General features: G+C 45.3%; 4 protein-coding genes and 3 pseudogenes across 4 annotated transcripts; 4 read left to right on the top strand and 3 right to left on the bottom strand.

Annotated features, from left to right (window-relative positions):
• Nucleotides 1–3,389: 3,389 nt before the first annotated feature.
• Nucleotides 3,390–3,919, bottom strand: LOC141026713 (uncharacterized). Its single transcript, XM_073503556.1, has 2 exons — nucleotides 3,728–3,919; nucleotides 3,390–3,680 (listed from the first exon to the last, which is right to left on the bottom strand). The coding sequence occupies exons 1-2, from the start codon at nucleotides 3,917–3,919 to the stop codon at nucleotides 3,390–3,392; spliced, it is 483 nt and encodes a 160-aa protein (XP_073359657.1).
• Nucleotides 3,920–22,036: 18,117 nt separating this feature from the next.
• LOC109737276 (xyloglucan endotransglycosylase/hydrolase protein 8-like) lies at nucleotides 22,037–23,234 on the bottom strand. The gene is made up of 2 exons (XM_020296449.2): nucleotides 22,978–23,234; nucleotides 22,037–22,876 (listed from the first exon to the last, which is right to left on the bottom strand). The coding sequence occupies exons 1-2, from the start codon at nucleotides 23,116–23,118 to the stop codon at nucleotides 22,316–22,318; spliced, it is 702 nt and encodes a 233-aa protein (XP_020152038.1). The 5' UTR covers nucleotides 23,119–23,234; the 3' UTR covers nucleotides 22,037–22,315.
• Nucleotides 23,235–23,321: 87 nt separating this feature from the next.
• LOC109737275 (uncharacterized) lies at nucleotides 23,322–29,298 on the bottom strand. Its single transcript, XM_020296448.4, is given in 6 exon segments — nucleotides 23,322–23,842; nucleotides 24,273–24,416; nucleotides 24,418–24,605; nucleotides 27,720–28,149; nucleotides 28,725–28,816; nucleotides 28,894–29,298. Coding segments are annotated over 6 exon segments (1,557 nt in total). The 5' UTR covers nucleotides 29,158–29,298; the 3' UTR covers nucleotides 23,322–23,403.
• Nucleotides 29,299–35,021: 5,723 nt separating this feature from the next.
• On the top strand, nucleotides 35,022–39,360 carry LOC109737274 (xyloglucan endotransglycosylase/hydrolase protein 8-like; annotated as a pseudogene).
• Nucleotides 39,361–40,530: 1,170 nt separating this feature from the next.
• On the top strand, nucleotides 40,531–41,253 carry LOC109737266 (citrate-binding protein-like). The gene is made up of 2 exons (XM_020296440.1): nucleotides 40,531–40,761; nucleotides 40,861–41,253. The coding sequence occupies exons 1-2, from the start codon at nucleotides 40,531–40,533 to the stop codon at nucleotides 41,251–41,253; spliced, it is 624 nt and encodes a 207-aa protein (XP_020152029.1).
• Nucleotides 41,254–43,535: 2,282 nt separating this feature from the next.
• Nucleotides 43,536–44,251, top strand: LOC109737265 (citrate-binding protein-like; annotated as a pseudogene).
• A 22,087-nt stretch (nucleotides 44,252–66,338) lies between these two features.
• LOC109737264 (citrate-binding protein-like) overlaps nucleotides 66,339–72,089 on the top strand; it is a 7,336-nt pseudogene continuing 1,585 nt past the window's right edge.

Here is a 72,089-nt window from a genome sequence, read left to right as displayed (position 1 = left end):
TATGTTTCTTTAAACGATGAAAACATCGGATGCCAGGAATGGGGACTAAACCCGCTTCCCGCCGCACGCACGCCATACCACCACCAACCCGACCAACAGGTTGTTCCCCACAATCACTTTATATAGAGGATGTAAGCAAAGAAATGATATGATAGTGCACATTAGTCAAAATAGTTTGATATCTTTCCAGATAAATACAATTGAGTTATAAAACAAAAAAACAAAACTACTAATTATATTGATCTAATTTGCTACAAATTAGTTCAAAGCACAGTAAAGGCATTGGGCAACCATGCATGCCAAATAAGTATGTTCAGGCAACTCCTGTTATGTAAAGATAAGAAATTACCTGCCGTATAGGAGTATGCGAACGGATGGTAGGAATACTCCAAAAATCTTTGATTAAGATTCGTCCACTCCAATGACTCAAGTTGAAGCATGAAGGAGTAGGTGGTCGCACGCCCACCGAAGGACACTGTTAGAAGAAGCGCATCACCATCCTCGAAGTACCCTACTTTATTGAGCATAGCATACCAAAGCATACTATGCACGTGGTCGGTCTATCGTGGCACCCATATGGCAGTACCATGTCTATTGAGCATGCGTTCCCACATTTGTAGGCTCTGGTACGAAAATACAGCGAAGCCAACACGGCCATGATCATCCATGATGATCTGGATGCTGGAACTGAGAATGCCATTAAAAATAGGCCTCCTGACCACAGATAGCGTTTCGCTATCCAAATCAAACTTGAGTATGCCATCCAGGGGCATTTTTAGCCACCGGTAAATATCATTTCCAGTGAGGGTGGAGGGGAGCAACTTGCTGACAATACATGGTTTCGCCATTATGGGAAGATCTCCCCCTCACCAGTCTCTAAGGAGTAGACCCGGGCTAGCACTGGGTGTCTCCATCTGGTGGCCACCAGAACCACGTCGTTGAAGGGGCCCGAGTGGTAGTCTCCATGCAAGTGACCTTGCACGTCGGCAACAGCGCAGAGCACGGCCCCATTGTAGATGACGTACTCGTCATGGACGAATTCCGGAGGAATTACCACGCCGCGGAGGCCCCTCGTGACAGGGGCGAACAAAAGGAGAAGGTTCAGATCCCGGTTGATGATCAGGATGCGGCCATGGCAGCATCTTAGCAAGGTCCAGCGACCAAGCGCGTGCCAGAAGCATAGGGAGAAGCGCTCGCGAGGGATCTGATCGAGGCTTCGAGGATGCGGAAGAAGGCCTGGTCCGTGACAAGGCGCCCCGTTGCCCAGAGACGGCGGAGGCGCGGACAAGCAAGGAGGGCAGCGGGAGGAGGCAGACGAGGATCTCGCCGAGGTGGTCCTCGTCTTCCAGTGGCCCCGCCGTCTGCGGATGGCCGATGCGAGGGCCATCTCGCCGCCACCGCCGCTGCCCTCGTGACTCATGTGAAGAAAAACGGAAATGAGTAAAGCGGAGGCTGTGCCCTACGGGATGATACGTAAGAAGGAAGGAATACACGGGCTGGGCCTCTAGAGAAATGCTCACTCGCTAATTCTGCTGCTGTCGTAGAGGTACACGCGTATTCTACCATGTATGTCGTGTTTTGCTGCTGTGAACAAAGAGAGTTATGTGCTTATTGCTTTGTTTTGAACACCTTGCAAACTTTTGGAGACCTTCCCTTTAATGGAAGGTAATGAATCTTACCTTTTATATATACTAGTTGGCAACCTGTGTGCCTGCACGGGCTTTACAAATGAAGTATCCTTATGATTCAACATGGAGAGGGAATAGTATGTCATGCAAAAAATGTTTCACTCCATTAAAAAATGTTGCTGACATTTTTGAAAATTGTTCACGCATGTCGAAAATATGATCGTGACACTTTTATAATTGGTTGTACGACGTAATATAATTGTTTGTCAAGATGATAGAACATCAATTGACACCTCAATATATGGAAATATATGGGGTGACACCTCAACCATTGAACAATTTTCGCTAGCTAATGGACATATGAAGAATTTTCTCCTTTAGCAAGGGTCGGTTGTCATCGCCATATCAAACGCCGAGAATCCAGTCCAAAACAAAGTACGGAGGGGTGCATAAAACCAAGACAATAGTGTCACTAACTTAACAAATAACAATTGATTGTCAGCCTCACAAGTCTAAATTTCTATGCTTTTAGTGAACCACTCAGTCAACATGTTAAAATGGGGAAGAAGAGGATGTTCTATGCATGGATAATAGTAATAGCATTAACAACAACACAATCCTGAAACAAACTAAGGTCTATTTGGCATACCATATGAGTATTCTTACATGTCAGCAACTTGGTATGTATTGTCAATTACTCCTAATATAGCATCAATAGGCGGGCTCAAGAAACCTGCAACATGTACTGATATCTTTACGGTAATATTGTCTATAGAAAATCTTTTACTACATAAGAAACCTGCTACATGCAACGGAGTCCCTTCAGAGCCTTCTATGCTTAAATTTCAGGTGTAATATTTACTAGGAAGGTGTCTTTGACTACACGTTATATTGAGCAGATTGACTAATTTTCACAATCTGTTTTATGTTTCTTTAAACAATGAAAACATCGGATGCCAGGAATGAGGACTAAATTAACCCGCTTCCCGCCGCACGCACGCCATACCCCCACCAACCCGACAAACATGTTGTTCCCCACAATCACTTTATATAGACGATGTAAGCAAAGAAATGATATGATAGTGCACATTAGTCAAAATAGTTTGATATCGTTCTAGATAAATACAATTGAGTTATAAAACAAAAAAAACACAACTACTAATTATATTGATATAATTTGCTACCAATTAGTTCAAAGCACAGTAAAGGCTTTGGGCAACCATGCATGCAAAATAAGTATGTTCAGGCAACTCCTGTAATGTAAAGATAAGAAATTACCTGCCGTATAGAAGTATGCGAACGGATGGTAGGAATACTCCAAAAATCACCACTCCAATGACTCAAGTTGAAGCATGAAGGAGTAGGTGGCCGCACGCCCACTGAAGGACACTGTTAGAAGAAGCGCATCACCATCCTCGAAGTACCCTACTATATTGAGCATAGCATACCAAAGCATACTATGCATGTGGGCGGTCTATCGTGGCACCTATATGGCAGTACCATGTCTATTGAGCATGTGTTCCCACATTTGTAGGCTCTGGTACGAAAATACAGCGAAGCCAACACGGCCATGATCACCCATGATGATCTGGATGCTGGAACTGGGAATGCCATTAAAAATAGGCCTCCTGACAACAGATAGTGTTTCGCAATCCAAATCAAACTTGAGTATGCCATCCAGGGGCATTTTTAGCCACCGGTAAACATCATTTCCGGTAAGGGTGGAGGGGAGCAACTTGCTGACAATACATGGTTTCGCCATTATGGGAAGATCTCCCCCTCACCAGTCTCTAAGGAGTAGACCCGGGCTAGCACTGGGTGTCTCCATCTGGTGGCCACCAGAACCACGTTGAAGGGGCCCGAGTGGTAGTCTCCATGCAAGTGACCTTGCACGTCGGCAACAGCGCAGAGCACGGCCCCATTGTAGATGACGTACTCGCCATCGACGAAATCTAGAGGAATTACCACGCCGCGGAGGCCCCTCGTGACAGGGGCGAACAGAAGGAGAAGGGTCAGATCCCGGTTGATGACGAGGACGCGGCATGGCGGCATCTGAGCAAGGTCCAGCGCGTGCCAGAAGCATAGGGAGAAGCGCTCGCGAGAGATCTAATCGGGGCGTCGAGGATGCGGAAGAAGGCCTGGTCCGTGACGAGGCGCCCCCGTTGCCCAGAGAAGGCGGAGGCGCGGACAATCAAGGAGGGCAGCGGGAGGAGGCGGACGAGGATCTCGCCGAGGTGGTCCTCGTCTCCCAGTGGCCCCGCCGTCTGCGGATGGCCGGTGTGGAGGGCCATTTCGCCGCCACCGCCGCTGCCCTCGTGACTCATGTGAAGAAAAACGGAAATGAGTAAAGCGGAGGTTGTGCCCTACTGGACGATACGTAAGAAGGAAGGAATACACGGGCTGGGCCTCTAGAGAAATGCTCACTCGCTACTTCTGCTGCTGTCGTAGAGGTACACGCGTATTCTACCATGTATGTTGTGTTCTGCTGCTGTGAATAAAGAGAGTTATGTGCTTATTGCTTTGTTTTGAACACCTTGCAAACTATTGGAGACTTTCCCTTTAAAGGAAGGTAATGAATCTTACCTTTTATATATACTAGTCGGCAACCTGTGTGCCCGCACGGGCTTTACAAATTAAGTATCCTTATGATTCAACATGGAGAGGGAATAGTATGTCATGTAAAAAATGTTTCATTCCATTAAAAAAATGTTGCTGACATTTTTGAAAAATGTTCACGCATGTCGAAAGTATGATCGTGACACTTTTATAATTGTTTGTACGACATAATATAATTGTTTGTCAAGATGATAGAACAGTAATTGACACCTCAACTTAGGGAAATATAAAGGGTGACACATCAACCATTGAACAATTTTCGCTAGCTAATGGACACGTGAAGAATTTTCTCCTTTAGCAAGGGTCGGTGTTCATGGCCATATCAAACACTGAGGGGTGCATAAAACCAAGACAATAGTGTCACTAACTTAACAAATAACAATTGACTGTCAGCCTCACAAGTCTAAATTTCTATGCTTTCAGTGAACCACTCAGTCAACATGTTAAAATGGGGAAGAAGAGGATGTTCTATGCATGGATAATAGTAATAGCATTAACAACAACACAATCCTGAAACAAACTAAGGTCTATTTGGCATACCATATGAGTATTCTTACATGTCAACAACTTGGTATGTATTGTCAATTACTCCTAATATAGCATCACTAGGCGGGCTCAAGAAACCTGCTACATGTACTGATCTTTACGGTAATATTGTAGATAGAAAATCTTTTACTACATAAGAAACCTGTTACATGCAACGGAGTCCCCTTCAGAGCCTTGTATGCTTAAATTTCGGGTGTAAGATTTACTAGGAAGGTGTCTTTGACTACACGTTATATTGAGCAGATTGACTAATTTTCACAATCTGTTTTATGTTTCTTTAAACGATGAAAACATCGGATGCCAGGAATGGGGACTAAACCCGCTTCCCGTCGCACGCACGCCATACCCCCACCAACCCGACCAACAGGTTGTTCCCCACAATGACTTTATATAGAGGATGTAAGCAAAGAAATGATATGATAGTGCACATTAGTCAAAATAGTTTGATATCTTTCCAGATAAATACAATTGAGTTATAAAACACAAAAACCCAACTACTAATTATATTGATCTAATTTGCTACCAATTAGTTCAAAACACAGTAAACGCATTGGGCAACCATGCATGCAAAATAAGTATGTTCAAGCAACTCCTGTAATGTAAAATTAAGCAATTACCTGCCGTATAGAAGAATGCGAATGGATGATAGTAAGTTCTGGTTGTCTTATGGTTTCCTTAAGATAACGAATTGATAAACACTAGTCAAATCTGACCATTGTATAACAAGAAATGTTCATATCTTAATATGGGCATTATCGTAGCTAGATTTCCAATTGTAACTCACATTACATACACTAAAAGCAAGAATTTTATTTCAGCTGGTGGTAATTAATATACATAGGGCCTCTGGTCTAAATATGCATGCTACTCCATGATGCAGTAACAATACACATGTTGCTGATCTTCTCAGTGCTAAATGTAGAGTATGTCATTGGTCAACTACGATTCCATTCAGCTGGACTAGTCGTGGTGCTTCGTGTACTCCCGGAACTAGAAAGGGTAGGACCCGCTGGTGCTCAGACAGGTACTCAATTTGTGCTCGATGTCGTGTACACGGCTACCATGGACACTCAGAAGCCATGGACCACATATTGAGGCGGAACCACTGGTTGTAGATGCCAGGCTCAACGGTCGTCCCACTATTGATATGCCAAAGACCATCACATATGTGCAACCTCGTCATCAATGTGTATGGTGTCTGTCTCGGCAACTGTACTGTCAATCGGCCTCGGCTCTGATTTGAATTGCTTTGGAGTTCGCCGTAGATTTCTCTCCGTGTGTCCTGTTTTTAACCACCGGAACAACAGTGAATAAATGTTTTTAACCACCGGAACAACAGTAGATTTCCCTTCCTGGAAGTCACCGGTTAGCACTTAGCAGGAGGAGCTGATGAGTCTACTTCGGTTGCTGTCGTGTACGCTCCAGTCGGTGCTATTGCACCATGTTCGTTCATTTGGTTGGTGGTGCCAGATGGAGAATGTATCGTGTGCAACGCCCCAACTCATGCACCAGGTGCGCCAATGGCCAACGAGCCGTTGGATTAAAAATGAAGGGACAGAATCTATCTACGATGTGGGCTGCTGGAACATTTACATATTAGACCTTGCAGTGCTGCTGAATCATAGAAAACACAAGCATTTTTTTATGGGGGATACAAGCAGAAGATCTAATGTGCTCTCTAGTTTAACATCGTCACTTGTATCTCCAACTGTTTATCTGCACATACACTGCATTTTTTTAACAGAAGCATTCACAGATAGATTGATCACCATGCAACCTCCTGGTAAGTTGAAATAGATATCTTAAAATGCTAAAAAAGAGAAAAGGGATGCAAGTCGAACATTACCTTGAATAGCAAACAATTTTTTTTAAAGATGAGCTTGCAACTGAACATTTGTAGAGGACCTAAAAAACACAAACCCTTGTCATGTGAAGAACCATAAAATCAAGAAAATAGAGTGTTGGTCCTATGAAACTTCACATATACAACGAGTAATATCTTTTTTTTTAGAAAAGGAGGATGACCCCCGGCCTCTGCATCTGGGAGATGCATACGGCCACTTTATTAATTATTCTCGAGGACCTTACAAAGTATTACAGACAATATTCCTGAAACCACCATCTCGGCAACATATGCCGCTACTCTTATCCATATGATGATGGGATGCTAGTTGGGCCACTACCCAAACCACTCACCTAAACCTAACATCAAAAGCCGGAAGCCCCAGCCGAGCCACATACCGGGCCTGGGGCACAATCCGGTCAGACACACTCTTGTGTCGTCGCAGCCATCTTCCACAGGTCTGTCTTCAGAATATATTAAGTCTTCTACCTTGTGTAGGCCACTCCGCCATCGACGTCACCATGACGCCAGACAGCTACCTCCTCCTGCGCGAGTCCATCTCCGCGCATCGGGCGGCGAGCCTCCACAGCGCCATGCCGCCGATCTTCGCCGCCATCAATGAGTGAGATGAAGTACCGCTCCACCACGGCATGTACAAGGTGAGGAAGGGCGAGGTCCCCATCGGAGACACGGCCGGAAGAGAAGCACCGCAGCCACAAGAACTACCCGTAGCTGCGACGCGGTAGATCAGACGGGCCGCCACCAGGAACCAGACAAGCTCGCCATGCACACCCAGCATCCCCATGCCCAAGTCGGCGCCTTCAAGAAGGTGACGACGCTGTGGCGCCGCCGCCGCTTAGCCACCGGGGCTAGGGTTTTCACCCGGGCGCAGGGGAAGGGGGGAGGCAGGGGAGGTTTAGCCTCGGCGCCGCCACCAAGGAGGGAATGGCGTCCGGGACTCCATCAATGCCGTGACCGCCACCGGCGGCCAAGGGTTTCCCCGGCCAAGCACCCTGCCGCCACCTCCGAACCAGCCACAACATCAGCAGGCGCGTGCACGCCGGAGATCCAGGCCGGCCGGAGGTCATGCATCACGAGCAGACCAGATTGCCTCCGATCTGACGAGGGGAGCCCAGGGCCTCCCCGCGCCATGACCAGCGACCACCAGGACCTCGCTGCCCGCGCAGCCGAGGGGATCCGGCCTACCTCACCGACGAGCACTCCCCGCCGCCGGAGGAGCGGCGTCCGCACCAGCGAGGCCGCCGCCTCAGATCAGCCGGCGCGGATCTGACCAGCACAAGCTCCGCCGCGAAGAACGCCGCGCCGCCACCGGCCCGCGCGCTCCACCGTGACGTGCCGCCACCGGCCAGCAGGCCGCGCCGCCCCGCACCGACACCACCAGCGCGCGCCACCCGACGCGCCGGCCGCCGAGCTCCGCCGCCGTGCCCGAAGAAGCAGCCCCCCGCGGCCCCTGTTCCAGGCGAGGGCAAACGAGATCCCGCCGCCGCCGGCACCGCGCGGGCTTTGCCCGGCGGCGCCTGCCGGCGGCGGCGGGAGGAGAGGAAGGAGGTGGGGGCTGGGTTCGGCGGCGGCTAGGGTTGGGCGCCCGGGTCGCCCGCAGGGGGGGGGGGGGGGGGGGGACACGGGGCTGGGTTTCCGGTGCACGTTGAAAAGCCGCAGCAGTCTCCACGGGGCTGGGTTATCTATGGATTTAATATAGCTGCCAGGGACATATTTAAGCACTGTTGTTCAAACATCATGTCCTCATGATGAGTTTTCTTGAGCTGCAGGCAACAAAATGACTAAGCTAAGAACAAGCAGCACCCAACAAGGGTTTTAATTTAGAGGATGGCTAGAATGTACAACTAGTTTGGATTTCACAAAGTTCAGTTTGACACTTTCTATTTACATTTGTTTACAAATCAAGGATCGAAGAGCAGATCTCTTTGTTTATTTCTATTCGAACTGTTTTTATGGGGGATACAAGTTACATTCCACTTTGTGGTTGGGATGCAAGAGCTGCAAAAATATGTTACAATATCCAGACTACACATCGGTACAGAGAGCGCTGGACCATAAGCCTTAACTGTGCACATCGTTAAATTTGGAGGAGCATTGGTCATACTTATCTACCAGTAAAACAAAACGGAAAACAAATGATGACCAAAGTATGAAAGAAAATATGCCCATAACATTGATAAACGAAGAAGAGAACACGCCTCAATCTTAGAGCTCCTGCAGATGGACCGCACTGAAACACTCTCAATGAGCCGCCGCCGGCCGATCGCAAAAAGAACTCAAGTGTACATGGCCGATTCAGATGGTACGACAGCTGATCGAGCTTCAATAGGCAGAGATTATCAGTACAATCCAGAGAGAAAGAGAATACGGGTAGGAGGGCGAGAAGAAAACAAGACACTATCGCTCCAGTACTTGGAAGTCGGAACTATTTAGTGACACTACAAGGCACTTTCTGCAAATGTTCCAGCAGTCCATATAGTAGATGGTTCTTGTCCCTTCATTTTAATCCGACGGCTAATGGGCCATTGGCGCACCTGGTGCATGAGTTAAGGCATTGCACCAGATGATCTGCCGCCATAAAAATGGGCAAATTCATGTGAGTTTAAAGAGCGTACGTCCGCCCTTAAAATCGCTGAGACCACATGGTTGGTGGGACTATATGCACCACTGTATTAATGGGATCTAGTGAAAAAAAGATCTTAGGTTGTTAATTATCATGTTTATTTTTGGGTGAGGTTTTGTGGCTATCATTGCACTGGTGGGCTCTTGTGGCATGATGATTGCTGGATATGCTCCCATGGATGTCTAGGGTCCATCGGGAAGTAGAAATAGCATGCTTGTTGTCACCTTGATTACTATTACTATTGGTCAAAGATTGTACTATTTAGCATGCTAAATACGACTTCCTCCATCTCATAATATAAGACAATTTTTCAAGAACACGTTTTTACAGTTTCTGCAAAAACGTCTTATATCACGGGACGGCGGTAGTAGTGTGAGATGATATGGTTTTGGGATCCTTGTCTTTGATCCATCACACCGTTTGCATGCTTGTTGTCTCCGATCGATGAACATCACACATGTTGCCTCTGTACTCTGTTCTGCCATTTCTCGGCTCCCATGTAGTATATTTATTCTAGCACCTGCACATGGGGAAGGGGTGCAGTCCCTTTCTTTTTTTCCTGTCGATCGGCCATGATTTGAACTACTTTGTGGTTCTCTGTAGCAGGAAGCAGTAGATCGACGTGTTGTTCTTCAAGCTTTGCCACCGATAACGACAGCCACAGAAGCAGGAGCGTGTGGCAGGTGAGAATGGACTGAGCTTCCGGTTGCAGCCGTTCACGAAAAAGAGCGGAGCACAGGTGGTGCTACTGCTACCTACCCATGTTCCCTGGAGGTGCCTAGCACTACATACTTGTCAAGTTCGAGCGAGTTCCTCGCAAAAAATAAAAAGGTTCCAGCGAGTTAATTAGATTTGGTTGACTCGTACTAAAATTTAACTTCCACTAAAAAAGTAAAATTCAAGTGGCCCCGTTAAGCTTAAATTGTATAAATGGTTTATACTCAGCATATAATGATCTTGAGCTATTCTTTTTTTTAGCAAAATAAGACGAAGAAATTTCGACATCGAAGGTAAACCATAACCTTAGGATATCGAGATAGGACCATAATCTTTTATAGCTATTTGTTGCATTTCGCATTTATGACAATTATGGCTATCAAGTTGACATAGAGATATTTTAATCTAGGAGGTATGTGAACCGAAATTTGAAACCAACCCTCTTGTCGAGAAGTTAAATTTAGTTGAAAAAGAAAATGAGCATTTGAAAGAAAACATTAAAATAATTGAAGAAGAGAAGATGACATTGGATTTGTATGTTCCCGATGGATCACAAGATGAAGATGAATGTCATGTGCTTGAAGATGGATGCAATGCGCCTGAAGCTTAAGAAGATTAGAAAATATGTCATTGATAATGAGGCTATGTATCATTATGCCGTTGGATCAATTGTTACCCTAGTTGCGATCTTCATCGCATTTGTTGTGATGAGGGTAAGTTTTCTCTAGTGTTTTGCTTAACAAATGCATACTTAGCTTATTTTCCTCCTAAATGGCATAACTACCTAGGATAGCTCAATAATGACCTATACTTAGCTTGCCTAGTTCATTTATGACATAATTAGCTTACTTAGGTCAAAAATGGCATAACTACCTAGGTTAGCTCAAAAATGACCTATACTTAGCTTCTTCAGTTCATTCATGACATACTTAGCATACTTAGGTCAAAAATAGCATGATAATCTTTGTTACCTCCAAAATGACATAGATTTAGCTTATTTTCTATGAAAAAACATAATAACATTACTAAGCTTCAAAATGACCTATTTACCTAGCTTAGCTCTAAAATGACCTACACTTAGCATTTTTACGTAGCTTAGCTAAACAATGGAATTTTTACCTACCTTAGTTAGAAGAAGAAGAAGATAAATAAGAGGAGAGGAGAAAAAGAAAGAGAAGAAAAATTCTTCTTCTTCTTCTAGCTAGTCTTCTTCTTGTAGTCTTCTTCTTCTTCTAACTTTCTTCTTTCCCAATTTGCAGATTTGCTTTCGATGAGGAAGCTTGCGTTGATGGAGTCTACTCTTCTCCTTGTGCTTCCTTTTTATTTTGATTTTGTAGGATGAACAATGTGAAACTTACTACCTATATATGTATGTATGGATGAAACCATTGTATGCTTGTTGTTGGATATGTTGGCTAGCTATATATGTTGCATATGGACTTTTGATTTGGTATGTATATGTGTTGGATGATCATATCCATATGGCAGGGATATGATTTGGTATGTATATGCGATGTTATGCTTGTTGAAAGTATTTTCAAATGTGTTTGTATATATATATATACACACACACACACACATATATATCTATGAAATTTTGTGAAATTGCATGAATTTAAGAAAAAACAGAAAAAACAGGGGTTGTACAAGCTCTTTGCCATCAGCCAGCGAACGGCAAAGCTGCCACGTGGCAGCTATCTGTGCAACCTGGGGTGCACTAGGCTGGCCTATTCGGTAGCTTTGCAGTCTGCTGGCAGACGGCAAAGACCTTGGCATCTTTGCCGTCTGCCAGCAGATGGCATAGCTTGACACGTGGCAGCAACCTGGGGGGCATCTGGGCTGGAATATTTGGGTACTTTGCCGTCTACTGGCAGACAGCAAAGATTCCAAGGTATTTGCCGTCTGCCAGCAGACGACAAAGCACGCCGTTAACCCCTTAACGGCCCTAAGCTGCCACGTGTGCCGTCCAGGTCCTTTGCCGTCCGCCAGCACTTTCCCGTAGCTTATTCAGCCGGACCTGTTGCCGTCTGCTGGCTGACGACAAAGGCCTTTGCCGTCAGCCATGGCAGACGACAAAGTGCTTGATTGCTGTAGTGCATGCTACGTTTCCCAACAGTGGTATCCGAGCCAGGTCTATGCGTAGATGATATGCACGAGTAGAACACAAAGAGTTGTGGGCGGTGATAGTCATACTGCTTACCGTCAACGTCTTATTTTGATTCGGTGGTATTTTGGGATGAAGCGGTCCGGACCAACCTTACATGTCCACGCACATGAGACCGCTTCTACCGACAGACATGCAACTAGTTTTGCATAAAGGTGGCTGGCGGGTGTCTGTTTCTCCTTGCTACTTCTTGAGTTTGCGTTGGTTTTTTCCTTGAAGAGGAAAGGATGATGCAGCAAAGTAGAGATAATTATTTCCCTCAGTTTGAGAACCAAGGTATGAATCTAGTAGAAGACAACTCACAAATCACCAATACACAATCAAACAACTTGCACCCAACGCGATAAAGGGGTTGTCAATCTCTTCACGGTTATTTTAATGATACGGACTTACCAATGACATGCGACAAAAAAATGCGTGCCACTAGTAATCCAATTACTTGTAGCGACTAACTAGTGGCTTACACATATACGCATATGAAAGTGGAACACTACCAGGGGCGTGCGTCATTGGATGCACCTCAATGGTCGTGTGTGCGTACATTCGCACGCCAATGGTTATGCCAGACATGTCTGCTAGTTTTTTTTGTTTTAAAGGAGGATGGCATCCGGCCTCTGCATCTGGGCAACATGTCTGCTAGTTATGAGAGTAGATTGGGCACCTCTAGAGCTGCAAGAAAAGTCTGAGGTTGGTGAGCCTTTTGAGATCGAATCATTGTTTTGGTTGAATGAAGATTGACTCGAGAAATAATGGGCTGGATATGAGCGCACATTATGTCGCTTGATCAGAAAACAAGTTGATCTTAAGCCAACACTAACTCGCTTGATAACTTATTACCTTATATGATGTATATACCTGATTTCTCTTCCTCCTATTGCAAGCGAACATGTAAGCATAATAAAGCACAGAGCAAATGTAGGCATTTGTATGGTAGATGGCCAGGAGTGCGAATGAAAGGTGCTCGGGCACCATGGTGCCACTTTTTGGAATATAAAATAAATCAAAATCCATTTTTAAAACTTTTGAAATATTCCGGGCGAACTCGTATGTGTCCACTATGGATCCATGAAATTTTGTTTTGAAAATAATAATATGTAAGCTGTACAAATTGTTTTTTCTGGCCCAACGACAAGAAAGGCCAAGTTGAAATTAAATATTTGTCTTTTTTTTGTGTGCCACGTGTGAAAGCAAAATTTTATGAAATTTTGCAGATGCATAATGTACATGTGTGGGTGTTTTCAAAACAAGAATCAGGTTTTTTGAGTTGTAGAAAATGCTATTTTTTAAACGGGCACCCACCATTTGCAATTTTCGAGATGGCCAGGCCCTATCTCGAATATCCTAAGGTTATGGTCTATCTTCGATGTCGAAATTTCTTGTTCTTATTTTGCTCAAAAATAGCTCGAAATCATTATATGCTGAGTACAAACCATTTATACAGTTTAAGCTTAACATGGTCACTTGGATTTTACTATTTTTAGTGGAACTTAAATTTTAGTACGAGTAAGCCAAATCTAATTAACTCGCTCGAACTTTTTATTTTTTGCGAGGAACTCACTTGAACTTGACTCGTATGTACTGCTAGGCACCGCCAAGGAACACGGGTAGGTAGCAGTAGCACTACCTGTGCTCCACTTATTTTTTGTGAACGACTGCAACCGGAAGCTCCGTCCATTCTCACCTGCCACACGCTCGCGACAATTCCTGCTCCCGTCATCATCGGTGGCAAAGCTTGAAGAGTAAAACGTCGATCTACTACTTCGTGCTACAGAGAACCACAAAGTAGTTCAAACATGGCCGATCTACAGGAAAATAAAGGAACTGCACCCCATTCCCCATGTGCAGGTGCTGGAATAAATGTACAGGGGAGCCAAGAAAAGGCAGAACGGCAGAGGCAACATGTGTGATGTTCTTCGATTAGAGACCACAAGCACGCTAGTCCCCAAAACCACGTCATCTCACTAAGTAGTACTTCTTTCGTATAAGTGTATAAGTCATTTTACAAAAATCAAATAATCTTAAAATACGCAGGCGCGGTGCATTCCTATCTCGTTTCTGGTTTCTTGACATAAATAAAAGAATCAACTAATAAGGGCGTATGTGTTTTGGATGGCTTGTCGTGGTTTGTTTACACAAAGGTCCCTATAGTTTCTGGTAAATGAACCCGCAGTCCCTACGTAAGTGGATATCTGAGAAAACGTTTCGTTTTTAGAAAAAAGACCCTGCATTTTGGAGTATTCGATCCACTATCCTTTTTAGTGGCTAATTTGAGGTGACGTTTTTCTTGCAGGGATCAGGCGGCGGCGAGGCGGGGAGGCGACGCGGCGCTCGGAAGATGCGGCCGTGAGGCGGAGAGGCGGAGCCGGGGCTGCCGCGGTACGTGTTCGCATCCGGGGCTGGAGGCCTAATATGTGGCCTACACCACCACGGTCCGCGGATTCCCGGACCTCCTCGAGGCCGCGTGCGCCGCCCGTCCAGAACTTGCTCTTCTCCGCCTGCCGCCTCGCCATCAACGACCTCCCCAACCAGCTCTTCGCCTGGGATGTCATCCTCGTCGACGGCCCGCGCGGGTGGGCATCCAAGATCCAATTTTCGTTTTGGGGGAATCAGATTTCTCGCTCGAGCGAAAGAAGCAGCTCCCTGAATCTCGTTCGGTTTTGATGATGGCAGGTACGCGGCGTCGTCGCCGGGTCGGATGTCGGCGATTTCACCGCGGGCTCGGAAGGAGGAGGGCGCCTCGACGGACATGCTGGTGCACGACTACGAGCGGGAGATGGAGCGGGCGTGCTCCAGGGAGTTCCTGTTGCCCCTTTTCTTACTTCATTTTGTTTTTCCCTTCGTTCGATTTTTCACGTCGCCTGACAGGATCCATAATGGCAAAGAAGTGAAAAGAAAACACAGAACAAAGGATGAACGCCAGAGAGCACTACTGTATAATTCCCCCCAAAATATGATGGGCAGTGGTGTGCTTGTTTCTGTTTCCATCTCAAATATGGATTACCAATATACTACTCTCACTTGAATTTGCACATGAAAGCAGTATAACACTTGCACCGAACTGTATGATTTGTTGAGCCAGGTGTTGAGTCTGATATGGCATCTTTATGCTTTCAGAGAAGCGCATCTCTGAAATTCACAGTTTTGAACGGAGAGAGACACATCTAGACAATGGTTGCATGAGTGACTCCAGTGTCGTATACGCCAACATGGTAAGCATGTCTTCCTGTCTGATTCAAAGTTAGTTGTAAAAGTATTCCATGCTACTATTTGTTGACCAGAATTGGCTACCAGGTTGGAGATTTGGGATCGGATGCTGCGCCAAGAACGAGGGACCAAGGTGCTGAACTAACAGCAGGGGGAGGGTGATTCTTCAGGTACCAACATGGCCGTCGACTATAGAATTAAGTTAACCGTTTGCTTTACTTGAAGCTCCAAATTGTAGTTATTTTATTCGTTCACTAATTTGGTATAATCCTAATCAAGAAGGATTATGATTGTATGATACGAGATCCCGACATTTAGCAATGATAAAAGTCTGACATTTAATGGTTCTTTTCGGAAGTACAATTGTAAGATCTATAATTCTAGCTTTGACCTTTAACTGGACAGTACTAATTGGGCATATAATTGATGATTTATGCACAACAAGATATTCTGTTGTTTTTAGTTTTTCAATCAGATTCATCTAGCCCTTTCTTGACTTTCTAATTGTTCCACCCTCTACCTCTGAAACTCAGAAATCAGAGAAAGGTCATTGGCATATCCCTATCACTGACCAAGATTTGCTAGAGAGGAAGAGGACCAGAATGTTTTTTCTATTGTTGGGGATATACATAATACATATAGATAAATTTGGACCATTTATAACAGAGATTTCTTGCCAAAAATATTAACTCTGTCCAGCAGTGGGCACTGTCAAGGTAATAACAGGAATTTGCTGAACCTAATTGAATGAAAGAGGGATGGTAATCCGATTGAGAACCTTCTCTAACTAAATAGACTTACGAACAATCAACAATATCAAAAGGTTCCAAATTAACAAATGTTGTTTGATTAAAATACTGATTTAAGAATTTCCCGAATTTATAATTCTCTACATAATCACTTAGTGCATTGTTAGATCATCAAGTTATCCTAGACCACTTGGGGACAATATCATCAGACATCAATTTCTTGCATACTGCAATAATGCAAGTTTAAGAAGCCAGTTTTGTATGTTTCTTATTATCTCTGTGTTCACCTAACTGCCAAGAATCATAAAAGGATGCACTTAATGAGGTAGATTTTGCTTATGCATTTCTTTTGAAGTTTACGGATGCTGTAACTGATTAATAAAACATTGTTCAACCTTCTATGAGTCCACCTAGGGAGCCGCACAAATTTGGAACAACTTCCAAAACAGGCATCCAAGCATTTTGGTCTGCTACCAGTAAGCTGCCAGAGCAAAACAGCTGGGATGTCGAGTCCCTAGGGCAATGGTGAATCAAAAATTGCCTGATGTTCGATGGGAAGCATAAAACAATACCAATGTCTAGTAGTAAGATCTGATTGGTCAGGTGATCAAGCCAATATAAGTGTGCGTGCATCCCCTTTTAGGCCATCAGTCTACCATAGATGAGGTTGTTCGTCGATTTAACCACCATTGCGTGTGCTATAGGTTCACGAATCTAGATGCCTTTGCTTGCCAAATAAAAACCGAAGAATAGTTATGTTAGGAAGTTACACTAGCTTTGACGATCTGAACATTCATAGAATTTTTTCCGGCATTGCAACACATTGAGCACTTCAGCTGTAAGTCTGTAAGCAGTTCTCTTTCAAAGAGAAAAATGTATACATGCTTCAGTGAATGGCCGCCCCTTCTATATTTAAGTAACATTGCAATTGTTATTGGTACTTGCTGATGAGTATGCATTAGCAATGCGAGGAAGACTTTCTCCAAAGCTCTTAAGAGTCCTCAATCCATTCACCGCAATTACAAGTCACGTACATATGCAGTTTGATTCATGTGAAATCAATGACTGATTATCTACGTCAACGCCAAGGGAAGCGGAGGACGAGGATGGGGAGTTGGGGACGTACAAATTAAGGTGAGATAGATTTGCATGATATCCGCCGTTTTGCCCACCATATTCTCCTTCATCTTATAAAGAAAGTCAGCGTACAGGTCAGAAGAAAAAAGATATTGTTTGTAAGGAAGAGAACTGTGTCTTTTTTGGAAAGAAGAGAAAAATACCAGGGTTCTGATTTCTTTTCATTCAGCCCCACGATTCTGTTATAGTTTGGATCAACTAAAAAAAGGAAGCTGTCGATCGGTTGGTTTCAATTGGAAAGAGCTATCAGTATCCTTTTTTTTTCTTTTTCTTTTTAGAACAAATCTGTATCCTTTCATTGGAGAAAGAAAGTGTTGCAAAAAAAGAAGAAGGGAGGAATTAAGAGGGCGATCAGATCTGATCCTTCATGTCAAAAAAAAAAAGATCTGATCCTTGATATCTGTGTTAGTAATACATCCATTCTTGCATACTGATTGATCTTTCCATATGTATGAGTGTAGGATGATTCAGTTTTAGTTGTTGGTTGAGGAACAAGTGTCAAGATTGCTGCACCTCGATTTAATTTCATGGCTCAGTCTGCACTTGGAGGAAGTACTTTGTAGCAGATACTGGAGAGCACCGCCGCCGTAGGTTCATGACTTGGCGCTCCTCACCGGCGCAATTTCCCAACTCTTCCTATCGCCATGTTCTCCTTTTTGCTGGAGGAACTCTTCTTTCGGTGGTCGTTATCACAAGACTTTGGAGAGACTGAAAACATGGGACCATATGGTGGCTGAAGAAGGTGGACATCCTTGATTGCCTGTTCCTTTCTTGTTCGGAGGTAAATCAACAAGCACTCTTATCATACTTAAGGACGGATTAGATGCGAAATATTATTGTTTGTTCAATTTTTGTTCTATTTAGTGGATTTTGGAAGATGAAACCAGTATGGTGGCATCTACCAAAGAACCATGGCATGTCTTTTTTCATGGAAGTGGTGTGTGACCATGAATGCAGCAATGAGGATTGCTATGTCGATTCTTTTGTTGTAGCAGACTACTGATATATGATTGTCATATGTATATTATTTTAACCTTAAAAAGTAACCAGTGAGTTAGAGATCACAAAGTCAGGTTTAACTCTCTAGAAGTGAACTTAATTGGTTTGCTGAAGTGATTATCTAGAGTTTGTATATATTTTTTATTTATGGTTTGATCTTGTAACAAATAACAGGAAGATATAAACATCTGACTCCGAGTATGAGTGTTCATAACTGTAGGTATTGCAGCAAGTGTTATCAAGATTACTTGAGTGCATTGATATAGAAATGTTTAAAGTTGCAGGTCTCAAAAACTAAGCATGGGGTCCTTCCCCTCCCTAGGTCTGAGGTTATCATCGAGGTAGCAATAGGCTTAATAAAAGAAACAAATAAAACCATCTCAATGAGCTTAGGAGAAACACGTCATGAGCGGCAGGAGCTTTGCCAAACAGGAGCTTTACCTTATTGGAGCCCAAGAACAGAGAGTACAGAGAGTAGAAAAGAGGCTGAAGATGAGTGCGGTAAATTATAGTTGCAGTACAGAAAATATTTTCTATTTGAGAATGGATTTCTTTTCAAAAATACTATGTACTTTAAAAAATGTTTTTCTACTTGCAATGCTTTGTTTCAGTGGTACACTATTGTTTAGTTTTCTAAGCATTTATTTATTTTGTACCGTTGCAACGCACGGGCCTTTTTACTAGTTAATAAATAAATATTAAGTTCTCTCGTTTTTTCTCTATCTTGATCGCGGTGCACAACCTAAAATTATTTATACATCTGCCGGAGGGAGTATTTGACACGCTAAATAGTACAATCTTTGACCAATAATAAGTACTCCCTCCACTAAACGCGCTTATATTATGAGATGGAGGAAGTAGTAATCAAGGTGACAACACGCATGCTATTCTACTTCCCGATGGACCCTAAGAGCAACTCTAGCAGACCCCGCAAAACGCCGGCCCGCAAAACGCGTTTGCAGTTCGCGCAAAACCGCTTTTGCGGGCCGGCGAGGGCTAGCACAGATGCAGACCCCCCAAACGGACCCGTAAAAAAGTATATTCACGGAATATGCTTTTTTACGGGTCGGCTATGCGGGCTTTGCTCGGGCAACAGCGCAATGACCCGCAAACAGAAAAACTGCAAATCTGAAATTTGTCATAGGGGTTTCACAAACAAGTTCAAATTCAAATGACATAAACAGTTTGCGCGTAAATAAAAGCGAAGTTCATTACGCAAAAGAGGGCATGCAAAGGTATGCGCCCATGTCCGGCATCATCTTGGGGGTCGTTCTTCACTCCGCGCCATGGAGTCCATCTTGAAGTTCATCGGCGCCACCGTAGCCACCTCCGTCGCTTGTTCCAACTCTCGCATCGAAATCATCCACATTGCCACCATATGGAGCAGAGAAAACATCACCGGAACTGGCAGACGGACCGGCCGAGGCGACCATTCTCCTCTTCAAGATCTCTCTCCTTGCCATATCATGCCATGTTTTGGTGACGTCGTCCATGTCATTGCGGTTCATTGACATGATATTGTTCTCTTCGGCGAGCAACAATGACAGCGATTTGTTTTCAGATGCGCGTACTTTTCTCTCCTCAATGGCAGCTCTGCGCAGCCCCTCTTCCTTGAGCATTTGCCATTTTTCTTGCTTCTGTTTTGCCTTCTTTTCGGCCAACTCTTTCTTGATCTCCAACGACTTCAACTCGTTTGATTGCACCATGGCATCAATCTTCTCCCTCAAGCTCGATGCTTCTTGCTCTCTCTTTATCTTCTCTCTAGTCTTCTTGTCGCCAACGGGCTTGTTCAAATTTCTTGGGCCATCATCATCCTCATCTTCGTCCATGTTTGTAAGTGAGCCTCTCTTTGGTGGGGACTCTTTGTCGATCAACTTCCACTTGTCGCATTTTTGGAGCAACTCCCAACAATGCTCTAATTTGAAGAATCTGCCTTCCGAAGCTTCCATGTCCTTGTATCTATGTTGAGCAATCTTGTCCTACACAATGTGAACAAAGTGATGCAATCTTTTTCATGATACATTATGATGATGCACAACTTGAACAAAGGCAAAACAAACTCACATAGTCGGACTCCACGGTGCCACTTGGAGGTGCATTGCGTACTTGCTCCAAGCAAGCTGCCCAACGGCTGCACATAGGCTTGATGTTCTCCCAACGACCTTGAAGAGACCGAAATGTGCGTGGAGTCTTATTGGGGTAGTTTTTCATAATGCGGAAGTATTGATCTTCAATCCTTTGCCAATATCTCGTGGAGGTTTGATTAGTACCCGTGCATGCATCAAGAGACACCGCACTCCATGCTTTGATCAAAGCTTGATCTTCCAACATAGTGTAGTTCTTCGATCTTTGGCTTTTCCCAGTTTTTGCTTGTGAATTCTAAAACGCTTCCGCTTCGATCTCCTCCAACTCGTCCGCACAACCATGATCGTCCACGCCGCCCTCCGTTTCATTGTAGTCGAAAGGTTCGAAAGGGGCTTGATCAATGTCAACCGCGTTTGTGTCCAACAAGTTCACGAACTCGGTTGTTGCATTGTTCGAACCACCGCTATAGCGAACGATAACAAGTCACGAGCTATCGAAAACAATGGCGAAAATGAAAGAGAATCGCCGAAGTCCGAAGAGATATACCTTCCGGCCATTTCGTCGAACACCTCGCTCGCGGGGGGAGCGGCACCGTTGAACGGCATCGCCGGAGCACCTCCTTGCAGGGGGATTGAGTGAGAGGTTGAAGAAGATGGCTTCCTTGAAGTCGGAACCTTCCTCCGCTTTTCGCCCGCGGCCTTGCCGGCCTTCTCCGCCGCCGGCCGGGATCACACAGCGGCATTGGCGCCCGGAGCGCGGGCCATCGCGGCGGGGGCCGCTGGATTCCCGCCCTGCACAGGCACGTTGCCCTGCCGCTTGCTGGCAGGCGCGGCGTGTGCTTGGGCGACGCCGGCGGGGCCAACCTGGCCGGCGACGAGATCCGCCCGAGGGGAAGGGGCGTGCGCGACCTCGAGGGTGACGGGGGACAGCATGGGGTCGCCCATGGCGGCGAGGGACGGCCGGAGCTTTCGGAGGGGGGGGGGCAATGGTGGCGGAGGGTGCGGGGAGTGGGAAAGGGCGCGCGGAAATGTCCCTCCCGTCAAATCTCGCGCCGGATGGGGGTTGAGCTCGGGTCGGCCTCCCAGCCCGTGAAGATAGAGGTTGGGGAGAAGATTTGCCGCGCCCTGCAAAAATTTTTGCGGGCCGGTGCCGGATGCGGGGTCTGGTCGTGCAGATTTTTTTGGCCCGGCCCGCAATTTGGAGGTTATTTTGCGGGCCGGGGCGTTTTGCGGGGTCTGCTAGAGTTGCTTTAAGCATCCATGGGAGCATATCCAGCAATCATCATGCCACAAGAGCCCACCAGTGCAATGATAGCCACAAAACCTCACCCAAAAATAAACATGATAATTAACAACCTAAGATTTTTTTTCCCTGGATCCCATTAATACATTGGTGCATATAGTCCGACCAACCAAGTGGTGTCAGCGATTTTAAGGGCGGACGTACGCTCTTAAACTCACATGAATCTGCCCATTTTTAGGGCGGCAGATCATGTGGTGTGGCACCACCAACCAAATGAACGAACATGGTGCAATAGCACCGACTGGAGCGTACACGACAGCAACCGAAGTAGACTCATCAGCTCCTCCTGCTAAGTGCTAACCGGTGACTTCCAGGAAGGGAAATCTACTGTTGTTCCGGTGGTTAAAAACATTTATTCACTGTTGTTCCGGTGGTTAAAAACAGGACACACGGAGAGAAATCTACGGCGAACTCCAAAGCAATTCAAATCAGAGCCGAGGCCGATTGACAGTACAGTTGCCGAGACAGACGCCATGTGTGTTCCGATATTTACTCGAAGAATTCACCCTTATTATCGTTTACTCTAATCTAATCCCTCTAGGCAAGAATAAACAGAGGGTTAACGAAATCAAGAACACTAGATGTGACCCAAGACCAAGGAACAAGAAATGAATGGATAACGAACAATCCGCAGAAGGGGGGCGGCGTTCTTCAGCCGCGTGCGCACTCGGCGGGGAAGCCCTATGGGAATCGCCAGCCGTCGTCGCAGTAGTTGTAGCGCATGTAATCGCGCTTGGCCCAGGCGACGGTGCCGCGCTCGGCGTCGTCGAGCTGCCGGTTCATCCAGCGGTCCGTGCCGGCGGGGCAGGAGAGCAGGCTGCCCTCCCCGCCGTCCGCCGGCACGCAGGCGTCGACGGAGTAGGCGCGGTAGGAGACGACGAAGGGCGCGCCGGACCAGTCCACGGGGACCTTGCCCTTCTGCGTCGCCCAGTAGCTGCCGTCCCAGTCCCAGAGCGTGGCGTGCACCGACATGGGCTTGGCGCCCGGGTAGGGCAGGTCGGCGTAGCGCTTGAAGCTGCGGATGAAGAGGTTGTCCACCTTGAAGAGGACGTTCTTGTGGTTCCAGATGATGGTGTAGGTGTGGAAGTCGGCGGCCGGGTCGAACCAGAGGTCGAACTGGTGCTCCTTCTTGCCGTCGCCGTTGGCCCACACGTTGGTGTTGAGCACCACTGGCTGCCCCGTGGCGTTGCCCATGAACTCCATGTCGATCTCGTCGTGCCCGGGGCCGTCGCCCGACGACAGCTGCGGCAACCAATTAAGTAGCATCAGTCAGTCTCTGAATCGAATCTGCTGAACTAAGTATGTGTTCTGTGCTCCAATCTCAATCGAAGTAGCATACGTACGTAGAAGGAGGTGACGGAGCCGGCGGAATTCCCGGGGACGAGCTTCATCTGGATGCTGAACTCGCCGTGGAGGTACTTGCGCCGGGAGCCGAAGGCGCCGCCGCCGGACTGCTGGGTGAGGATGAGCACCTTATCTTTCATCTAAAGAAGCTTTGCAATGCGAGTACAATGTTGTGCTGGCTGAACTATAAGACCACATGGATCAGATCTCTTCATTCACCTCAAGAAGGATCGATGTATAATACAGGGAGGGTAATATTCCCCTCTTCATTAACTGTTTTTTTCTTATAATATTAAATAAACAAAAAGGATTCATCTATCTGAATGAAATCTAAGATAGCACATTAGTTTAATAGCATGATGAACAAATATGTCTCCTTAATTTCCCCTATGCACTGGACATTGGACAACCCTGAATGCGTTCGGTTAATACCGAAAGCTCATTTCCTTAATTAGACTGATCTGATTCTTACACCTGATCTCGATGCCCTGCAAGATGAGACCGCTCTTACAGTTCAAACATTCAGTCTCTGACAGGCCGAAGGAGACATCGCCATCTTCACCCGCCTCACAAACAAACTCACCCAACTCCAGCTCCATCCAACCATCCACCCTTTCATGAGGGAGCACTACGTCCTCCGGATGGATCATGTGCGGGTTACGTTGGAGGCAGACCTGGCATGCCATAACGCTTCCTCTAACGCTCAGCGATGCATTGACCGGAAAGTTCAGCCCATCGGAATCATCTGCCAGCTTGTACACGATGTAAACGGTATAAGTTGAGCCTTGGGATAGCATCTTGCTGTGTATCTTGCCGCGGATTTCCAACCAACAAACCCAGATGAGTTCAGCACTCTCAGAGAACCTGGAGTCAAATATTGGGTTAGGATCCGTAACGAAGATGAGAGCCAAACAACAGCATAAGTTTGCAGAAAACCATCTAGCATCGCACGCGACCGAGTACTCAAAGAACAAATTAAGTTGCAAATATATAATTGACTTTGGTGATCATCATAACCAACTGTTAATTTCGTCATGACTCCTGCTGGTGACTATTCTCGGTTTTGGCTCACATTATACACCATGGTACGTTCATACAGTATTGTATATGTGGTCAGAATTCAGAACTCGGAGCCTTCAACCCAACTGAAATTGCTATATATAGTACTACGTACGCAACAACAGTTTCAAAATGAGCGAATTCGACTGCAAACAGATGACAACGAATTCAGCAACACCATGTCCAGTAGCAAGGGCACAGCGAGGAAAAATGGAAAGGGAGGAAAGCAAGAAACCTGGAGTCGTCGAGAGGGATCCAGGTCCAGTGTTCCGGTGTGTCGCGCCAAGCGATGGACAGCTCCCTCGCCGACACCATGTAGCACTTGGCGCCGCTCTCCCTGTCCAGCCACATGCTCTGCAGCACCATGGCACCAGTTGAATTGATCAGCACCATGGCAGGCGTCGCGCGGCGACGTGAGGGAGAGCGCCGCCGACACGAGCTCCTCCGGCAGGCGCGCGATCTCGCAGGACTCCATGGGTTCCTCTTCCTCCTCCTCCTCGGTTCGATCTACTACTAGTGGAAATGCTGCCAAAGGCTTAGCGACGAAGCACTCGGGAGGAAATTTGGCTTAGCGACGAAGCACTCGGGAGGAAATTGATTTCATTAATTCGGGGCGAAGCAAGCTAAAGTTATCTTAACATTGTCGCACTCGCAGACACATCACACATTTTCTGTTTAGACATCACACGTGGATGCAGGCTCAGATGACTGAAATAAAGTTGAAATTTAAGCCCTACGTGCCCAGTCCGGCCCAAATCCATTGTGCTCCGGACCTCAACCAACTGCACTAGCCCAACCAAACTTTAAAACAAGAGTCAATTACACCATGGGTGCCTGAACTTGGCAAGAAAAGTCAGTTTGGTGCTAAAACTTGCGGCATACATTGAACCGATGACAAAAGTTGGCTTGGGCGTGCATCTACAGTGCTAATCATGTTTGTATACGCATGGTGTGCTGATGAGGCACGCCAACATGGCGCGGGCCCTAGTGTCAGTGACTCGAAGGCGGTTGTGTGGCCTGTGTTTTTTTACAGAAAACACCCTGAAATTATTTTTTCTTCAAAAAAGCCCCTGACTGAATACAAATCTTGGAAAAATCCCTTGAAACGTAATTACATCTCTATGGCCCTTGGGGCCCACCCATCAGGAAACAGTACAAAAGGATATTAATATCCAAAACGAGTGCCATTTCGAACCCGCGACCTCACGACAACAAAACCATCATGCTAGCCACAACACCAAAGCCACGCTGATGTTTATACGGGATAGCAGTGCTTAATATCTATAATCACGCACATGCGGCTTAAATGACCTGGAGCGACCGCGCCCCATTTTGCACACCATAGTTTTTCCAATTGATAAATACTATTATATTTCATATTTGTTCTTTTAGTTTTATAAATTTTTTCCAAGTAATACATAAATATTTTTTAGAATTACATGAACATTATTTTCAATATGAATATTTCTCGTAAAGTAAACACATATATTTTGGGTGCCTTTGGTTCGAACCTGTGAGGCACAATATTGTACCTCACATGAACACCATAAATACTTTTGGGTGTCTTTGGTTCAAACCTGTGAGGCACAGTATTTTGCATATCAATTTGATCTTTGTAATGTATCCTGCAGGATGGGACCCAAAGGTCATAGAGATGTTTAGTGACGTCTCAGGTTATTTTTAAAGAAAAATCGAGGGTCTCTTTTGTGCGAAAAAAAAAATTCCATCGCACACGCTCTCGCCTGTGTGGCCCAGTCACTGACACTAGGGCCCACATGGCAGTCTTGTTAGGGTGAGCTCACGTATCTAACTATCCCCTGTTGACACCAAGCTAGACTTGGTGCGATGGTTAGCATTGCCATCTTCGTAGTGTGATGTCTATGGTGCGAACCACAGCGCACATCTTTTTCTACATATATTAATATCTCTTCCTATTGTTTACTGACGGGTGGGCCCCAAGGGTCATAGAGACGTTGTTAAGTTTCATGGTATTTTTGCAAGATTTGGTATTTATTCAGGGGCTTTTCTGTGAAGAAAAAATGCCATGGTGCTTTCCACAAAAACCAGGCCACACGCCATACTCCCCGCCTTCCAGTCACCGACGCTGGGTCCGGCGCCACGTTGGCGTTCCTCGTCAGCACACTGTGCGTATACAAACGTGATTAGCACCGTAGATGCACGCCCAAGCCAAGTTTTGTCACCGGTTCAATGTATGCCGCAAGTTTTAGCACCAAACTGATTTTTCTCGCCAAGTTCAGACACCTGTTGTGTAATTGACTCTTAAAACAATATACATGAGTGTTATATTTTTAAAGTTATATATGAAAAAAGGAAAAAACAAATAAATGTGACAACAATTATAAATGCAATTATATGACCATTTTTCAATGTACGAACAAAAAATTACACAAGCATTCTTCTAAAATTAGTTAAGACTTTTAAGAATTTGATTTCAAAAATTATTGGAAAGTATATACTATTTTATAGAATTTGTTAAAAAAATTAAAATTGTTGTACCTATTAATGGGCCAAGGAGTTGTCAGGCCATTAGAAGGTCTTCATTCTTCAGGTAGAGCCACTCCTCGCTGAGCTGCAGGCCCTTTGGAGCTGATTGTGAGGAGAGGCAGAGTTCGGAAGACGAGGCATGCGAGACTCTGCAAATTTAGTTCAAAAAACAGTTTTAGAAGAAAAAAAAGATAGAAAAAGGAAGCTCATCTGATTCTCATTGAATATAGAAAGTAAAGGGATTTGGTATTCAAACTAGTTTTCTGCAAATCCAATCTAAAGGAATTAGTAGGCGAAGGAGCAGCGTAGTTATGTGTCCTCCTCAGTTCTTACCTCCTCCTTGATAGATATACGGGATCCTAGGAACTCACAGGGCCTTAGAACGAGAAGAAGACAAGAGACAACTCCTTTACAAACGGGCACATACATGATGTTAAATAGTCAAAGTCATTTAGTCGATGCCTTGTACAAACACATCGGGTTGCAAAGGGACGCCTCAACTATTACCTTACGGAATTACTCACACATGATGATCGGATCACAAGATGAACTCACTGAAGAAGACATAAAGAGGAAGGCTTTATTTGTAATATGTTTTACAATACTTGTCGGCTGAGATACATGATTACAGGTATGACTAACTTGGAGAGGGATTGCTGCAGTGATGATGGTGGCGACTAAGGATATGAGATGGGAAATAGTGAGGGCGAGAGTTGGAAGATGGTTCCGGTGTTCTGTTTCCCAAATGGTGCTCTCTTAGCCGGGATTCTAGTATTGACCCCTTTATAAAGGTTGACCAGTTGGACCTTCTGGAGATCGGTACAAGCGTTCGCTCGTACCGAACGTCGTCTTGCACTCTGGTTGGTTTGTTGTGTCTCCAATTCCTTCCTTTCTTCCTTCATTTTTATTTTTACCTTATAAGTGATGCTTTCTTTCCATGTTTATGTCCCGCAGAAACATATTCAACCAAAGACTTCACGATCTCTCGTATTCGTTATTCATTAGTGACAATATCGGAGTGAATTTCTAAATAATTATGGGATTTTCTGATTTAACCAACGGTGTGATGAGCGCAAAAACTACACCCATCACTCGATGTAGGTCATCGCCAGCCACTAGGTTGTCTATCTCCCTGTCTACCAGGACTGGCTCGGATTCGGGCATGGATGCCTCCTCAAATCTTATGCCTAATCTCAATACCCTGCACGATAAGACCGTTCTTCCTACTCAAATCTTTCATCTCTGATAGACCGAACGACACGTCCCCATCTTCATGCCCCTCGCAAACAAACTCGCCCAGCTCCAGCTCCATCCAACCATCAGCTCTTTTGTGAGGAAGCGTTGCATGACAGTTCCGTCTCATGCTTCTTTGCTGGTTAGGATGGATGCAGACCTTGCGGATTTGGTGGTTGTCTCCGACGCTCACTGATGCCTTCTGGACCGGCAATTCTAGCCCGTAGTAACCGTCGGACAATCCATACAAATAATTGGCAAACTTGTACACCATGTACACTGAGTATATTGAGCCTTGGGAGAGCATCTTGCTATCTATCTTGCCGCGGATATACAGCCAGCAAACTAGTATGAGTTCAGCACTCTCGGAAGACCTGGAGTTGAACACATATACATTTAGGATTCTTAACGAAGATGAAGATCAAAAGATATCATAATTAAGTTGGATAAAACCCATCTAGCACAAAGGGAACAAAAGTTGCAAAGCCAACTGATGATGGGAACTAACTGCTACTCCCTCTGTTAGATCTAAAACCCCAACATTTATTTTCGAAGGGAGTACTTTCTTTCATGATTGTTTAATTCCTCATATACATATACTTTCTTCGTTCCTAAATATAAGTCTTTTTAAAGATTGCAATGAGGAACTACATACATACAGATGTACGTAGACGTATTTTAGAGTGTAGATTCACTCATTTTGCTTTGTATGTAGTTTTTTTTTTTGAGAAACATGTATGTAGTTTTTTATTGAAATCTCTAAAAGGACTTATATTTAGGAGCAGAGGAAGTATAATGTAGTCAAGACTCAGTCATGGGCCACGATTAAATATTCAGAGTATGTACTAGTATGGAATTAGACGAGCTAGCTAGCATCATTGTTCATTGACCAAAATAAGCTAGCTGCGACGGAACTCAAAGGACAGAGTAACGGAAGGAAGGAAGGTACCTCGAGTCGGCGAGAGCGCCCCATCCGATGGACAGCTCCCTCGCCGGCACCATGTAGCACCCGGCGCCGGTCTCTCTGTCCAGCCACATGCTCTGGATGCGACCAATTGATTAGCCCAAAAACAAAATTTGTTGTTGGGCTGGGTGATCCGCCTAACGTGTGTACGTACCAGGAGTCCGCCTGGGAGGAGGACCGGGCTGCCGGAGAGGCGGAGGAACAGGTCCTTCTTCCTGCATGGCAGCTGCTCTCCGTCAGCGAGCAGCGGGAGGTCACGACCGCTGGGCAGGAAGCAGGCCCAGACGGCGTCGGAGTCGGCCGCCGTCCCGAAGGCCGCGGAGACAGCCGCGGCACGGCAGGCGTCGCGCGGCGACGTGCGGGATAAGGCTGCCGACAGGAGCTCCTCCAGCAGGCGGGCGATCTCGCATGCCTCCATCTGCTCCTCCTCCTCCTTTGCAGCCGCCTTGGTCGGACGACGATGCAGGAAGCACTTGCAAGATGAAATGTAAGGATATTTATTTTATTTGGGGAGAAGCAGATGCATTTGAGAATGTCAAGTCTTCTCGAGGTCTTTGCAAAACTGCATCCAGGCCTTGCATTCATTGATTGGTTGAGAGTCAGAGACCCAGCAGGAGTACTCCAAAGTCTTTGTTTTACTCCATCTATTCCAGTGGCTAGCAAGACTTGGCGGGTCGGCTTATGTCAGCGGCTTTGTTTTACTCCATCTATTCCAGTGGATATGTTCTGCTAGCTGTATATTTTTTGACCGGAAATAGGGTGTCTTTTATTACTCAAAATCAAGTGGCAATCCACCTTACAAAGTTCTGCATGAAATCCACAAAGCTGTGCGATTCTCACACCTACCAAAATTAGCTACAAAGTGGCTCACATCATTTTGTTCACGCTTCGCATGGCATGTGTGATCTTCATCTCTGTCATCCTGTAGTGTTCTCAAGATAGTATCCACCATCATTGTGTATCGCGATCGCCCTGCATGTCCTTGAGAAATCAGGTTCTTGGCCTCTGTACAGTCAGCCTCCGGTACAATTCATGGAGAGGTCCATTGCAAGGCGAATGTGAGCCCTCATTGCAGGCGGATTGCTCTATATCCAACGCATCGGCAAACGAACACAAGGACCGGCCAGCTGAAAAAAAAAAGGATGGCACCTCTATCATCACGCAATATCAGGCAGGCTCGTTCCAGCCGTTCCAGTGAATAAGTTGCATGCACATTTCATGAATTTACTGCAACCATAAATTTAATTAATATAAAATATAGATTATGTGCGATGAAATACTATCGCTGAATTCATATTCGGAGAAAGTTTTCAGTGGTATAATTTTTAAATCACGTAACTAATGACGGTGGTGCATCCTCTTAGGGACTTTTTTGGGCCCTGGCCCATCTTCTGAAAATGCTTTTTGCAGTGATAGGGCCGCTGCTATGTATTGCTCGCTGCGAGCAATACGGCTTGCGTCGCCTATAGGACCAGCTCGATCGTTAGCATGGTGGGCCGGCCCAATAGGGTTCCTCCAACGCGTTTTTTTTGTATTCCTCCAAAAAAATGTTTGCGTGTTTTCCTTCTGTTTTTCATAAATTGAAATTTATTTACGAATTTAGAAAGGTTGAGAAAATAAAAAACTCACGGATTTGATAAAATATATGAATTCAAAAGTCAAAATTCACAAACCTAAAAAAAGGAATTAAAAAAACTAAGAATTTGTGACAAAGAATGAGACAGGGTGGGAGAGGGCGAGAGTGAGGGAGGGTTGGAGGGAGAAAGGAATATGCTAAAAGAGTTCACACAATGCCTACTAATGTCCATGAGAATGTCTAGAAGTATACATTAGAAACGATTGATATTGAACCACTAGAATACGTATTCTTTCTCGTGATATCGCACTGGCTATTAACTAGTTAGTCTATAAAAAACTAAATTTCAGAATACAGGCATGCCTTATTCACTAGAATGAAGGTAGTACACGTTCCCTAAATAATAACAGACAACTGTTTTCCATTGTTGCATGGTCAATTGTGAGTTCTCAAGTGACTTGGTTGATGTTATTCATGAAATGCATGAAAAAAATATCAAATAGTTGTTCTCGAAAATTAAGACCCTCACTTGCATTTATTTATACAATCAGGAAAAGGTAAACAATGTCTGAAAATATAAATTTGGCATGATGCCATGATACGGCCTCAAGCCTTTGCGTTTAAAATTTTAAACAGTTTCACAAAAGTTGGACTATACATTGTTTTCTAACTGGAGCATCCTTTGAACTTGAAATTTAAAGTATATCTTGATATTACTCTAGTATGCACTACGAGCTAATTGTCTGTGTGTTGCAATGGAGGCACACATATTTTAGTGGTTCAAAATCAATTGTGTCCCACATAAATATTACACCAAGCATATTCTAGATTTTGGTAAGATTTGATTTGATTTATTTGAGTATGGGTAGGGAAACACAAGGAAAGTTTTAATTTAATTGAGGTTTTGGTAAGATTTAATTTGATTGGGGTATGGGTGGAAGAAGGCAATTTTTTTTGGGTTAGTTAGGTCTGGATAATATTTGATTTGAATGCGTTAATGCAGGATGTGGGGAGGGAGAGTTGGACGTACAAACGTACAAACCCCAACTCACCTCGGATAGTAAGACAAATACATATTTATTTTCCATTGAGCGAATATATAAAAAAAACAAACATTTGCTAGGAAAAGTTCAAATTAACCTTTTTACCTTATTGGTGATTATTTATATGAAATTAACATATGATCGATGAAAAATAAAACTTATTCCATTGGATGTAACTTATTTCGAGTGCGTCCGCGGGCAGTAACTAGACACTCCTCAAATAACTTTCTCTGCCTCCGAACACCTCATATGAAATTTTAAAATCATAAAAATCATGCAAAGAAAACATCCACATAGTATGTAGATCAACTAATCCTCGACCACCTAGGCTCCTGGTACATAGGGGGCAGACACAACTCCGACTCCTCCGGCTCCTCCTCCACCTCCACCTCCATCTCCGGTACCACCTCGTCGAAGAGCATGTAGGTCTCCACTTGTTCTTGCCGGAGGAAGCGCTGGTTGGACTCCACGTACGCCTCATCTTGGATGGACTTCAGAATGATTGTCTGCTGCACCATCTCCACCGGTTGGGAGACGGGCCAAGGCCTCCTCCTGGTGAAGCCTGTTACCGATGCCAGCTCCTCCTCTGGATCCGTCCTCCATATGCTTAGGTTGTTGCTCCCCCTTCCTCCTCCTCCTTCGTCTCTGGCGGGTCCGAATGCAGGTCTGCTGCGATCTGGGCGACGCATCTCACCCGGATCTCCTACTCGATCTGGAAGCGGCGCTCCGTCGTTAGCATAGCATAGGTGGTCTTCTTCTATCGGGCCATGTCGGACGGCGAGGGAAGAGGGAGGTGGAGATGGAGAGAAATATGCTCGGGCTGGCGACACTGAGTGGGAGGAAGAGGTTGCGGCTAGGGCTGGGGACACCGGCTGACTTAAATAGCTGGACTTTGGACTCGGGCAGCAAGTCGGAGGGGCGTCACGCGACGTCCACACCCCCTCCGGAGGAGACGCCCACCGGACTGTTGGTGTTCTGGGCGATTCCGTGTGTGACCCGGCCGAAAGTCCGACATGAAGGATGCCCCAAGGCCTCCTCATATCTGCTCCATATTTAAGCTGGATATGAGGGGCACCAATCTGCCCGGGCATTTGAGGCCCGTTTGAGACGCCTGTTGGGACGAGATTGATTAACTGGTCAGTGATCAGACCATCGGCCGGGACGTCTGAGACCCCGGTTTTAGATGCTCTTATCACCATCGGAAGCTTGGCAGCGGCCGGTCACCGACCCCGCGTAAAAAGGCTAAATTTCGTGTTTTGATCCTTTTCTGATATCTTTTTGAGATCTGACCCTAGTCTGATAAAATTTCGAGATCTGACCCTTTTTGCTACTGCCAAGGTCCATGGCCGTAGGGTCTAACAGCCTACCGCCAAGGTCCCTGGCGGTAGGGTTGCATGCCTTACCGCCAAGTGTTGAACGCAGTGCGTGCTCATGCCTCCCGCCAAGCACCTTGGCGGTAGGGTTATACAGGCTACCGCCAGTTCGTTTGGCGTTAGGGATGTTTACTACTGCCATGGACCTTGGCGGTAGCAAAAGGGTCAGATCTCGAAAAAATTTCAAACTAGGGTCAGATGTCGAATAGGTTTTAGAAAGGGAAACGTTTGGGGCCGGGGCACCGGCCGAAGCTTTGGCCGGTCCAGTCCACGCGCGTACACCGCGACCCACTCGCGAGCAACCACGTGGCGCTGCGGATCTCGCGGATCTCATCACGCGACCCATGGGTGGGCTGCGCTGCTTCCTCTCTCTCTCATCTCGCCGGTCCCTACCTCAGTTGGCCGTCCTCGTCGCCGTTCGCCGCCCCCGCCGGCCGTCCTCATCGCCGGTGGTCACCCGCGCCGGCCGTCCCCGTCGCCGTTCGCCGTCCTCGCTCGCCGGCCCCGGCGGAAGCTGGGACCGCGTCGTGGCCTGCTGCAACCGGTGCCCAGGAGAGCTACCATCATGGATGGCGAGCATGGTGACGGCGAGCTGCGAGGACGGCGGCGCTCGCGCTGCAGACATGGCGGAGGCATTGCAGAACCTGCCGCACGCCCTCATGCTACAACCGTTAACCAAAATGCTTCAAACCAAGATGGAAAAAAGCTTCAACCAGATACATCAAAAGCTGCAAGCAGTCATTGGCATGGCGGAGTGCTACAACCGTCGACATAAAATGCTACAACCCTTGATGAAAAAGTTTCAACCCGAAACGATGGAGAAAGCATTAACCAAGGCTGCTACAAAGAAAAAAGCTGCAACCGTTGATAGAAAAGCTTCGACCATAGATGAAAAAAGCTACAACCATTGAAAAAGAAAGCTACAACCATACACTGCATAGCCAGAAAAGTTGCATCCGTTGTAGAGAAAGCTTCAATCGTATGTGTGAAATGCTTCAACCTACAGTCGAAGCTTTTCTGAAAACGATGGAAACTTTTTTTTTGTGTTTGCTACACCCATGTCATTTTTTTGCTGCAATCGGCAACCACAGAAGCTACATACGGTTAACATTTTTTTGCTACAACGACGACGGCGGGCTGCAGCGGTAAGCTATGGCAGACTACACCCCACGGCGAATTTTTGCTGGAACCGGTTGTAGCAAATTCAATCGCCGGTGGTAGCAAAAATCTACTACGGTTGCAGCAAAACGGCATCATCGTCATCGCGGGATCGCAGCTGAGATAAGAAGTTTGAAGCTGCAGTTTTGCTACATGCTTCAACCGGCATAGATTTTTGCTACAACTGGCATAGCATTTTGCTACAACTAGCGTCACGTTTTGCTACAACACACAGCCGGCGTCGCGGTTTTGCTACAACTAGCATCGTTTTTTGCTACAACCGGCATAATGTTTTGCTACATCCATCACGGCCGAGCTGCGACCCAGCACGGATTTCTGTTCCGGTGGCGAGATCCAGCACGGGGGGCAGGGGCGGATGCTGCAACCGGTCGCCGGCGAGCTGCTACGGGCTCGCGGCGGGCTGCAACCTCGACCGGCCGTAACCATGGCCGCACGCTGCTGCATCCATGGAGGTTTCAGAAACAAACAAAGACGACATAGGTGAGGGCGGACGACCAGCGGCGAGGGCGGCGACTGTAGGCGACCGACGGCGAGGGCGACCGGCGGTGAGGAGGCGAGGCGAGGCGGTCGGCGCGTGTTGAGGCGTCGACGCGCACGAGGGGACCCGTCCTTTTCCCCGTAAGGGAGGTTGAAGAAGGAGATGAGAGGAGGAACGGATCTGACGGTGCAGGGGACCAGATCTGACGCTGACGGCTGGGGCTAGACCGGCCCAACTGTTGGGCCGGTGCGCCGGCGCAGATCACTGCCCTTTTAGAAAAGGGTCAAAACATGAAATTTTGCGGCCTAAAAACGTCCACCCTGCCGACACCTCCTGTCTGTGCCTTGGCCGCCGCACCAAAACAAACGCAGCGGCCAGCGGAGACTCCTGCCGTGTCCATGTGCGGCCGCCGCGGAAACCCGGAGACTACGGCCCGGGAAAAAGACAGCGATGACGCGTGATCACCACCGCCTCCGCCCGCCCGTGACAGGCGCTTAGCTGCGCAGCATATATAAACACGAGCCACCTAACCTACCGCGCTGGAGTTATACTCGTTCCACTCCAATTGCCACTTATCCAGCTAGCCTTCTCCTCACCTCCTCCATTCCAAGAAGCAGAGCGGAGCACAGTATCATGGCTATGCCGCGGCCGCCGGCCGTGTCCTTGTCGGTCGCCGTGCTCCTAGCGCTCCTGGCGGCGGTGGACTCGTGGCTGTACGAGGAGTTCACCACGGACGGCAACGTGCGCGCGGACTACAACGCGCAGGGGGCAGCAGGTGGCGTCGCTCATCCTCACCCAGCAGTCCGGCGGCGGTGCCTTCGGCTCCGGGCAAAAGTACCTCTACGGCGAGTTCAGCATCCGGATGAAGCTCGTCCCCGGCAACTCCGCCGGCACCGTCACCTCATTCTACATACATATATATACTACTCGACTCTATTCAGTTCATAGTTAAGCAGATTCAGGGACTACTGCATTAGCAGACTACCCCTGATCCTTGGTCTTCTGCATGCAACCGCATTGAACCATTAGCCGGCCACCCTAAGGGAGGGCTAGGATTACGCCACCTCATCAATCCGCCTTCCCTCTGGCCATGGACCACCCCACTCCCTCCTTGTCCTCTTCACCATGCCACCATCTCTCTCTATATATACAAGAGATAGGCATCCATCCGCGTGCGGGGGTGCGCGTGTGACTTACGACTTGGGATTTGGGCGCCGGGAAGGAGGGAGCAGCAGACCAGCTTTGGCGACGACTAGGATGTTGCTTGCAGGTGGCATGCGTCTTGGTAGGTAGGTTCCCCTCTTCCCTAGTTGGACAGACTTGTGTTAGCGATGCAAATTCTATTATGGCCCGGCCGGTTGAGACGGATTAGCCTTTTTGTATGAACTAGCAAAGTGGCCCGCTCTTCGCGCGGGCTAGTATTTTATATAGTTTGCTTGAAATAAGTTCATATTTACCAGTTCTTTGGGCCGGTCGTGAAGTGGTGACTTTAGGAATATAAGAGTTACCCCTTTGATATTTCAGGGAAATATCTGGAGGCTATTATGTTGCTAAACTGTTGTTTTATTGCTATATGCTCCAATCAACGTATGCTTAATGCGATTGCAGTGATGTGTACATGGTGTGTCGCTGGCTTGACATTCTCGTTGAGGCGTATTAGAGTTTCTTATTTTTAGTATATAACGTTTTTTAGAGAAGTATCACATGCATCAAATTGAGTCAATATGGGTGATTTTTTAACAATCATATTTTTTTTCATATTCCCAAGAATATATGCTAGCATGGATTTATTTTTCAAAAAGTTTGCATCACCGAAAATTATATAATTTACGCTAAAATTATGTATATTCAATATACATTTTCCATAGATGATGTACATTAATTATAAAAGAAATAACTTTTTTGTGCTTGAATGACAGGCTCATGCTAGATGCACATAGCGTTCAGGCATCTCTCAAACTCCATGGTCCACATATTCACACAGAGGCGGGTCTTGCATGATTCCCTTTATTCCATTTCTTCTTTCCTTACTTTCTGCATTGGCTGCTGGGTTGCTGCCGCTGTCTCATGTCTAGCTACTCATATAACAAAGACACCCTCCTTTTCCCCGCTGACTCCCTGATTCATGCCGCTGGCTTATGTCTAGCTACGCAAAGAGCAACGTCGGTCCTGTTGCTGATTTGTTGTGGGCATGGATCTCATCTCCCGTAGCTAGCCTGGATCGGGACTGAGTTCATCCTCCAGAAGACACATCCATATTGGTGAAAATTAAGGCCAGCTGACACGTCGTCTTCGTCCTCTATAGGGGATGTCGTCTTCCGCCTGCAGGTCCAACGTTTTCCCCTTTCTTGTTGATGTCATATTTCCCCCTTCTTCTTATCATTTTCCCGTGTTTGTACTATTGAACCGATGTAATTAATGTAGTGGAAATATTAATATGTTTATGCCTATCCACTTTATTCATGCTTGGGATCGACATTGGCAGTTGCACCCATACCCATATCAGATAATATTGAGCGCCGATGCTGGGTATGAATGACCTGTTTCCATCAAATGATGATTCATGTTTCCATTACGTATGCATATCAGTAGACCATATACATCCTGCCATATCATGTTAGAATTGATATGTTAGTTATTATTTTGAAGATGGTTTGTAGTATACAAATTTTCATGTACTTATCTCGTCTAATAAAAGGTCAGTACCAACATCTTGTTGAAGAATTATTATACTAAAAGTGTTTTCATAATGCCTTAGGATTATTTATTTATATAATATTGCCCTTGGTCCATCCCTTTATTGCGACTCTTGAGAATGCTACGTATAGTCCTCCATGGGCAAACACATGTTCAAGCAGAGATAGGTCTAATTTCTTGATCTGCAGGTCTCACGTCCCTTTATTTTTTGCCGTCCATATACATCTACTGTCGCAGCTAGGATCGAGGAAGTTGGTGGATCAAAGGCAACAACCTGGCAGCCAGGATTGGACATGTAGTGAGAATAGTAGCCGTGAGAAGAGTTTTTTTTTACCCTAGAGAATGAGATCTTGAATTGATGCCTTGAACATAGGATTTTCTTTCTACAAAAATAGATCTTGAGTTGATAGTTTTTCTTTGTAGCTAGGCGGCGAAGAAGTAACCTCGGATCCTGAAGTAAGACTGGCAGCACTGGTGCAGAGACTCATTGCGGTGGCTGCTACATGAGGTCGATGAAAACGGGGACTGCGGCTGCGATCTTCATTCTGGGTTTGAGTTTTTTTTTCCTAGCGCATGTGTTTTTGTTTTCTGAGGGACGGCAGCTGCGATCTTCATTTTGGGATTCAGCCACACGTACGTATAGTTTAGAATGGCTGCAGGTTTTTTTCCTTAAAGGAAAGGTGAGATCTGTTAGTAGTTTTTTTTTCTGTAGATGAAATGCAACTAAAAAAATATACATGAGATGTAGTAGTTTTTTTAGGGAAAAAATATAGTAGTAGCTTTTTTGTACGTGAGATGTAGTATTTTTTTTTGTTTTTTGTTTTGACGGACGTGAGATCTAGAATATGAGATGCGGTAGTTCTCTTTTTCTTTTGGAGGACGTGAGATCTAATAGTTTTTTCTTAAATATTTTTTAAAAGGACTTGTAGATAGAGATAAGATGTGTACATAGGATAAATCGAATCCACCAGTTTTGCATGAGATCTTCTAGTTACGTGAGATCTTCTAGTTACGTGAGATCTTCTAGTATTTATTTAAATTAAAAGGGACATGTAGGTAGATATAAGGTGTGTACGTTCTTTTCTGAAGGGTACACATAATCTATTATTTTAGGATTGAGCCGCCGCATGCACAGGCTATGGAAAGCTGCAATTTATTTATTTATTTTTGAGATGGAGCGCCCTTAGATCTAATCCATTAATTCAGTCTTTTAAGTTCTGGGTCCACCAAATCAACGAACAGATGTTTTTAATTATTATGGTAATTTCTAGCTTATTTATCTTTTTTCTGATTAACCCGTCAAGCACTTTTTATATATAAATAGATGAATGAATGGAAAAAGTGGAAGATAGAAAGACTCCCTATTTGCGGTTGATCTTCTTTTGTTTATCTTTATCGTTATATCTTTTTTTATGAATGGAGGGAGAGGCTTGGATGGATGGCGGCGTTGGTTCTTGGGCTGAGAAATGGAGCGGCCGGAGAGGCGGCGAGCGCGCAAGGAAGAGAGGATATCTTGTTTCAGCCAGCGATTTGTTTGTTTGTTTGTTTGTTTCTCCTCTTGGTTCCTTCATCGATTGATTCATACGCGCACGTCGCCAACCTCCGCGGCCGTCACGTCTCTCCTCCGTACGTACAGTCCGAGAAACGGCACTGGAGTTATACTGGTTCCACTTCCACTTTCCACTGGCCAGCTCGCCTCCTCGTCTCCTCCGTTCCAAGAAGCAGAGATCGACATGGAGTTCACGGGCAACGCCACGGGGCAGCCGGTGGTGCTCAACACCAACGTGTGGGCCAACGGCGACGGCAAGAAGGAGCACCAGTTCCCGACCGCCGACTTCCACACCTACACCATCATCTGGAACCACAAGAACGTCCTCTTCAAGGTGGACGACCTCTTCATCCGCAGCTTCCTTCAAGCGCTACGCTGACCCGCCCTTCACGGAAGGGCGCCAAGCCCATGTCCGTGCACGCCACGCTCTGGGACGGCAGCTTCTGGGCCACGCAGAAGGGCAAGGTCCCCGTCGACTGGTCCGGCGCGCCCTTCGTCGTCTCCTACCACGCCTACTCCGCCGACGCCTGCGTGCCCGCCCCAAACGGCGGGGAGGGCGGCCCGCTCTCCTGCCCCGCCGGCACCGACCGCTGGATGAACCGGCAGCTCGACGACGCCGGGCGCGGCACCGTCGCATGGGCCAGGCGCGACTACATGCACTACAACTACTGCGACGACGGCTGGCGGTTCCCGCAGGGCTTCCCCGCCGAGTGCGCACGCGGCTGAACTCAACTCATTGAGTTCACGCCTCCGTTCCGCACAAATTATCTGTTGTCCATTCATTCCTTTTTGTTTCTTGGTCTTGGGTCAGCTCTAGTGTTCTTGATTTCGTTACTTATTCTTACAGAGGGATTAAGATTAACAATGTCCCTTCTTGCTCTTCCGACCGGGGCGGCCTCACGCCACCTTCCCCCCGGCTCTCAACGGTAGCTGCCTGGAGAGGGAGTGGCCGCCGGCGTCCACCACCGGACCGGTGCGAGATGAATGTCACGGAGGACCTGATTGCTTTCTTTCCAAGGGTCTTTTTGCAAATCATAAATGTATCAGGGTGTAATTGGCCTTTTCCTATGCCATGTCACTCTATCCAGCGGGACCCACCTGTCATAATCGTGCTCAAAACGTCCTAAGCCGGCGACCAGTGTTTTTTGCAAAAAATTAGGCTTAAAATTAGTGATTTTTGGCACAAAACTGTAGAACCGTGATTTCTGCAACCCCAGCCTTCAATGTCGATGTTTTCTGCAATTCACTCTTGAAAATTGTATGTTTCCACCATTTTATTTTATTGTATACGAACGTGAGATCCTTTGTGGAGCTATCGAGTGCGAGCTATCGGCTGTGTACGGGAGCAAAGTTAACGTACCGAAAGGTAACCGTCGTATTCAAAATGAGAGGCAGACTATCACGGTGGCACAATATATTGGTCCAACAGTGCTCTAGCATGGTATGCACTGACGTACCGACGATGTCGCCAACTGACTACCCCTGTCCGCATGAACCCGCTTCCTGACGTTCCAAGGGTGGTTGCCCCCTTTCCACACTTGTGTTCTCTGATGAATATGAAACCATAAATCCAAGAGAGAGAAACGGATGCATTCGTCGCACACCTGGGCTGGGCTACTACGTACGCAAGTGCATGAAACTTATATACTATAATATACCGTGCACCCCAATGCACGTCAAACAAGTGAACGTCGATCGTCAAACCGTGCAAGTGCTATTTAACCTCTCGATCTTCTCCCACATCCATCTCAACTAAGCTAGGCAGCTTGCTTGCTACACATCAATCACAAACTGATTGTGGACATATACCTGCTAGCTAGCTACACACATCGATCCTCCTCACATACTGCAGTAATGGCTTCTCTCACAAGTCCGTGGCTAGTTTTTCTCGTGGCCATGGGCTGCACGCTCCTCGCGGCAGCCCGCAGCAACAGCGGGAACCCCACCGCCGGGTTCGAGAAAGTGGTGCTCGCCGACGGCGACTTCCAGGTGCAGAGCCCGTTCAACGTGCCGGAGAGCCAGCGGTTCCAGTACCGCAACGGCGTGCGGACGTTCTGGGTGCACCGAAACGACAAGCCCTTCAACACCGCCACCCACACCAACCCCCGCTCTGAAGTCAAGCTCCGGGTAAATACATTGCCCGTCACCATATATATCTGTGCTCCCTTCAAATCAGCCATGCATGGCGTCGCACACATATATGAATGGATCGTTCTGATCTTTCAGGGCCACGACTACTCGTCCGGGGTGTGGCAGTTTGAGGGCTACGGCTATGTGCCGGAGGGGACGTCCGGCGCGTCGGTGATGCAGATCCACAATCAGGAGGGAGCCGCGCACTCGACGGTGCTGATGTTGCACGTCTACGACGGTGTCCTGCGCTTCTACAGCGGGACGGAGGTCGAGCCCGACATCTACAACCGTTGGTTCCGCCTCAACGTGGTACATGATGTCCGGGCGTCAACGGTGACCGTGTACGTCGACGGCAAGCACAAGTTCGGCACCAGCGTTACCCCGAGCGATTCCTACTACGTCAAGTTTGGGGTTTACATGCAGCACCACGACCAGTCCAGCTGCATGGAGTCGCGGTGGACCAACGTCACGCTCTACACTAAGCACTGAGTAGATGCATGGGTAGCATGCGTATTGGTATTGTGGTCTAGGGTAGCATGCATGTATGTTTACACCATGTACGGGCCCTATGTATATTATTAGTTTCCACGAGTTGAATAAAATTTGTTGATTTGAGTGTCCGTAATGTGAGTCATACTTGAAGGTCTATCTGTGACATGCCCTTATTAAGGTATGAACACTTCTTGTGATGTTGAGATATTACGGTCATATTTGGCTAGTGTTAAATGGTTCCCAGTCTTAAGGAAACCATTAGGCAACCACAAGCTACTATATACTTCCTCCGTTCCTAAATATAAGTCTTTCTAGAGATATTAATATGTACTATGTACGGAGCAAAATGAGTGAATCTACACTCTAAACTACGCATATATACGTTCATGTGTAGTTCATATTGAAACCTCTAAAAAGACTTATATTTAGGAACGGAGGGGCTCCGTTTATAAATATTAGCCCTTTTAGGTATTTCAATGTGGACTACACATGGATGTATATAGACGTATTTTATAGTTTAGATTCACTAATTTTGCCTCATATGTGGTCGGTATTAGAATCTCTAAAAGGTCTTATATTCAGGAACAGAGGGAGTAGTATAGTATGCAAACATCTCTACTTTGGTACCCATCAAAAGAAACATCTCTACTTTGGTCTGAGTCAGTCGTGGGCTTTGTCCATAGCATGGGCTGAAAATTGGGAGTTCATATGCTGCCTAGCCCATAGAGAGAGGAATTTAAGGGTCATTCTTGATAGGTGAAAATATGGAAGATATATTCGATCTATGACAGCAAGATCTCACTACCGGTCGCGGATATATTTGTGTGCCGTGTTGAAGACATGACATCCATATCTATCCTTTTTTATTTGTTAATTCTCTACCGTGGGCCATGATATGTCTGTTCCTATGCCACACTGGCAACATAGAGGTGAATTATACGGTCAAATTTAATAGGTGCCAGTATGGATATATTTGCTTGCAGCATGCAAAGATATTTTTGCTTATCGCATGCAAGAATTAGCATGAAGATGTAGTTACTGATCATTGATATATTTTCTTGTCGTCATGTAAATATGAGAGCCATATCCTTATATTGTTTCCTGGTCGTCTATCTTGTCGATACTTCTAGCTCTCTATCTTAGCGATGTCGTTAGCTAGATGCAAATTGCTATATAAACAATACAATTATGTCGCTTTCACTCAAGCCCATATATGACTTGTCAGTGCCTGGCCCCTTTGGAGAAATAGTGCAATTTAGAAACTATTTGTAATAGCAATTTGAACCATTTATATGTCCATGTTCAGCTGATCAGCGCGCGCGGGCATCTACAGGTGATAACAAAAATTCTGCAAAAGCTGAATTTCATTTTTAATATAAGTTTGAATCCAGTAATCTATAAATTTGAGCCTTGTAATACTAGAATTTGAACCTTGCAATGTTTCTGGCATTTGTGATACAATCATTGAAATGGCATTATGTTTTTCTTTGAAATGTCATGCGACAATTTATATATATGTGGAGTACTGTACAAGTAGAGATGCAAATGTACGGCATTCGCATGACATGGGCAATGATCAGAATGGCAAAGTTGTTAATTTCTATAATACGAACAACTTTCTTGTTAACCATTTTCTGGTTTGAAGTCATCTTAATCTAACTCCTACATAAGAGCGAGGTAGTCGGTTCAAATCCCGCAGACTCAATTTTTTTTCTATTTATATTCCATTCACTAACCCGTCCATGATTTACAGTGACAGTAAAAACAGGCACAGAAAATATACCAGCTTAGCATGCTGGATCTTTCATCAAAGAAGAAAACAACAATATATTGGCCCAACAATGTTCCAGCAAGCACGTACGTTGTGCACTGACGTAACGACGCTGTCGCCAAGTAACTATCGCTGTCCGCATGAGCCCTGTTCCTGACGTTCCGAGGGTGGTTGCTCCCTTTCCACACTTGTGTTCTCTGATGAATATCAAATCACAAATCCAAAAGAGAAAAGGCTGCATTATTTTAGCCTACTAAGTATACGTACGGAAGTGCATGAAACGTACTATATAATATACATATACACGTGCACCCCAAAGCACGTCAAACAACTGAACGTCGATCGCTAAACTGGCCAAGTGCTACCTATTTAACCTCTCGACTCGATCCGTCTTCTCTCACATCCATCTGAACCAAGCTAGTCAGCTAGCTTGCTACATACTCCCGCTACACACATCCTCCTCACATACGGCAACAATGGCTTCTCTCACAAGTCCATGGCTAGTGCTTCTCGTGGCCATGGGCTGCACCTTCCTCGCGGCAGCCCGCGACGGTAGCGGAAACCCCACCGCTGGGTTCGAGAAGGTGGAGCTTGCCAATGGTGACTTCCAGGTGCAGAGCCCGTTCAACGCGTCAGAGAGCCGGCGGTTCCAGTACCGCAACGGCGTGCGGACGTTCTGAGTGCACCGAAACGACAAGCCCTTCAACACCGCCACCCACACCAACCCCCGCTCCGAAGTCATCCGTTACCATATGTACCTGCGCTCCATCCAAATCAGACGTGCATGGCCTCACACACATAGATATAAATGAATTGTTCTCGATCTTTCAGGGCCACGACTACTCGTCGGGGGTGTGGCAGTTTGAGGGCTACGGCTACGTGCCGTCGGGGACCTCCGGTGCGTCGGTGATGCAGATCCACAACCATGAGGGTGCCGCCCACTCGACGGTACTGAAGTTGCACGTCTACGACGGTGTCCTGCGCTTCTACAGCAGGACGGAGGTCGAGCCCGACATCTACAACAGGTGGTTCCGCCTCAACGTGGTACACGACGTCCGGGAGTCCACGGTGGCCGTTTACATAGATGGCCAGCACAAGTTCGGCACAAACGTGACCCCCAGCGATTCCTACTACTTCAAGTTCCGAGTTTACATGCAGCACCACGACCAGTCCAGCTGCATGGAGTCGTGGTGGACCAACGTCACGCTCTACACTAAGCACTGAGTAGATGCATGGGTAGCATGCGTATTGGTATTGCGGTCTAGGTTAGCATGCACTAGTCATGAACCCGTGCATCTGCACAGGCTAGCACTTTTAATATTGATACTCTTTCCCTGTCTGTTTAGAGGGCATATCTGAAAGATTAAAGAATTTCCTATATAAAGCTCGTTGTCTTGGAATATGCAAATATGGCTATGCCCTCCCTTGTTCAGATCGTTTATTAGGAACAGTAAGATGTAGTACAAAATCTAACTGGATTTAAATTTGAAAAAGACTTATGGAGATGGAAGATCATTCTGAATTTTGTTCGACCACAGGGATATCTTTTGTTTTCCAATATAATGGAAAATTTTAATATTTAGAATGTTGTCTCTTACATTTGCTATTATGTAGTAAACCCATAAAATAGTACTACTACAGAGTATATATCGAAAGAATGATGTGATGTACTGCTCATTACTGTGGACACTGATCGGCGGCCCCATGTGCTTTATCTGTACAAACAAAATTCCACCAATGAAAAGTAATCCATAAATTAAGTGGGCTAACATGTCCAATCCAAGAAATCTAAACTATAGTCTGATTTTCTTATTCCTCAAAAATAATTTTATTCCTTAAAATAAAATAATGAGAAAAATCTAACTTACTTCTAATCTGACTTCCTGGCTCTTCATCTCGTGTATTATATTAAGGACAACGCTAACACCCATACGTGTGGTGGGAGCCAAACCCGCCCACACACCCTATAGCACACAGAATACGCCATGTCACCGCATGCATGCATGTGGAAATCTTTTTGGATTTTCTGTTTTTAAAATATTTTATCTCTTAAATGAAAAATCGGATTGAAGATCTGTTTTCACCATTAAATCCATCGCGACGAGATCTTTGAAACTAGATCTCATATCAATATATTTGGACAAATTTTTTTTTTGGTTAAAAGTTGCCGTGTCTATTGCACATGAATTGCCATGATGTTTACACTGAAGATGCCATGATATGTTTCAGCTATTTTCTTCTACATTTAAAAGTAATTTGACGTATTATAAAACGGGGAATTAAGAAACTAGACTTGCCATGCATCATAAATTAAAATTGCCATGATACATGCACTTAAAATTGTCATGGTTCATACAAAAAAATATTTTCATGGTCAAAGTACTGGAATTGCCATCATCGAAAAACTAAAATTGCCATGATCTACAAACAAAAATTGCCACATGGCAAATTTAGTTTAAGCACTATGGCAACTACAGTGTAGACATCATGTCAACTTTTGGGCAAAAAAAAAATTCGTCGAAACATATCAACATGGGGTCTAATTTTGAAGATCTCGTCGAGACGGATTTAATGGTGAAAACGGATTTTTAATTTGCTTTTTTAATTAGGAAATAAAACATTTTCAAGCTGAAAACCAATTTTTTTGTTGTTGATGTTATCTGTTCATACGTGGTGATGGAGGCGTGTGGACGTTAGTTTTTCCGTATATCAATTAGTCGTGAATTTTGACCCGATGCAAGTATTTCCTTACCTCGCGCAGCCGGTGTCATCTAGACGCCAATCTCGACTGCCTCCACGCAACACCGGCCATTGGTAGGAGAGCAGATCCGAAGCAGAGAAGGCGGCAGCGACCATATAGGGGAGTCTACAGAAGAATATTTGATTGATGGGGCTTACTTTTGTTTTCCAGGCAATCAGCCAGATTGTGGATTTTCTTTTGACCTTTTATCGTTGGAGTTTTTAACGGGGGCTTTCCTCCTAAGTTTGTGGGAACGGGTAAAGGCTTACTGTTTTTTAATCGTTGGGATTTCCTTTTCTTTTTGTTTTTGCGTGATACTTTTTTTTGAGTAACGTTGCAATGGACGTGTCAGATGTATTTTTCTACCGGGCGTGATAATCCGCGCAACGCGGTTTTTCCTTCTGTACTGATCGTAAATTTTAGAATTTAAGGGATTAACTATTTTTGATTTTTTCTACGCATATCAGTTAATTTTGATGCTGTGGATTAATGGGAGGCCATGTAGTTTTTAAAGCAAGATTCGTTCTTAATTTGTGGGAACTGGTGGACACTTTCCTTGTATTTTACGTGAGGCTTTCCATTATCTTGTACGTGAGGCTTGTTTTTTTTTTTCACTAACGTTGGATGTGGACGTGTTAGTCTGTTACATGCGTCTTCCCGTAGGACTTCTTTTTTTTACGTGAGGCTTGCCTCTTTTTTTTTAAGGATCACGTGAGGCTTTCCTTACATTTTGTAGATAAGGCTGTTTTTAACTAACGTTGGACTTGGACGTGCCAGAGGCATTTTTCTATAGAACGACGTCATTTGCGTTACGGTAGTTTTTCTTTTATCCTGATAGTAAATTTTATAATCTAACGGTTAAATTAATTTTGATGATGTGGATCAATGAGACGTCATGAAAGGTGCCTCCAATTAGTAAATATAAGATATAAGATATAAGATGTATATTTACGCCACGTACGGGCCCTATGTATATTTGGTCAATAGCTCATGTGCGACACATTTCATGTGAATTGGAAGGAGTGCGATGTAGTTGCAGAAATAGCTCCTGTGCACCGTCTTACATGGCAATAATAGCCCCAATACAATCAGGTGGTTAAAACACGGGTCCGGTTGTCAACGAGACTGCGGTTAAGGTAAAAACAGGGGGTCGAACTAATCAGTGCGTCAGGTGGTGGGTCCCACTTGGCAGTGCATCGATTCCCCGCCTGACTAAACACGTGCTTCTCCCCTGCTTCTGGTTGATGCTCTCTTCTTCGTTCTTGTCAGCGGCGGCGGCGGAGCTTTTGTCCACGACCGCGGCTGCGCATGTGGTGAGTGTATTCGGCACAATTCCCCCCGTCTTGAGTTAGATGTGACCAAGTGAGCCTCTGTTTGCCCCTGTTTTCCACGGGATCCAGATTACGGAGGTGGGTGGGACTGGGGAGCGGCAGCAGGGCGGCGTTGGGCTGAACGAGATGGAGCCACGAGAGACAACGTCGACAAGGTAATCACCTTGTCCAACCTCTTCAACCCTGCGATGTGTGCCTTGTCTGCTATCGCTGCCTCACAGTGCCCGCCATTGATAAACATGGGCAATGTTGCTCGGACCTTCAAATTCAGTGTTGAATTCTTACCATCTAAAGCAAAGCTAGTTGATGGTAGCGTGCGAGACATAGAGAGAGAGAGAGATACAATTATGAAATGGGAGGTTGAATTTGAAGAGATTGATTCACAGGAAATACAGAGCATGGAAGAGAGGGCCGTGAGGAATGTTGTGGAGAAAATTGGGAAAGCATTTTTTGGGTCCAGAGTAAGAGGTAGCACTGTTGCGGTTTGATAATTGGAAGGGTGAGTATGTGAGAATTGGCTTAGTAGATGGTAGATGATCATTGGGCTTCACAAAGACAGATAACACCCATGTGTACGCGTGAAGTGACAGTAATAGAGGGGCCTGATCAAGATGCAGAAGAGGACTGTGATGGTGCTGCAAGGGTTGTTTGTGTTGATTGGAATTTAGTACAATTAGAAGACACTACTGATTTGGTCATTGCACCAATGGCTGACACTGAGATGGCCAATTTTTTTGGCATTCCAGTAGATCCAGTAGATGATCAAGATAAGGAAGAGAGGGGTGAATTGAGCTTGCCTAATGATGCTAACATAGATGCTTCTGAAGATGTGTACGGACAGCTGATGAAAGATGATGCAGATGATGTAGATGACGCACATGATGATGAGCTTGTAGTGTGTATGACAAAGAAAATCATGTTATTGAAGTAAGCAAGTTGTTCCCAAGCATGAAGGAGTTCAGGATGTGTTTCAAGACTTATGCAGTCAAACATGAGTTTGATGCCAAGACTATGTGGACTGATAAAAAGAAATTTTATGCAAGGTGCACAGGTTTTGATAGAAGCGTCAGCCTTGCAAGTGATACATATCTATTAGAATTCAACCTAATGGAAGTACCATGAGGGTTAATCAAATCCCAAATCCACATACTTGTATTACAAGTTCGCAAAGAGTATCAACCATGACATCACAGCTTTGGATGGTGGGGCCATCTGCATCAAAACCGGGGCATGTGCATCGCCTCATCATGGACAACCTCCGACCAAGGCGGTGAAAGATTTGGACACCATTTCTTATTGGAATGCAGGCTCCGCACATCCGAGGAGGTGGACAACATGCACATATGACATGAGAAAGCACGAACATCGTGCATGCAACACCATTGACCTAAAATGCATGCTTACGCCACCATTATACGAACATCTATTATCTTTCAAAAAAATAATTTTACATTCTTCATAAAATGAGCTTTCTAACCATATAATGATTTTGGAATATTATAAACAAGTAGTGCAACCCGCGCAAATGCGCGGCTAGATTTATGAATTGCTATGTTTTTGTTTCCCTTTATTAACTATATTTGCCATGAAAAGTTTCTTGGGTATATGGCACACACTTACAATATAAATATCCCAAGAGAAATAATATATGCATGAATTTACTCCAGATTATTTGTCAACCAATTATTTGCCCCCATCAGCCCATTTATTAATGTGATTGAAACATTTTGCTACTCATCAGCAAAAGAGTCACATATTAAATATTTTTAATTGGACATTGGTGAAAATCTATCTATTAAATTTGTTCGATTGCTTATAAGGACCTTAGTACGTGACAATATGCATTGTGTTTGCCCACAATGAGTCATTTTTGTTACATTGTCCTCGCACGCTTATCGGTACAAATTCATATAGCCTGGATGTACGTCTAAAGTGTTATGTTCTTTCTGTTATAAATTTTGCCAAAATATTGTAGCAAATGCCCCTGTCCTTTTATGAAAAACATAATTTATATTGGTAACTTTATTAAGAGCCACACTGTAGATTTCCATCACGAACGGCGAGACAGTGGTGATGCACATATGGTTTGTATAATCATGGTCACAGGATATAAAATTTAGAAACAACTATTAACTTAATTACTTATTAATGTCAGCAATATCACCATCATATGCAATCTTCGGACGCTTGGCTATTTTGCATATGTTGTTCGTATGAAAACAAAAATATCAATTTTCATTATGTTATTTTGATTTTTTATATTTGAAATATGTATATACCTTATTATTCATCCACGTGATATGAGTTATAGACTTTTAATTTATATTATGCGACAAAAAATGGGTACATCGATGTAATTTTAGCTCGTATAATTATTGTTTTTAGCTAACGTGATTCTAACCGTACCCTAGAACCACTAATCTGCACTTCAGTTGTGGAGTATTGTTTCATTTGGATCCAACTAATTCCTTACCAGGATGAATCATACCTTTTAATGCATACATGTGTCCTGCACCGTGAAATAGCTACATCTTCTGCAAAAAGAAAAAAAGAAAAACCTTAATTGCCAAAATGAGAGGCAGACTATGACGGAGGCACAATCTACTGGTCCAACAATGCTCTAGCACGGTATGCACTGACGTACCGAGGCTCTCGCCGACTATCGTTGTCTGTATGAACCCTGTTCCTGACGCTGGCGGTTGCCCCTTTCCACACTCGTGTTTTTAAAATATGATATGAAAACCACAAGTCCAAACAGAAAATGGCTGCATAGTTATCTAATCCCACAAAATGGCTACCACAAACTGTCCGTATCGTTTATTTTAGTATAGAAACTTGAGATCTATTGTGGAGGCGAGAATTAGTCATCGTATTAAACAATTAGAGTTAAGCAGACTACCATGGAGTCACAATATATTGGCTAACAATGTTCCAGCAAGTACGGTGTGCACTGACGTACCGACGCTGTCGCTAACTTACTATCCCTGTCCGCATAAACCCTCTTCCTGACGTTCCAAGGGTGGTTCCCCCTTCCCACACTTGTGTTCTCTGATGAATATCAAAAGAGAAAAGGGCTGCACTAATCGCACACCTGGGCTTGCCTACTACGTACGCAAGTGCATGAAACGTATATAATAAACCGTGTGTTGGAAATATTAGCACTTTTTCGATTAGATTAATCCATGAGTAAACAGTAAGCATGGCATAAAAGGTATGCATCTCATAGCTATACCTAAGCATACTAGCACGTACAAAATATAGAAGCGAACCATCTATGAGCAGCACAAATACAAGTAAACGAGGGATGAACAGATCATACCCTCTGGTTGGTCAGGCCAATGCGGCGGCGGCAACGGAGTTGGGGACGGATCGGGAGCAGTCGCATCGAGACGCTCCCAAAAAACCTTATTGCCGTTCTCCCGGGCAGGATCTCGAACGACAGGGTTCCGGAGCACCTGCTCTCCCAACCAGCCGTGCACGCGATCGTCGGGATGGGGTCGCCGGAGACAGCACAGAGTGAGGAACAGTAGATGATGGCTAGGTTACGCGAGAGGGAGTGAGTGAACCGAACTAGGTCACTCCACTGGCCAAAGCCTTCTTATATAGTCCGTCGGGTAGAAAGTCGTGGGCCTGGGCAGAGGCCCACGAAAATAAGCTTCGACTCGGCTCATTCCCGCAACCCGCGGCGCGCGCGAGGCGAGGCGAGGCGTGGCGAGGCGGGCAGCGGAGGAGGAGGAGCGCGCATGTACCACTCCTCTTCTCAAGCTCCCAATGGCAAGTGGTAGAGCAGCCCTTATAAAGGGGTCTCAACTCTCCTCAACTAGCAAGGTGGGACTAAACTTCCCACCACCTGTCATCTCATACATGGGCCTCAAGATTAACCAGGGATTGGTGTCTTATATGGGCCTAAGCCCATCCATAATCCAACAATCCCCCACCAGATCTCGAGGCACATAAGTTTGTCAACTATTCCAAACAATGTTTGATATATAAGAAATTTCAGTGAAGACTGTTAAGTTGAACTTCCACCTAGAGCAACAGGATTAGACTTCTTCACAACTGAACAATGGACTATGCCTTGAATTGTCAGTTTGGCGTGCAGAAGTTTCGCCTATTGTCAGCTGATACGTGGCTGCCGAAGGCTAAACCCCACAGGTGGAGCTTATTAGTCATACTCCATACCTTCTCATGAGGTTACTAGAGATTACCCAATCTCATAGATTGTGACCAACAGTTGGGCTTACATAGGTGTCTTCCTCTAAAGAATGCTCTGTATGTAGGGGAACGCAGCAGAAAACAAAAAATTTCTGACCTACGCACCAGCCCAGGACCACTATGGAGACTGCATACATGGTTTGATCTTTTTCGTTACCGACTCGTAGCGCAGCGGGAAGTAGAGTCGATGACGATCGGCGGTGCAGATCCCCGCAGCTAGGATTTACAACCTCCCAACCGCGAGGATGTATACCCTCATCTGCTCCTCAGACAGCCCTCCGGGAGGCGGTCGAACAGCCCCCCGGACGGTGTCGCGGACAGCCCTTCGGGAGGACCTTCGAAACTTGAACGGTCACTCGGACAGCCCTTCGGGAGGACCTTCGAAACTCGGACGGTCACACGGACAGCCCTTCAGGAGGCACTCACGAACTAAGACCGAAACTACGATCTCTCTACAGAGTTGCACACATACGGTGTCATCTATCCGGCAGGGCTTCGCCGTCAAGAACTAGTTCCTGCCGGAACCCAGACAGCCTTACGGCTCTACGAAACTCTTTTCGTGGGAGGGAGAGAAGAAGCCAGATAATGCATGGCATGTGTATGAGAGCAAGGGATGAGTGTGGAGGGCTGCCCCTCCACCTCTATTTATAGGAAATCCCAAGGGGGTAGGGTAGTTTCACAAAAAACCCAAAATGCACATGAATGAAGTCCTTCCACAAGGACCTAGGAGTGAAACCAAGGAACAAGAGGGTCCCCAAGGGGGGATACCCCATGTGGCCGGCCACACCCCCATGAGGGGCCCAAAAAATGGCTCCTATCCATCCATGTCATCCCCAAGATCTTTTGGAGCAAAGCCCCAAAAGGTGGCTTTCCATAAAGTAACCATAAAGCTGATTTTCACTATTCACGACGACATTTTTCAGCGTCTGATCGAACTGAAAATATTTATGTGGGCTAAGAACATTTCCAGTACCCACTAAAATGATTTTCAACGCGTTCCGAAACAATTCCGGTTTTAGTGATTTTCATCTGCGAAACGCATCTGAAGTGGCTCCGGCAGCTCCGGAACATTTCCGGTTTTTATCTCAGAAAATTCCAAAAAGCTTCCAGAATGATTCTGGCATCCTCCAAGAATTATCAGGCATGTGCCCAAACCAATTTTACTTAATGGTGTATCCCGAAACAACTTTTCGGTATCATCGAAACTTATCCGATGACCTCTCTCTGCGGTACGATTCCGCTGTCCGAAACTTTTCGGTGTCCGAAACTTTTTCGGTGATTTTCTCTCAGACTCCCTGTCTAGTATTCAGCAGATAGATGACCCTTAAGCGTGTGACCCTATAGGTTCGGTGAAGTATAGACATGACCCGGAACCCCTTCCGATCAATGATCAACATCGGAGCCGTGGACACCCATATTGACCCCTATACCCACACGAATAAATATTCGAGTGAACCTCCAGTTGCCGTGTGCTATTCCTGTTGCTTCGCGATATGTTACAAATACCCGAGGTGAGACATGTTGGCATTCCCGTGGATCAACAACTTGTCCACTATGCTAGTTACCTCGTTACCGGTATTGTTCTCTTTTCTCGTTATCGTGTTCCGGCATCCCCGTGATCAAATCACAAAGTGTCTGGCCAGACGATGATGGATACCGTAACACCGAGAGGGCCCAGAGATATCTCTCCATCGTCGGAGGAGCAAATCCCAATCTTGAGCTATCAAGTTACTTGACACACTTTTCCATGAACCCGTAAGCCGCCGTAATAGCCACCCATTTACGGATGACGTTTAACAAACCCCAAAGTTCATGAAGCAAGCATGAAGAAACTCGATACTCTCATGGTCTAAGGAATCATGCAAACGTTAACCATCTCTGTGTTATGTACCAATAAACTTGTGACGAATGAATCTCATAGCATAACATCATGCCGGGTCGATTCAACACAAATGTTCTCTTAACATTATGCCCTCAAGGTTGCTGACATAGACATGCCCATGATCAGGAAAACATAACCATCATGCAACACTTGAGCTAGTCTTAGAGGCCAGACTAGGAATACATTTTACCGTTTATTATTCCACACGTGCATATGAGTCTTCCTCCGAGCCTCGTGGTTATTGCAGACTCGAGAACCATAGCAGTTATAGCATGGAACATAAACATAATTATGAACTCGGAGATAAACAATATCATTTATTATTGCCTCTAGGGCATATCTCCTACAGACTCCCACTTGCACTAGAATCAATAATCTAGTTAATGCTAATGCACTTTACACCTGTGGCACACCGGTGTAAATATGCTTCGCTTGTGGTATAGCCTGATGTCCAACGGATCTAACGACTTCAGTTCCGTGTGTATCTTTGCATGTCCTCGCGTTTTCACGTTTTCACAAAATTCATATTTTGTGTGGACTTGGCTTTGTATGTATGTGAATCACAGGTCGAACCTGGATTCCTCAGACTAAGTTATGGAGCAACTACCTGCAGTAGTGTCCCATTGTCAAAAGCCATCTTGGAACTATACTAAGTTCATGAATGAACTATATGATTCAACATCTTCTTTGTCGCTTCTAAAGCGTCAACATACTTAGCCCTTGTTATAGAATTCGCCACAGTAACTAGTTTGAACAAATTCCAACTAACTGTGCCACCACATTGTGTGTTACACAAAACCCTTAACTTAAATCGAAAATCGCACGGTGAAAAGATGAAGACTATCGATGTAACATTTTACAACGAACTCTTCATGATCTCCGCTTGCAAGAAAACATATCATCAGTACTTACTCTAGTACTCAATGACATCTTTCACTGTTGTCCCACGATCAGTACTTTGATCACTTTAGTATCCATACTCGCAACACCTTGGGAGTATCGGACATATCTGGTTGTTTTACATACCATGGAATACATGATTAATCCAAACACAAAAGTGTGTGGAATCTGCATCATGTATTTTACTCATCAGTGTTTTGGGACACCGAGTCTTGCAAAAACTCCTTCCATGTGACTTTGGCAAGAATCACTCCTTGGCGTTTTAAATGCTAAAAGGTTTTAGCATCTTGTCAATATGTATTCATTGCTTAGCCCCATTAGGTAAATCTATCTCCATAGATCATGATGCCTAATATTGAGGCTATTTAGCCTAAGCACTTCATCGAAAAACTATTTTCAAATGAAGTCCTAATTCGTGTCAAGAAATTTATTTCCAATTACCAATGTGCCAAGCACATAAGGTTTTTAGAAATATTATTACGCTCCCACTTACTTTCTTGAATTACAAGCATCTTCGTTACCCATTGATGAAGTCAAAACCCCTTTGACCATTTCATCAAAACACGAAGATTCCAACTCCATTTTGCTCTCTTCTGTCCATTGCTGGAACTCTGAAGTTTGCATACCTACTAGCATCCTCTGGATCGACAAATTACTTCGAACTGTATCATATACAAGTCCTAGCTTTCATTTCCATCAGATGGAAATCCTTTTATCATCCATGTTTCATATCTCATGATTGAAATATGTATTAATTGCTAGTTCAACCCGAACCGATTTTAAGCATCGCTACGATGAAAACAACCTCATCGTAGTCAACTCTTGAACTTGTTATTTCAACAAGTCGAGCTTTATGGATAAAACATTTTTATCCATATCAGTTTTAAGTTCCATAAATATTCTTTAGACTCTAAGTCTTCCGAAAGGTGTATCAAGGTTTTAATCTTGAATCACTTATATGGAAACTAACTTGGGTTGTATTGGCATTTAGCCAATTCCGGAGTCGGGGCCCATCAACGCTTCCTTGTGTATCGTAGGTATAATGTTGTCTAACAACAATATCTCGTTTGCGCACCTGAGAGGTTTGCACGAGCCTTGCCTACGTGGTTCAGCTGCAAGTTCGACCGAAGTTCATACATTTTATTGTAGAGACTTCCGTATCAGTCGCAGTAGGAAACTCTGGAATTACTTCCAAGGTCTCTTTCCTTTGATCTGATGACTTAAATACTGTTTATTTTGTCGAGTTGCACTATTCTCCCACTCACCTTTTTGAAAGAACCATTCTCTTTAAAAGCACACCGTTTCGTAGCAAAACTATTTGCCTCGGTATAGTGAGGGAGGAATACCCAACATTTTGGTATAACCTACAAAGTAGCACTTGTCTGATTTGGAATAGGTTTGTAACCTTTTACACAAGCCCCATATTCCAAATGTTAAGAAAAGATATAACATGGTTGGGCGTACCATACCATGGCTTCATTTCAACAGACCCGATGTAGCTCTTTTCAGTGTAAAAGCCGCAGTCTCTAAAGCATCACTTTAAAAAGGATAATGGCAAATTTGTTTATGTCATCTTTGACCTTACCATGTCATAAATGGTTAGATTACATCTCCACGGACTTTTCACTTGCAGTGGTGTTCCGGGAGGTGCAAGTTATGAAACCCCTTTCACAACTCATCAGACATTCGCTAAACATGTAACTCAAATATTCCTTTGTGCAATCAAATTGCAGAAACATAATTTTCTTGTTACAATAACTTCTACTTCATTTTTGAAAACCTTTCGAATGATTTCAAAAGATCCAGACTTACGTCTCATCAAGTAAATATCCATATATCTACTTGAGTCATTTCTAAAGATAAATAAATCCACCACTAACAACACTTATCGGACTACACACATCAAATGTATGATCACTAATAAGTTTGTTGTTCGTTCCTTATTGCCTGTGAACGGTATTTTAGTCACTTCACTTTTCGGAGGAAAGTTGCAAGTGTCAGATGATTCAAAATCAAAAAGACTTCAAAATCCATCATAATGGAATTTTCCATGCGGGTTTCTCCAATGTGACCAAATGTAGTGCCACACTTGTGTGGTATTCTTTTAGTCTTGCGACATTTAGCGTCAGTGTTATGGATGTATCATATTACCCTCAATATTCATAACATACGTCCCATCTTGGATGGAAGCATGGCCCTTCATGTTATTCATAATACTTAACAACAATTGTTGTTTTTATGAACAACTCTTTTGCAACAAACATTGTGCAATGGGCTAGAGTGTATGAAACTCTAAAATGAATTATGAAAGTAAACCCAGAGGTATTGTATTATTATCAATATTCATAACATACATCTCATTCATAATGAAAGTATGGCCCTTGTGTTATTCATAACATCGAACATAAAAGGTTCTCTTATGAACAACCTTCTTGCAAGATACCTTATGCAATGGGCTAGAGTTTGTAAAACTCTAAATGAATTATGAAAATAAATACAGACGGCAATACACCGATGGAAGGTATAGTAACATTTACTATGTTCCCTGTGTATACCTTAACCTCATTTCTGGCTAGTCTTTTTAGGCCACAGTAGCTCTTACAGTGATTCGCAATTGAATGCAATCGAGCGGGTATCTTTGTGATTAACTCACAATACCCAAGAATTAGTGATTAACATGTTTAACCAGAATTCCCAAGAACTATATCTTTGACCAGCCTACTATACAACAAAAACTTGTATGACATTCATACATGAGCTGGATATTCCAGTCATCTTTCTTTCTGCCTTTTTACTTCTAACAGTTTAACTTTTAGTATTTCTCCTACTCGCAAAAGAAGCACCCAACTTAAGAGTGGCGTTAGCCCCGGACTTCCTAGGCGTGTAAGTCATACTAACACCCTTTGGACACTTCCTTTCTCTTTAAGTTGTTGTTTTATTCACCTTTCATTATATGACAGGCGTTCTTCTGGATCCCTTTCCCAACAGTCAAATGCATAGTAAACACTTTTACTAATACTTGCAAACAAACATTGCTTTGTTTGTATCTGAAAATAATTTTCAGTTCCATGAATATCATATAACTATCCCAACTTTCGAAGTTTGGGTTTCATGGAAGCAAACATATTGCACTTGACTGAAACGGAATTATAGCTTTTGGATCGAAGGACGAGAGTCACATGATCCATAGCTTTAGCGGGAGGATACGGAAAGCATGCGATAGGACAAAGTCCTTCTCGGCACTTTTGAGGACAATCCTCATATTACGTTACCAATCGTAAAGTTTTAACCAGATATTTAACAGTTATTCAATTTTAATAGGGAAGGTGGAAACGCGAGCCATTATTCTACAACTATTTTGCAAGAAACACTTAGACAGTGTTCATAATTAATTGCACTGAGAATTAAACATGTTAATTCAACAGTGCGCTCCCACTCAAATCAATATCTCTCACAATTAATTTTGAGTGATACAAGATCCAGACTTCAATTCATCGCCATAGAATCATCATCTCATAACGGGAATTTTAATCGGTAGGCCAACTTGCCGATCACATCTCTATGTGACTCTTACTCATCTTTCGATGCGTGTGTTCCGAGCTCAGGACGATCCTGCCATGAACGTCAAGACAACCAAGTGATCTTGCTGCGAGGTCTGACCTCACCCGCCTCACACTTCTCTAATCGTTCGTACCCATGCATCCATGGCGCACCCCGAAAAGATAGGTGCCGTGACGGTGCTACACTTGGGAGAACACTAACTACTTGATATTTTAAGTGAGAGATCACCCTAATAAAAGCGACTACCGCGCAATCAAGAAGGGTGCATCATAAGGGATAAACATCTCAGGCAATTCATAATAGCATGATATGGTATAGCCCTTTCTGACGGAGAAGTATTTCATTTCTTCGTCTTCGGCATTCGCGTCGGTGGTCACCTTCACGAAGATTGCCACCACCTTGTCGATGCACCAGATAATATTGCTATCTCTATAGCTAACAAAATAATGCATTACAACAAGGTTGACACGCATGTCATTAAAATGCAATCATATGGCTCCAGCCATCATGCCGAATCATGACACGCAGGTCATGTTAATCAAATTACATCATATAGTCATCTCATACATAATCGAATTAGTATGAGCACTGCTATACCACATCACATGCACATCCTGCAAAACCAAGTTAGACGCCTCTAATAGGTTTATGCAAAATTTTATTTTACGTGGCTTCTAAGGTTTTGACTTAAACCGCAGCTACCAACGTTTTATCATCAAGTATGATTATTCAAGTTGCTAGATTAACATCTCGGGGTGTATGAAACACGGGATAATTAAATCTCGAGCCCCATACTAAACTTCGTCATACGCATGACCCCCATGCAGATCATATCTGCAATGCCCTTTCATCTGCGAATTTCATCTTTCTTTTGACTACGGCAGAACCCAAAGAACTGATAGCACTTCCATGATCAATCAGGATCACGGATTGCCAGAACTTTGTCAAATTCCACCATGCTGTCTCGAGATTGAGCAAACGCAAACTCTAGGGAAGCAACAAGAACCTCGGGTAACAGATTTCATCTGTCACCCGCATAAATAATTTTCAGCAATAGATCTCATCTACTACCTAATTATATTATGCAATACCCATACATCTCCATGTATTCTAGATCGAAACCTACATCTACGCATAGCACGGCTCTTGATGCCACTGTAGGGGAACGCAGCAGAAAACAAAAAATTTCTGACCTACGCACCAGCCCAGGACCACTATGGAGACTGCATACATGGTTTGATCTTTTTCGTTACCGACTCGTAGCGCAGCGGGAAGTAGAGTCGATGACGATCGGCGGTGCAGATCCCCGCAGCTAGGATTTACAACCTCCCAACCGCGAGGATGTATACCCTCATCTGCTCCTCAGACAGCCCTCCGGGAGGCGGTCGAACAGCCCCCCGGACGGTGTTGCGGACAGCCCTTCGGGAGGACCTTCGAAACTTGAACGGTCACTCGGACAGCCCTTCGGGAGGACCTTCGAAACTCGGACGGTCACACGGACAGCCCTTCAGGAGGCACTCACGAACTAAGACCGAAACTATGATCTCTCTACAGAGTTGCACACATACGGTGTCATCTATCCGGCAGGGCTTCACCGTCCAGAACTAGTTCCTGCCGGAACCCAGACAGCCTTACGGCTCTACGAAACTCTTTTCGTGGGAGGGAGAGAAGAAGCCAGATAATGCATGGCATGTGTATGAGAGCAAGGGATGAGTGTGGAGGGCTGCCCCTCCACCTCTATTTATAGGAAATCCCAAGGGGGTAGGGTAGTTTCACAAAAAACCCAAAATGCACATGAATGAAGTCCTTCCACAAGGACCTAGGAGTGAAACCAAGGAACAAGAGGGTCCCCAAGGGGGGATACCCCATGTGGCCGGCCACACCCCCATGAGGGGCCCAAAAAAGGGCTCCTATCCATCCATGTCATCCCCAAGATCTTTTGGAGCAAAGCCCCAAAAGGTGGCTTTCCATAAAGTAACCATAAAGCTGATTTTCACTATTCACGACGACATTTTTCAGCATCTGATCGAACTGAAAATATTTATGTGGGCTAAGAACATTTCCAGTACCCACTAAAATGATTTTCAACGCGTTCCGAAACAATTCCGGTTTTAGTGATTTTCATCTGCGAAACGCATCTGAAGTGGCTCCGGCAGCTCCGGAACATTTCCGGTTTTTATCTCAGAAAATTCCAAAAAGCTTCCAGAATGATTCTGGCATCCTCCAAGAATTATCAGGCATGTGCCCAAACCAATTTTACTTAATGGTGTATCCCGAAACAACTTTTCGGTATCATCGAAACTTATCCGATGACCTCTCTCTGCGGTACGATTCCGCTGTCCGAAACTTTTCGGTGTCCGAAACTTTTTCGGTGATTTTCTCTCAGACTCCCTGTCTAGTATTCAGCAGATAGATGACCCTTAAGCGTGTGACCCTATAGGTTCGGTGAAGTATAGACATGACCCGGAACCCCTTCCGATCAATGATCAACATCGGAGCCGTGGACACCCATATTGACCCCTATACCCACACGAATAAATATTCGAGTGAACCTCCAGTTGCCGTGTGCTATTCCTGTTGCTTCGCGATATGTTACAAATACCCGAGGTGAGACATGTTGGCATTCCCGTGGATCAACAACTTGTCCACTATGCTAGTTACCTCGTTACCGGTATTGTTCTCTTTTCTCGTTATCGTGTTCCGGCATCCCCGTGATCAAATCACAAAGTGTCTGGCCAGACGATGATGGATACCGTAACACCGAGAGGGCCCAGAGATATCTCTCCATCGTCGGAGGAGCAAATCCCAATCTTGAGCTATCAAGTTACTTGACACACTTTTCCATGAACCCGTAAGCCGCCGTAATAGCCACCCATTTACGGATGACGTTTAACAAACCCCAAAGTTCATGAAGCAAGCATGAAGAAACTCGATACTCTCATGGTCTAAGGAATCATGCAAACGTTAACCATCTCTGTGTTATGTACCAATAAACTTGTGACGAATGAATCTCATAGCATAACATCATGCCGGGTCGATTCAACACAAATGTTCTCTTAACATTATGCCCTCAAGGTTGCTGACATAGACATGCCCATGATCAGGAAAACATAACCATCATGCAACACTTGAGCTAGTCTTAGAGGCCAGACTAGGAATACATTTTACCGTTTATTATTCCACACGTGCATATGAGTCTTCCTCCGAGCCTCGTGGTTATTGCAGACTCGAGAACCATAGCAGTTATAGCATGGAACATAAACATAATTATGAACTCGGAGATAAACAATATCATTTATTATTGCCTCTAGGGCATATCTCCTACACTGTAGGTTAGCATCTTGCTTACATAAGCTTTGGAACACATTAAGACAAAAGTCAACCTGCCTTACAGAATTGAGAGTATTACTGCATCTCCAACGGAGTGGGTTTATTAAGGATACTCTCCTCAGTTGACCGCTGGATTGTTTTCCCGGGTCCTAATTCACGGGATCTCCGATCACATAGGTTGGGTTACCCCCATGGCAACTTACGTGGGTCTCATACCCATCTCCTCGATGCATTTTCTATCACAACCCGTGATAGCCCTTTTGTAAAAGGGTCTGCCAGATTCTTAGCCGTCTGGATATAATCCAACGCTATCACACCGGAGTTTCTTGATTTTCTGACAGATTTCAATCTTCTTCTTATGTGCTTTCTGGATTTCATGTTGTCCTTTGAACTCTTAGCCTTGGCAATCACCGTTTGATTGTCACAATTCATAAGGACAGCCGGCACTGGTTTGTCAACCACCGGCAAATCCATCAAAAGCTCTCGAAGCCATTCCGCTTCGACGCATGATGTGTCTAATGCTGTGAGTTCTGCTTCCATAGCCGATCTGGTTAAGATCGTCTGCTTGCAAGACTTCCAGGAAACAGCACCACCACCAAGTGTGAAGACATGTCCACTTGTGGCTTTCATCTCATCAGCATTAGATATCCAATTCAAATCACTATATCCCTCAAGTACCGTCGGGTACCCAGAATAGTGAATTCCATAGTTCGCAGTACCTTGCAAGTAACGCATCACTGGCTCAACAGCATGCCAATGCACATCTCCCTGGTTGGAAAACTGGCTCCGTTTGCACACATCAAATGAGATGTCAGGACGAGTAGCACACGCCAGGTACATCAGTGAACCAACCACTTGAGAATATCTCAATTGATCAATAGCCGTGCCTTCGAACTTTCGAATACGCACGCTAGGATCATGTGGTGTTGCAGAAGGTTTGCAGTCCGAATATCCAAAACGACTCAAAATCTTCTCAACATACTGGGATTGCAAAAGTGTAATTCCACCCTCAGAATTTCTCAGTAGCTTGATGTTCAAGATAACATCAGCCACGCCCAGGTCTTTCATCTGAAAGTTATGAGATAGAAAGGCCTTGACCTCCTCAATTACTTTGAGGTGGGTCCCAAATATCAGTATGCCATCGACATACAAACACAGTATAACTCCTTCGCCCCCACCATAGCGATAGTATACACATTTTTCAGCTTCGTTAACAACAAAGCCAGCAGATGTCAAAGTTGTATTAAACTTCTCATGCCATTGCTTAGGCGCTTGTTTCAGGCCATACAGAGATTTCACTAGCTTGCACACCTTTCTTTCCTGACCATTTACTACAAAGTCAACCGGCTGTTGCATGTAAATTTCCTCGTCTAGCTCTGCGTTAAGGAAAGCTGTTTTAGCGTCCATCTGATGAACGAGAAGATCATGCGAGGCAGCCAATGCGAGTAACACTCGAATGGTTGTTAGTCTAGCCACAGGTGAGTAAGTATCAAAGAAATCCTCTTCTTCTTTTTGGGTATAACCCTTGGCCACAAGCCTAGCCTTGTACTTCTCAACAGTACCATCGGGCCTAAGCTTCTTCTTGAACACCCACTTACATCCCAATGGTTGACAACCATAAGGACGATCAGTGATTTCCCATGTCCCGTTAGCCAAGATGGAATCCATCTCGCACCGGACCGCATCCTTCCAGTAGTCAGCATCCGGAGATGCATAAACTTCTGAAATGGAACTGGGAGTGTCATCATCCACAAGGTACACGAGGAAATCATCACCAAAAGACTTTACAGTCCTTTGTCTCTTGCTCTTCATAGGAGCTTCCTTGTCATCCTCCGTGGAACTCTCATCACTTTTATGTTCATTGTATTCCATCCGAATGGCAGGTTCAGGAGTCTCATTAGATTCCAGTCTAGAAGTGCTTTGCATATCTCTCATGGGAAAAATATCCTCAAAGAATGTAGCATCACTAGACTCCATGGTCGTACCGACCTTCACGTCGTGTACATCAGATTTCACCACTAGAAATCTATAGCCAACGCTATGCTTGGCATAGCCAAGAAAAACACAGTCCACGGTCTTTGGTCTCAACTTGCGCTTTTTGGTTATCGGCACGTTGACTTTTGCCAAACTGCCCCATGTGCGCAGGTAAGAGAGTGTAGTTCTTTTCTTTTCCCATTGCTCATAGGGAGTAGTCTCATTATCCTTTGTGGGAACTTTATTCAGGACATGACATGATGTCAAACAACCTCCCCCACCATGCCTTAGATAAACCCGATGTATCTAACATGGCGTTAACCAAATCAGTTAGAATACGGTTTTTCCGTTCAGCAACCCCGTTTGACTGGGGTGAGTAGGGAGGCGTCCTCTCATGAATAATACCATGTTCTGCACAGAATAAATCAAACTCATTAGAAAAGTACTCTCCACCATGATCAGACCGGACTCGTTTTAGTTTCTTCTCAAGTTGGTTCTCAACTTCAGCCTCATAGATTTTAAAGTAGTGTAGAGCCTCATCCTTAGTATTTAACAAATACACATAGCAGAATCTTGTGGAATCATCAATTAGAGTCATGAAGTATTTCTTTCCACCTTTAGTCAACACACCATTCATCTCACAGAGATCTGAATGTATGAGCTCTAACGGTGCCAGGTGTCTCTCCTTCGCAAGCTTGTGAGGCTTACGAGGTTGCTTAGCTTACACACACGCATGGCACTTAGAGCCTTTGGCTAAAGTGAAACTCGGGATTAAGTCTACCTTAGCTAGCTGCGTCATACAACCAAATTTTATGTGACAAAGACGTGAATGCCAAACCTCAGATTCGTTTACATTAGAATGAATTTGGTTCACGACTTTATTACAGAAATCCTCTAGGGAAAGGCGGAACAAACCACCACAATCATATCCTTGTGCAACAAATAGTCCATACCGAGATACGACTACTTTGTTAGACTCAAATACTAACTTAAACCCTTCTTTACACAGAAGGGAGCCACTAACGAGATTCTTCTTGATGGCGGGGACATGCTGCACGTTCTTCAGTTGCACGATCTTTCCCGAAGTAAACTTCAGATCTACCGTGCCAACACCATGAACAGAAGCATGCGAACCATTCTCCATCAGGACGGAACAATCTCGTGCGACCTGGTAAGAAGAAAACAAAGACACATCAGCATACACATGAATATTGGCCCCAGTGTCAACCCACCAATCGGTGGACTGACAAACCAAAAGCATGGTAAACAGATTACCATACCCAGATGCCGCATCATTGTTGCTCAGAGTGACATTCACAGACTTGGAGTCCTGTGCTGGCTTCTTGTACTTGTTTGGGCACTTGTTTGCCCAATGTTCATCTGAACCACAAGTAAAGTAACCATTTCTCTTTTTGTCTTTCTTCTTACCCTTCTTCTTAAAGGTAGTATTCTGCTGGACAGAGTTCTTTCCCTTGAACTTGTGGAAGTTCTTCTGCACCACATTGGCGCTAGAAGAACCCTCTGCCCATTTCACGTGTGAGTCCTTTGCTCTCGAGTTCTGGTCAACACTGAGATGACCGATGACATCCTCGACAGAGAATTCACGTCTCAAGTGCTTAAGAGAAGTAGCAAAGTTCCTCCAACTAGGAGGGAGTTTTGCAATAATGCAACCCGTGACAAACTTGTCCGGTAACTCACACTTCAGGAGCTCCAGCTCCTTAACAATGCACTGTATCTCATGAGCCTGGTCCAATACAGAACGGTTATCAACCATGCTGTAATCATGGAATTGCTCCATGGCATACAGCTCACTGCCAGCATCAGTTGCGCCGAATTTGACTTCGAGCGCATCCCACAAGTTTGTGGCAACCCCCATATGAATATATGCGTCAACCAACTTGTCTCCAATCACACTCAGAACTGCTCCCAAAAAGATTGTGGTTGCCTTCCTAAACGCCTTCTCCTGTTCAGGAGCAATCATTTCTGTGAGGGACACACCGCCAACCCAGAACACGTTAATCGCTGCGAGCCACAAGGTGGTCCTAGTCTGCCAACGCTTAAAGTGCGTCTCGGTAAAATTTTCCGGTTTCAGAGTAGCAGCAAAGCCTTGAATCGAAAAGTGCCTAGAATAAGGTTTTTGGATTGTTGGAAATATTAGCACTTTTCCGATTAGACTAATCCACGAGTAAACAGTAAGCATGGCATAAAAGGTATGCATCTCATAGCTATACCTAAGCATACTAGCACGTACAGAACATAGAAGCGAACCATCTATGAGCAGCACAAATACGGCTAGTACAAGTACGAGTAAACGAGGGATGAACAGATCATACCCTCCGGTTGGCCAGGCCAACGCGGCGGCAGCAGCAGCAGCCTCGGCGTCGTCCGTGGCCTTCTTCTTGGCAGCGGTGGCGTCGGCCATGGTGTCGATGCAGGGGAAGTAGTGGAAGCAGAGGCGAACGGAGTTGGGGACGGATCGGGAGCAGTCGCGTCAAGGCGCTCCCCAAAAACCTTATTGTCGTTCTCCCGGGCAGGATCTCGAACGACAGGGTTCCGGAGGCACCTGCTCTCCCGACCGGCTGTGCACGCGGTCGTCGGGATGGGGTCGCCGGAGACAGCACAGAGTGAGGAACATTAGATGACGGCTAGGTTACGCGAGAGGGAGTGAGTGAACCGAACTAGGTCACTCTACTGGCCAAAGCCTTCTTATATAGTCCGTCGGGTAGAAAGTCATGGGCCTGGGCGGAGGCCCACGACCGAGTCGACGCACTCCCGGGAAGGGAGTCGTCGTTCCCGGAGAAGGGTCGCACACCAACGAACGGAGTCGATGAATCCCGGGAACGCAAGTCAGCCCACAGTATCCCTTATTAATTAATTCATTCCTGAGCGGCAAAAATAAGCTTCGGCTCATTCTCGCACCCCGAGGCGAGGCGTGCGGCGGAGGAGGAGGAGCGCGCGTGTACCACTCCTCTTCCCAAGCTCCCAATGGCAAGTGGTAGAGCAGCCCTTATAAAAGGGTCTCAACTCTCCTCAACTAGCAAGGTGGAACTAAACTTCCCACCACCTGCCATCTCATACATGGGCCTCAAGATTAACCAGGGATTAGTGTCTTATATGGGCCTAAGCCCATCCATAATCCAACATCGTGCACCCCAATGCACGTCAAACAACTGAACGTCCATCGCCAAACCATACTAGTGCTATTTAACGTCTCAATCTTCTCCCACATCCATCTCAACTAAGCTAGGCAGCTTGCTTGCTACACATCAATCACAAACTGATTGTGGACATATACCTGCTAGCTACACACATCGATCCTCCACACATACTGCAATAATGGCTTCTCTCACAAGTCCATGGCTAGTTCTTCTCGTGGCCATGGGCTGCACGCTCCTCGCAGCAGCCCGCAGCAACAGCGGGAACCCCACCGCCGGGTTCGAGAAAGTGGTGCTCGCCGACGGTGACTTCCAGGTGCAGAGCCCGTACAACGTGCCGGAGAGCCAGCGGTTCTAGTACCGCAATGGCGTGCGGACATTCTGGGTGCACCGAAACGACAAGCCCTTCAACACCGCCACCCACACAAACCCCCGCTCTGAAGTCAAGCTCCGGGTAAGTACATTGCCCGTCACCATATATATATTTGTGCTCCCTCCAAATCGGCCATGCATGGCGTCACACACATATATGAATGAATCGTTCTCGATCTTTCAGGGCCACGACTACTCGTCTGGGGTGTGGCAGTTCGAGGGCTACGGCTATGTGCCGGAGGGGACGTTCGGCGCGTCAGTGATGCAGATCCACAACCAGGAGGGTGTCGCGCACTCGACGGTGCTGATGTTGCACGTCTACGACGGTGTCCTGTGTCTACAGTGGGACGGAGGTCGAGCCCGACATCTACAACCGGTGGTTCCGCCTCAACTTGGTGCACGACGTCCGGGCGTCCACGGTGGCCGTCTACATAGACGGCGAGCACAAGTTCGGCACCAGCGTGACCCCCAGCGATTCCTACTACTTCAAGTTTGGGGTTTACAGTGCCAACTGAGCTCCGCTCTAACAACTGAGCTAAGGTCGCTGTGAGGAATGTGGAGGTCGTCCGTCCGTGCCGTTTCGTGCTGTTTCTAGCTCCTTCGGCAGCGACTCTCCGGCGCTTTCCGTCGGCGATCTTGCCGCCAATCTAGTCCAAAAATCCACCAATCTCTCTAAATCTCTTACTCTACTTCGATCCATCCAGGCCTCTTTCAGATCCAACTTTCCCGGAGCATCTCGTGAACCATTATTTGGGGAGGGTTCTAGCCTGAGAGAGGAACCTATTCCTCAGGCCTCGGTGGTGGGTGGGTGTTGTGCAGCGGCACCCGGCGGCGCCTAGCGGCGGCTGGTGGTGGTGCAGCGGCGCCCGGCGGTGGGAGTCGTGGCCTTCCCAGCAGGAACCCTCAGGGTGTTCCAATGGAGGGAGTTCAGAGGAAGCTTCAGTCGTTGAAGCTGTTAGAAGCGGAAAAGAAAGGGGTGCGGATTGGGCGGAGGAACGCAACCTCTCAGGTGCTAATGAAGCCGCAAGTGATTGGTAAGCTCACGTCTGAAAGGCCTGCAAGAGCGGAGGCCATGGCAATAGCGCTTGGAGGAATTTGGTGCCCGTTCAGAGGAATCGAATGCAAAGACCTTGGCATGAACAGGTTTCTGTTCGTGTTTTGGGAGGAAGCAGGGAAGATGAAAGCACTAGATGGTGGCCCTTGGATGTTTAACAAAAAGCTACTGGTGTTGGAAGATTTCAAGCCATCCAAAACTCCGGAGGAGTATCAATTTAAGTACACACCAATTTGGGTAAGACTTTATGGTATTCCAATGGGCTTGATGTGTAGGGAGACAAGAGAGGATATTGGCAGAGAAATTGGGGAGGTTATTGATGTAGACGTGAATGAGTATGGTATGCCTGCAGGTGATTACATGCGAGTAAATGTACGACTGGATATTACTAAACCCCTGATGAGAGGCATCATGGCTTTTGACGATGTGGGAGATGATGAGGATAGCACCGACAAGGCTGTTGCTGAAGGGGATAAAGGAAAGGAGGAGGAGGGGAGAAGGGAAATTATTTTTAGATATGAATATTTGCCTGACTTTTTGCTATCGTTGTGGGATAATTGGCCACATTGACAAAGCTTGCCCAAGTAAGCACCAGTGTGGGGCGAATCTAGAATTTGGCCCCTGGCTCAAGGCTGAGCTATGGAAGAGAATCCCAAAAGAAGATGATAGGGGCAGGGATACTAGTGATAAGTGGGGGTTTGGAAGAAGTAGTAGTGGAGGCAGTAAGGGGAGTGATGCATTTTCCTGGAGGAAGAATTCAGATACTGATGACAAGATGGAAGGGTCTGGGAAGAAAGAGGACAAGGTGGTCAATAGCCCATTTAAATTGCAGTCAAAGGAAAATAAAGTAAGTGTCGATGGGAGGAAAAACAACTTTAAAGAGGTAGCGGAGGATAAGACTGCAGATAAATAGTACAACCCATCCCAGTTTACTCCAATGGCACTGGATTGTAAAGGTGTTAAGGAACATGGAAGTGGGGTTGCCCAGAGTGTTCAAAAGGTTGAAGCTGAAGAGAGAAAGGGCGATACAGGGACTGAAATAGATGGCATAGAAAAAGAGAAAGTTTTGAAAGGTAAGGAGAAGTTTGAGGATAAGAAGGAATTGGATGACTTGAAGGTAATTGTCAATCCTTCACCCAATCTGTCAGGAAAGCAAACCACTTTCAGGCGACGAGAGAGAGCTACCTCAACCCAACAAAGATCGGTGAAGGAACCAGAATCGAGAAAGAGAGGGATGATGGATATGGATGTAGAATTGGAGTTGGAAATTGTGAAGAAAGGAAGGATGGAGGTTGATACGATAGCCGGGACACCGTTAGTGGGATATAATGGAGAGGAAAGAAAGGAGAACCAAGAATACATAGACGCAGCTGTTGGGCTCAAATCAGAATTGAAAGCGGGACTGATGGATCAGTCCCACGGGCCAAATTGAGGCTCACGGCATGGAACTGCCGGGGTTTGGGGAATGACCCGACAGTTAGAGGGCTTCTGGACCTTCAGAAGCAGGTGGACCCCGACATTCTCTTTTTGTCCGAAACAAAATTGGACAAAAGGAGAATGGAAAAGTTCAAATGGATGCTTGGAATGAATAACATGGTGGCAAGAGATTGTGCAGGAAAAAGTGGAGGCTTGGCTTTATTTTGGAAGAAAGAAATAAATGTGAAGCTGCATAATTACTCAAGATACCATATCGATGTGGAAGTGGTGGAAAAAGATGGTTTTAGATGGCGTTTCACCGGTGTCTATGGGGAACGAGCGAGTGACAGGAAAATAATTACTTAGAAGTTGATACGCTTGCTCAGTAATCAAATGGATCTTCCCTGGTTGTGTATGGGTGACTTCAATGAGATTTTGTACAACGACGAGAAGAAAGGTGGACCAGCTAGAGCTCAGGGCCAGATGGAGGGATTTAGGATGACTCTTTCTGATTGTGGCCTAAGAGACCTGGGTTATGTGGGAGATAAATACACCTGGCGCAATAATAGTTTGGAAGCCAGCCGATACATTAAAGATAGACTAGATAGACCTGTAGGCTCAAGGAGTTGGTTTGCGAGGTTCCCCTTTGCCAAGGTTATCAACGGTTACCCACGACACTCAGATCACAGGCCTATAACCATTCAAATAGAAGGAGAAAATAGTACGCGTATCTACAGAAGAAGGGCTCATGCCTTTAAGTTTGAAGCAAGATGGCTGCAGGAAGAAGAGTGTGAAGCTATTGTGAACAATTCCTAGAACAATGCAATTCAGAGTTGTGACAATAATAATATCCAACGCATGATGCGCAGGGTTGCTAATGATCTCAAGGTCCGGGACACAAATGTGTTGGGTGATCTTGATAAGAGAATTAAGAATTTGAGAAAGGATTTGGAGGAGGTGAGAAGAGGTGAGATTACCCAGAACAAAGTGTCAAGAGAACACTACCTTCGTGAGAAGCTTGACCGGAAGAGCATCAAAAAGACACTCACTGGAGGCAGCGTGCTCACGTCAAATGGTTACAAGAAGGAGACAAAAATACCGCATTCTTCCATGCATTTGCTTCTGAAAGGAAAAGGAGGAACACTATTAGGAAACTAAAGAGGGATGATGGAAGCTGGGTCGAGGGTGATAACCCTCTAAAAGAGCATATTGCAAATTATTTCTTCAATATCTTTTCCTCCTCAGCACATGAAAATAATGATGAAATCATGCAAGCTGTACATCCAAAAGTGACAGCGGAAATGAATAGCATCCTTTGTGCGTAATATACTGAAGAGGAGGTTAGAGAAGCCCTAAATGGCATTGGAGATTTAAAAGCTCCTGGACCAGATGGGATGCCAGCAATATTCTTCAAAAAGTTCCGGCCAATAGTTGGGGCAAGTGGTGAAGGAAGTGTTGGGTACCCTGCGAGGGGGTGACATGCCTGAAGGATGGAATGAGACATTTATTGTACTAATCCCGAAGAATTCTAATCCATCAAAGATAAAAGACCTCAGGCCCATAAGCCTTTGCAACATGGTGTATAAGCTAATCGCGAAGGTAATAATGAATAGGCTTAAAGTAATCCTCCCTGACATTATTTCCCCTAACCAGAGTGCATTTGTGCCGGGGCGCCTAATCTCTGATAATATTTTATTGGCATATGAGCTAACACATTTTCTACAGAGGAAAAGAAGTGGCACTTCGGGGTACGCAGCAGTCAAGCTTGACATGAGTAAAGCTTACGACCGCGTTGAATGGCCCTTCTTGAAGGGTATGATGGAAAAATTGGGTTTTGACAGAGATTGGATTAAGTTGATCATGAAGTGCATTACCACGGTCAAATACCAGATAAAAATCAACACAGACGTCACCGACACAATTATACCTCAGAGAGGTCTTCGTCAAGGAGATCCTATCTCCCCATACATTTTCTTGATATGCACAGAGAGGTTCTCAGCCTTGCTTCACAAGGCTGAACTGAATGGCTCACTCACAGGAATCAAAATCTGCAGGGGAGCCCCTAGTGTTAGCCAGCTGCTATTTGCAGATGATTCTTTGTTGTTGATGGAGGCTAACTCAAGTAATGCCCAGGAAGTTAACCGCATTTTGAACACATATGAAGCTTGTTCGGGTCAAATGATTAATAAGGATAAATCATCTATTTAGTTCAGTAAGAACACAAAGGTATGGCAAAAACAGGAAATGAAGGACATCTTGCAGATTGATGTGGAGGGTCTATCATCAAAATATCTTGGCCTTCCAACATATGTAGGACAAGCAAGAGCGAAGACTTTTGAATATGTGAAGGAAAGAATTTGGAAAAATATCCAAGGCTGGAAGGAGAAGTTACTCTCAAAAGCAGGGAAGGAAACCTTGATAAAAGCCATAGCGCAAGCAATTCCAGTCTATACTATGGCTTGTTTTGACATCACTAAGGGCCTATGTGAAGAACTGAACACCATGATCAACAGGTACTGGTGGAGTCAAGTTTATAAAGAAAACAAAGTGCATTGGGTAAGCTGGGAGAAATTAACGAGAGGGAAGAAAAGTGGGGAACTAGGATTTAGGGAACTCCATGCTTTCAACCTAGCCATGTTAGCAAGGCAAGCATGGAGGCTGATTCAAAACCCTTCCTCTTTATGTGCACAAGTTCTCTTAGCAAGATATTACCCAAATGGCTCAATTCTGGAAGCAATCCCAACTCGCGGCATCTCATATACATGGCGTAGTATTCTTATGGGAGTTGAGCTTCTGAAAAAAGGGATCATTTGGAGAATTGGTACTGGTGAGCATATTAATATTTGGGAAGATCCATGGATCCCGAGGAACAATACAAGAAAGGTAATCAGCCACAAAGGAAATAATTTAATAACTAGAGTGAGTGAGTTGATTAATCCTATGACAAATAGTTGGGATGAAGATTTGGTCAAGCGGACCTTTGTTCCAGAAGATGCAAGAATTATACTTCAAATCCCAATTCAAGAAAACATTGATGACTTTATAGCATGGCACTTCGACAAGAGAGGTACCTTTTCTGTTAAATCTGCCTATAGAGTAGCAATACAAAGTGCAGCTCGGGAGTCCAAGACA

The sequence above is a fragment of the Aegilops tauschii genome, chromosome 7 (assembly GCF_002575655.3).
Source record: "Aegilops tauschii subsp. strangulata cultivar AL8/78 chromosome 7, Aet v6.0, whole genome shotgun sequence".
Classification (NCBI taxonomy): domain Eukaryota; kingdom Viridiplantae; phylum Streptophyta; class Magnoliopsida; order Poales; family Poaceae; genus Aegilops; species Aegilops tauschii.
The sequence above is the reverse complement of the archived record's forward strand: the minus strand, read 5'-3'. Positions and strand labels throughout refer to the sequence as shown.

What these genes read in the sequence shown, in the direction of transcription:
- LOC141026713 (XM_073503556.1), bottom strand. Translation starts at nt 3,919, where the DNA reads ATGGCCCTCCACACCGGCCATCCGCAGACGGCGGGGCCACTGGGAGAC. An exon ending in ACGCCCCGATTAGATCTCTC is followed by an intron (nt 3,681 to 3,727) that starts GCGAGCGCTTCT and finishes GACCTTGCTCAG; the next exon opens with ATGCCGCCATGCCGCGTCCT.
- LOC109737276 (XM_020296449.2), bottom strand. Translation starts at nt 23,118, where the DNA reads ATGAAAGATAAGGTGCTCATCCTCACCCAGCAGTCCGGCGGCGGCGCC. An exon ending in GCTCCGTCACCTCCTTCTAC is followed by an intron (nt 22,877 to 22,977) that starts GTACGTATGCTA and finishes TGGTTGCCGCAG; the next exon opens with CTGTCGTCGGGCGACGGCCC.
- LOC109737266 (XM_020296440.1), top strand. Translation starts at nt 40,531, where the DNA reads ATGGGCTGCACGCTCCTCGCGGCAGCCCGCAGCAACAGCGGGAACCCC. An exon ending in GCTCTGAAGTCAAGCTCCGG is followed by an intron (nt 40,762 to 40,860) that starts GTAAATACATTG and finishes CTGATCTTTCAG; the next exon opens with GGCCACGACTACTCGTCCGG.